This window comes from Micrasema longulum, unplaced genomic scaffold, assembly GCF_059751315.1.
Source record: "Micrasema longulum isolate JH-2025_06_02 unplaced genomic scaffold, ASM5975131v1 h1tg002407l, whole genome shotgun sequence".
NCBI classification, from domain to species: domain Eukaryota; kingdom Metazoa; phylum Arthropoda; class Insecta; order Trichoptera; family Brachycentridae; genus Micrasema; species Micrasema longulum.
In genome coordinates this window covers 155,443-224,181 of record NW_028279555.1, presented here as the reverse complement: position 1 = coordinate 224,181, position 68,739 = coordinate 155,443, and the positions used below count along the sequence as shown (strand labels likewise).

The window sequence follows — 68,739 nt, the reverse complement described above, 5'->3', positions numbered from 1 at the left end:
TCTAGTGGTGCATAGGGCATTGCGATGGTAAACCGATCGCAGCGTATCTTGGTCATTTTTGTTACATGAAATATTCTAGTAAAAACAACATTTTTTAATTAATATTCCATGTCGGAAATCGAACCTGAGACCTCTTGCACGGTGGGTAAATGCGCTGAGCACTATACCACGAGGCCGACAAAGCAATATCTCAAATGTGTAACAAAAAAATGAACTTAACCTTTTCCTTACTGTCCTAAAAACATCCGCGTGTTACGGTGCTGTGTAGTCATTACACGTACAAAAAATGAGAGATTTTAAATGGTAAAAGTGTAATATTCATCGGCAATTGCTTCAATTATTTATAGTTAAAGTCAAAAGTGATAGCCAAATAAGCATTAATTATTTAATAAAAAAAACATTTTTACCGATACGTAAATGTATTACGAAGGAATAGGGAAAATCTTAACACATAATGTATTCTATTTATGGAGATATTAAAGTTCTTAGATGCAATGTGTACTGGCTACACATCTCTGGGAGGGGAGAGTTAAAAAAGCTACCAGCGAAATTTGTTATTTTTATGGTTGATAAACCGGTATGCCCATCTCTAATTAATATATGTTTAGTATACATTTTTGTACCATTAAGTTTAATATCGATGTATGAATATATTTGTTATTAATTATTAAGATTGTAAAATATGAAACATGGTTTACAAATTAGAAAGTTTAGAGTTTTTATAAAACTACTATTCCGCAAAAGGCCAGTTGCACCAAAATAGTTCAGTTGACAAAAGTTAAACATATTTAACACATTACAATATAGATTGTGAACATATTCGAGAAATAAATATAGGCAGGCTACGTTTACAAACACTGTAACATTTTTCTTTTTCAGCCTCCTCCATTTTCTTATTTAAAAAAAAATACATTTTTTTTTTTTGCATTTTACATTAGGTACATAAATTAGTAGTAAATAGAGGAATTTGTGTATTTGGGAAGTATGTTATATAACTAGGGATGGAATGACTAAGAAAGATATTGAAAGGAGGGTGAGTGCCAGGAACAGAGTGAACGGTGCACTTTAATCGACCTTGGCAAATAAATGTTTGTCACAAGAGGCAAAATTAGCAGTTCATGACGGAGTCCTGGTCCCGATCCTAATGTATGGAAGCGAAGTATGGACTTTGAAAAACCGGGATGAAAGTAGGCTGAACGCTGTCAAAATGCGATCTCTCGGGCGAATGTGTGGTAAAACTATGTACGATAGATGCGCAAATGTTGGGATCCGACATTATGTAAGGCTGAGACAAGCATTATCGACATAATCGGGAAAGGATCTCTGCGCTGGTTTGGACATGTAGAACGAATGGACAGCGAATATTGTAATAACGGCTAAGAATATTTACAATGCGAAGACCGAGAGAGACATGAAACATCAAATACTTGAAGATGGACATGTCAAGAGTCGGAATAATCGGCGCGCGTGCACGAGAAGATGTATGAATGCAGAGGAAGCGAGATCTGTATGCAAATATAGAGGGTTGTGGTGTTCTATCCTCTCTGCCTACCCTTACGGAGATACGGCGTGACGGTTTGTTTGTTTGTTTGTTTTTCGTACATAAGTTACAAGTACAAAAAATCTATTACGTTAACACAAAAAAATCCCACAAAGGCATGGCCTGTTTGTGGCTATACATTTTATTTTAAATTTAAATAAAGGCTAATGGAAGAAAATACAATAGGTATCAAAAAAATATAAAATAAGTGCTAATATTTAAACGCAATTTTTTGTCAATAAAAATAAGAAAATTAATATTAAAAATACAGTAACACCCTCTTTTTACGTTTTTCAAGGGAGCAAGAAAAAAAGTGTAAAACTGAGGAAAACGCTCAAGTGAAGTAATGAAAAATGTATGAAAAAATAGGAATTACATAAAAAATTATCATTTGCTACACTATAGTGTACATATACTTCCCGAAAAGTTGTAAAAACTGTGATAATTGGGGGTTGTTCATATTTATTTACTATTTTCAACAATTTCACTAAAAATATTTGTATATTTTGTATTTTCTCAAACAATATTATGTAAACATATTACAACAGAGATGAAGAACATTTTACAGAAGGTAATATAGAAGTCTAGGCATCTACAGGATTTATGACCTGTCATTGGCTGGTTTAAGTGGCCACTTCACATAATGTATAAAATTCACCATTCTGCCCATATCAACATCTATATTCCTTCAATTCTTTCATATGTTGATGTTTGTGAAGTTAAAGAGCTGAAAACTTTTATTTATGCGGGTGAGATTCATCTTATTGAATTATTTCACCTACACACCAGGCAACGCCTGAAAATCTTACTTTTTCAGGCGCAAAGAAAATGTTGTTCACCTCTGATGTAATATGTTAATATAAACAGCTCTCCAAGGAGTTGAATCCAGTCCTTGTCTACAAAAATTTGGACAAACTCAAAATATTGTCAATATTATGTAATCTGTTTTTTTTATTTGATTTAAAAACAGCATGTTAAAATTATTGTATGTGTAAATAAAAAATTACGAAAATATAATTTTTAATTCGCATAAAATTACGTAAAATATTTTTTCCCCTAAATGTTGGGAAATTTATTTATACGGTATCACTTTTTTTTCTATGGTATCACTAAAAACAACTGTCATATAAATCGCTGCAAAATTGTTTCACACTTTTATGATAACTTTTTAAACCATCTTTTTTATAACTTCAAATATATCTATTGTTGTGTTTTAAACATCGATATTTATTAATATTTAAAACTTTATTGTTCCTAAACGTTTGTCAACTGCGTATCATGATTTGTACAAGTCAACATGACTTTTTTGTTCTAATGAAAAATTAAACTAACCCTAAAGGAAGACACTTAAACAAAAAGGTCAATTACACTGCACCTGCTTTGAATTTAGGTTAAGACAATAATTTATCCTTTATTAGTTGTTTATCTGTTTTTATTATTCATCATTTTTTTTACATGAAAGTAAGGTGATCAGTCTTACGCTTCAGGTACCAGTCCAGGGACTATGAAGTATTCTAGTGTGAAAACACCCTTTTTAATAAATATTTCAGATCAACTATGTCGGGAATCGAACCCGAGACCTCTTGAATGGTAAGCAAACGCGCTGACTATTACACCACGAGGTCGACGAATTTATCTATCTATCTATTGGTTCCACTCATACTAAAAAGCAATGTTTTTTTTTGTCAATAAACGATAAAGATTTTTATTGAATTTAACCCTATTTTCACTTCCCCTTTCAGTGTGAGTTTGTCAAATTATATCCAGGGCTTATGTCGAATATTGTTATTGTTCTTCATGACCATATTGCAAACACGAATGGTAGCAAAAACCGTGTTCACAAAAATCAACGGATGGAAGTATTGAAGGAATATGGATGTTCAAACATAGGCAGAATGGTGAATGTTACACAGTGTGTAAAGTGGCCTCTTGACTTGGTCAATGACAGGTCATAAACCCTGTAAATGCCGAGACTTCCATATTCCCTTCTCTTAAATGTTCTTCATCTCTGTCTTAAGGACTTAAGGACTGTTCAGTACATACCCATTGGCTGTTTGTGTGTTTTGATTTCAAATCTGTGCTTAATTATTTTTACAAATTAAAGCTGACGATTTTATGAATTTCACATATACATTCTAGCATATAAATATATTATGTATAATTGTAGAGGCACACCAGTAGTACATAATTATCTGTTTAAGTTAAATTAATTTGTATTATAAATATTTAAAGCATCAACTTTGTGGTCAAAATTTCACTAAATGTTATAAAATCATATAATTAAGAATAGTCCAGAAGGAGCGTAGAATCTCTATATTTGAATACATCGGACTGTGTCCAAAATACCCCCCACTTTGCCCTCTTTTGCCGCGTGCATGCGCGAGGTCCCCGCGTATTGTTGCCAGAAGATGTATGAATGTAGAGGAAGCGAGGTCTGGATGCCAAGATTGTGTTATTTAAAAAAAAAATAATAATAATAATTTTATTCAGAAAACATAGTCATACAAAATAAGTATTAAAAACAACAATTTTTTAACATAAAAAGACCAATTAAGTTTCATAAATTAATAAAATATAAACATTAAATGTGACAAAAAAATAAAAAATAAATAAGAATTTTTAGTGAGAAAAGAATAATTGTTGACATTTGCGTTTTCCATGGAGTTAATAAATTAATTAAATAAAAATACCGAATGTACACTCCGAGCCGTCCACGCACACACATGAACGCACATATAAAACATACACAAACATATACATTACATGTGGCACATATACATAGCATAAACCACTCAAGATGTACATTCAGCAACTATCCCAAATAATCGACCCCATGAAGAAATTTCTGTACAAATGCAACGTGCAGTTAAAAATGTCTACATCAATACTGAGTCCGTTATAATTTCTACAGGTACGTCTAATGAATGAATTCGAGGTATAAATCGAGGCGTTCTATCCTCTCTAGCTACCCCTACGGAGAAACGGCGTGATGGTTTGTTTTGTTTGTCATTATGATTTCGATAATCATACACTTGACACGGATCTACTAGGACCATGATAAAATTATTCGTTCATATCAAACTAACGATTGTCACCTTGTAAGCTTTGTACTCAATGTGCGAAACATTCAGTAGGTAATTTTTGATTAAACTTGTCATGTCAAAACTGAAAGAATAAAGATCTCAGATATAATATCCCTTCCGCCTTGAAACAACTATTATTAGTAGACAAACAAACGGGACCTGACACTGTTATAAGAGAAATTACAAAATAGATGTGGCGTATAAATTATCATAAAATTTAATTACAACCTTGCAACAGTGTGACAGAACAGTGAAATATTTTTTTGTCGATCGGATCGCATTGTGACGTTGATGTTTTGATTAAATAATGTGGAAAAAATTATGTTTCAGCATTAAGACACTTGTGCAATAATATTTGCACACATGTCCACCTTCATTCCATTATAACACTCACTCACACACCCTCTCACACAAACACACCAGCATGTCAATACATTTACGAGTATTTAATGTATTTCTGTGGATATTTGTCATTGGTTTTATTCTCTGTATATTTTATTTGTTATATTTTTTTTACATGCATTACTGTAGATATCCCCAATTAATAAAGTAAAAAAATAATAATGTCATAAGAATATGATATTACTCAAATGTTTAAATAAAGAATATGATATTGTGGAGTAATTACTACAACTATAGTCCTTAAAATATAGCTTGATTAGAATGATAGCCGTCAAACTAATTTCACTAGTGATGGGAAATTACTGATCACTGATCAAATCGATTTTATCAGTTATTTCATGCAATCATGAAACTCTGTTTCCGAAAATTGATTTAAAAAACGCAAAAGCAAGCCTATTATAGTGTGTTCAACACAATTATTCACCAACGAATGAGACATTTATACTTTTTTCATGAACAACATCAAATGAATTATTTTTTTATCGGATCAATCATTGATCAATTTGTCTTATCTCTAACGTTTTTGTAAAATGATGTAACCTTGTAATAATGTCGTTAATAATTAGGTTTATTTTAGTTTTCTTTTAGTTTTAAAGCTGATTTCATATATTAATGTTGATTTTTGTTTCAAGTATTGATACTAATGATTTTTCGTGTGTCAATATAAATAACTCCGTTACTACAAAGTTATATCGTCACTTTTTCTGACAACTGTCATTCTAATCATGTTACATTTTAAGGACTACAGGTAATTTCAACATCAGGATTTTTGAGGTAATCATTAAAACACATATTTATATCTTTGCGCTTTAAATATTATTTAAATGCATCATGACTCGTCTATTTGTAACATTCACAGAGGTGATACAAAAATGTGTTTTTATTGGCTAACTAAAAAATGCTAAATTTGAAATTACCTAGTTGTAGTAATTACCCCACAATATTACTCAAATGCGTAAATAAATAATGTCATAATTATATGACATTATTAAAAAGTTTAAATAAATAATAATGACATTACTCAAATGTTTAAATAAAAAATGTCATAAGAATATGACATTACTCAAATCTTTAAATAAATGGTGTCATAAGAATATGACATTGATTGACATGAAAGGGAATGATTATTATACATATTAGATTATTTTCATTCTGATGATCAATCTCTAGTAAAAACACTGCAGTGAAAAACGTGACTCCTTCATGTATTTGTGTGATAATTAAGTCATTATGTGAATCGGCTAAATGTTTGTGAAATAATGTGGTATTTAAGATAAATTTTATTTGTACTTATAGAACATTCTAAAATAATTGTATATAAAATATTTTTATTCTGAGAGTATGTCGAGTGTAAAAAAATTGGCTTTTGTGTATGCTTACAAAATTAATAAATCATATTTACTACATAATCAGTTTGTTTTTACTATCAAAAACACATTTCACTTTATGATCCCTCAATACAAAAAATACACTAACCGAATTGAATCTATACAATCAAATTTATGTCGTATTGCAATTTTAGATGGTTGATTAAGAATACAGGTCCAGATGAATCTACAAACTCACCTAAACTCCAAACTCTACAAACTCGAAGGAACATGGCTGACGCCATTTTTATGTATAAAACTTTGAATAACATGACAGATTGCCCTAAGATTCTATCACTTATTAATTTTAGAGTCCCAGCAACGCAGACCAGAAACCAATATCTATTTAAAACTTCTAAATGTTCCAGTAAATCTTTTCAAAATTCATTTGTAAATAGAACCTGCAATATGTGTAATCAGAAATTAAATTGTATTACTATTAATAACATATCTTTAACTTCCTTTAAAAATGAAATTTACAAAATTAATTAAAGTTATGATGTTGCGCCTTGAATCCGCAGCCTATATTATGCAGGTTATGTGCAGTTCTGATGTAGGCGCATTATAAATGTACACTGTATGGTCAACTATAGTTGTATTACATATTATAACTAGCTGACCCGACAGACTTGTCCTGCCCGAATGTTGGCTTGCCTTGGGAAAATGCTTTTTTTTGATAAGTAGGTACCTAGGTACTTACTTGTGATTAAATTCCAAAACTAAAATTAGTTAATATTCAAATATTACATTTAAGTAGGTACTTGTTTATGGTTGAATTCCAAAACATAAAATAAATATTTTTTTAAATATAGCATTCTTTTTGCAAAGTCAAACTCCGGTCGTCTCATCAACAAAGGGGTGTACTTATGTAGGAATACGATTTTTTTAAATGTGTTTAATTTAATATTATTTTAGTGTTTTAAGGAATGAATCTGATTGAGATCCACAAAAAACAAATGCTGTTTGTAAACATTCAAAAACAAACTTTTTTATACACAAAAAAACATCTTTCCATTTTTTTGCAAATGCATTCTCCTCTCTCATTCTACCCTAGTAGATCGTTGAATAAAACATTTATGCTCCTAATTTGTTTTTTATATATTCGATTAAAGATTTTAATATCTACGAACACGCACAGCGCAAAGATCTATATTTCTCTGAAAACCGCACGTAAATCGGTTAAGCTGTTTAGGAGGAGTACGGTGACATCACACATATAGAAGAATTATATATATAAAGATGTGCAACTGTGTGACCAATATTCAAAAGTAGATATATTTTTAATAATATGTATTACATTTACATTTACATTTCTAGTAATATTATAAGTTTTGTATGATCGGTTATTTTATGTTATGTATATTTTTGATGTGACAACATTTACAATAACAATATTATGTGGAAGCCTCTAATTGGACTTTATGATATGTATTTATAATATAATTGCATCTTATAAATGTCTGTTGGCTTTCCAATGAAATAAAAAAATAAATTTTACATTTTACACCTATTTTGTGTCCAGGTGGATGAAGAATATTGTTCTGTGTATAAAATAGAACCAGAAATTTGAATGAGTGTTTTAAACTCTCAGGTGAAAATCCTGTAAATGAAATCCAGCGGAGATAGGCCCACCTCGTTGTGCAGTGGTCAGCGCGTCCGCCTTCCATTCTTGAGGTCCTGGGTTCGATTCCTGAAAGGATGGACGTGAAATGTTCGTTTTCAAGATAGTTCTACACTGCAATATTTCAATTTTCCCGGACCGAAGCGCAAGACTAATCATCTTCCCTATGCATCACTAGGTGTGGATAAGGAAATGGTGATGACATTTACGCATGGAAGCTGGATCAACAAGTGTCTTGCAGCTACAAAGCATATGGACGAATGAAAACCTTACTTAAACCACGTCCGCATGCACGTCCTAGGAGGTGCACACAGTGTCCACGAAATCTCTCCAGGCCTCTCTGTCTGCAATCAGCTCCCGTGTCTCCTCCCGAGTCGGTCCGAGTCCCTCAGTTCAGACAAACCGTCAGCCGTGGACATCCGGGACCGCGAGAGCCTGATGCCGTGTAAAGTGGCAAGCGTGGTTAAGACTTTCAGGAGGCATCTTTTGGAAGGTGAGGGTTTTTCACCGGAGGTTAAAATTATTTCAATGAACATTTTGTCTCCACAATATATACACTGTAATTAGCATACCAATGCAGTGCACTATTTGTTATGAGGAAGGAGAATCCTGATGAAAAATAATACAAATATAGCGTTATCAAAATCTCTTTATTGTAATATTGTTATTTTTAAAGTTTCACAAAATACGATCTACGCTTAGTTACTAACTTATAACATAAGACCATAAATTACTGGTTATAAAATTACAAAGAGAACACAACTGTCTTATTTTTGGTATATTGAAAATAGGGTTTTGTAAATTTCTATGGAATGAGGCATTTAAGTAGGGATCTGGGTCCTGATTACAATGAGAATTTAACAGAGGTAAATTCAATCAATTTATTTAATAAATTATACAACCCTAGCTAACCCCGCCTAAGCAGGCAAAGTGGAAAAAACAACAATAATTAGTTATATATTGTCGCCATTCAAACAAGTCAGGATTGAGTTGAACATGCCATTCGAAGGAAGAACGACAGAAGAAGAGGACTCGATAGAAACTTATAAGATACTCAATAATTACTATGACTACCCCCTGCATGAGATGTAGCAATTAAATCCCGACACCAATTTACTGGGCCAGAACTGGAAGCTCTATCGTCCCCAATTCCACCTCGACCCCAAGATAAACTTCCTTTCCAGCAGGGTAGTTTCAGACTGGAATAAATTACCGAGCCTAGTTGTCCATTCCATTTTGGTTAATCAGTTCAAAAACCGTTTGGACGCTTTTTTGAACGAAGGAGAACTTGGACAAAAAGCAGTACACGAGATATAGGCGCATCAGCAAAGGCTGCCTGCCTATAACCAATAATAAAACATCGTACATTAGGTAACGTAACAAAACTCTGGTATAACGAGTAGGACTGTCAGTAAGCACTGTCAACTGGACGCCGGAGACTTGGTTGACGGTGACTATGACTTTCTATAGCTAACTTAATACCCAATAGTCACAGAATGGTTTTCCTACATTTGGGCTCCTCTATAGCTTGACGCATTATTAATCTGATGAAATATCTCATTTTTGATTTTGAAAATTATATGAAAACATTTATTCCTTTTGAATAAATTAGTTTGATTTTGTAATAACCCGCCTCACTGGAGTGTCGGTAATATAATTTAACTACTTGTTTGTATTAACTTGAGAGATCGTGTCTTTTAAGTATCATTTACACGTGTATTGGAATTGGTAAAGAACGAACTAAATAATAAAAAATAAATATTTCTCATATCATATTATCGTCACTACAGTTTTCGTGGTCAAGTCACGAATTTTCCTGACATTTAAAAAGAGAACCCCGTCAAACACGTTTAACATGGCTATCCAGAAACCTGAGATCTATCACAACACATAATCGATTGGCTATTCTGAACACGCGTTCGGGTCGGCCTCGTGGTGTAACGGTCAGCGCGTTTCTCTACCATGCTGGTGGTCTCGGGTTCGATTCCCGACATGGTTGATATGAAATATTTAGTGTGGCCTCCGTGGCGTAGTGGTCAAGACGCTTGCTTGACTCACGCACGGAAGGTTCCGGGTTCGATTCTCGGTGAGAACACAAAAATTAAAATGTGATTTTTCTCAAGCCTGGGTGTTCTGTGATGTGATTCACCACTGTAATTGGGCCTCCTGGCCTGTTGTGGTGCAAAAATAAAAAATAAAATAAAAGGGTGTTTTTACACTAGAATATTTCATAGTCCCTGGACTGGTACCTGAAGCGTAAGACTGATCATCTTACTTTCGTGTAGCAAAAAAAAGATCATGAAATATTTTATTTCCACATACCGACTTTTATATGTCTATCAGTTTCGTCGGAGCACCAATTAAATGCGAAACCCACTATATACACCTTCACCATGGTGTTGTCTCACGCTTAGATCAGCTAAGTCTATGGCGAGAGGAAAAGTTATTATACCTCTGCGCAAACAGCGCACTAAATTTAGTGAACGCGCATTTGCGGCCGCAGGCCCTATGGCATGGAATGCTCTCCCAGCAGAGGTGCGAGGCTGTGAAAGTGAAATGAAGTTTCGGAAAAAACTTAAAACCCACTTGTTCTCTAAATCATTTGAATAAATCCGTAGCATGTGACAACAAAACAAATTGTTTTAATTAAATTACAAATTTAAAAGCTTCAATTAAATTTATTTATCTATAGAATCACTATGTAAAGCGCCCTTGAGGTATTATATTACGAAAATGGCGCTATATAAGTTATCCATAATAATAATAATAATGCCATGCTTTTATTAGGCAACCCTTACATGCACTGATTAGGTTACGAAAATGTTTGATGTTGTGGGAGAAATAGTTGAAAAAGAGGGAGGGATGAAGGGAGTATAATGAAACATCGTTTAATGGGCTATATTGAAAAGTTTTTTGATTATTTGTATGTAAGGTTTAAACTCCTGTATCTTTAATCAAGGCATGTAAGGGTTACCTACTAAAATAATAGCATGTTGGTTTTATATTTTTGTGTAACGACTATGGTGAATGTGTACAGTGGGTTTTGCATGTTGGTTTAATTGGTGTCCTGACAAAACCGGTAGACAAATAAAAGTCGGTAAGTGGTTATATACAAATATTTAATAACATTTCGTAAAATGTTTGACCAACAAGTTAATGCTTTAAATATTAATAATATATATAGCCATAATCGGCAGAACAACGTAAGCGACAAATAGAGAATTGTGCAGATGGTTTTTTAAAATTTTTGTTCCATATATTTTTTTTAATAATTCGGTAAATGGGATTTATAATGGTTAGCTACTGTCAATATTGAAATGACAACCAAATTGTTAAAATACCTTCCGCTTTGAAGATAGTGGCGGTAACGCTGTTTTGCTTATAAGTGACAGTGGTGCAAGCTGGCGTAACCGCCTACATTGTCGTCGGTTACGTTGTTTTGCTTAGCTTAAAAATAATGTCAACATTTTTTTTTTTAAGATTGGAATGATCTGGAGTAATACATAGAAAACTATAATTGGCCTATAATTTTGGTTTATTTGTAAATATTGTGTTTTTTTTTTTTTTATATAAATAAAAATAAATATCCTTAAATGTGGGAGGTGAATTTTATACAGCTATGATATTGGCAATAAGGAACACTTTTTCTTAAAACAACGCAATTCGCCTTTTGGCTTACAAAAAACACATTTATTGATAAATAATTTACTTATTTATTATTTTTCTGTCTTCAAAAACTAATGAGATGTTTTATGAGTCGATTCAAACTATTTTATCTGGTTTATTTAAGTTAGTAGGAACTGCGATGCAACATTAAACTTTAATTATTTTTTTAAATGGCAATCCCGGCTTCATCCATAAAACGGTTACGTACTTACAAACTATGGAGTAAATTTAAAATTATTTTTCAATTTAAAATTATTGGCAATTATTAGCTAATTTATTTTACATATTGGCATTAAACATATGGAATTAAAATTAATTAAAATATTATTTACTTATAGTCCTTAAAATATAACATGATTAGAATGACAGTTGTCAGAAAAACTGATGACATAACTTTGTAGTAATGTCTAAGGAGTGATTTTTATTGACACACGAAAAATCATTTGTTTGGTATGTTAATTTATTTTTTTAATACAATGCTTGACATGTAAATCAACATAAATATATACAATCAGCTTTAAAACTAAAAAACACAACATAAACCTAATTATTAACGATGTTCTTACAAGGTTACATCATTTTGCAAAAACATTAGAGATGGGACAAATTGATCAATGTAATTTGATGGAACAAAAAAAGAATTCATTTGATAATGTTCACAAAAAAAGTAAAAATATCTTATTTTTTGGTGAATAATTGTATTCAACACACTATAATAGGCTTGTATTTTGCGTTTTTATATCAATTTTCGGAAACAGAGTGTTATGTTTGCATGAAAAAACTGATAAAATCGATTTGATCGGTACATGATCAGTGATCAGTAATTTCCCATCACTATTGACATGACTTTGACAGCTGTCATTTTAATCAAGCTAAATTTTAAGGACTATAGTTATCATTTGTTAGTAATGTGCGTTAAAATACTTAGTAAAAAATAAATGACTTATTAGTTCATAGAATTCCATTGTAATTCCATGGTGAGGTATCCAAAAATAAAATGTAATAATTACTGGATTAAAATTTATGTTTATTTTCTAGATCTCGCTCTAGTATAATTATTGGGAACATACAAACTGATCGCTTTCAGTATATTTGGATTATATATGCAGTAAAATCCCTGTTTTACGTTTTTCAAGGGAGCAACAAAAAAGTGTAAAACTGAGGAAAACTTTAAAGTGAGGAAATGAAAAATGTACGGAAAAAATGAAATTTCATTAAAATATAATTATTGTAAAAGACTTTATTAAATTTACTGTAGAAAAATTGTAAGAACTGTCATTATTGGGGATTATTCATATTTACCAAAGATATAATTAAAAAATATTTTGTATTTTTTCAAACAAAACTGCAATGTGTTATTTTTTATAGAATTTAAAAAAATAAATGCATAAATAATTTTATCTAGGTACTTAACCTTAAAAACACGAAAATAAAAATTTTAATTTGCATATAACAATTTTTTCCCTAAAAATTAGGAAATTTTATTTATATGGTATCACCTTTTTTAGTATGGCAACACAAAATTTCAACTGTCATTTACATCGCGGCAATTTCACACTTTTATGATAACTGTTTAAACTATCTCCTTTTCACATTATGTTTATAGCATCAAATAATATATCTATTGTCAATTTTTTTAACTTTCTGCATCATAATTTATTTATGTAAAGACTTTATTCTTCCTAAACATGCGTCAACTGCATGTCACTATTTAGTAAAATGTCAAAATTAGACACTTAAACAAAATGGTCAATTACATTGCACCTACTTTGAATTTAGTTTGATACAATAATTTACACATTTTTTTATTTACCTCGATTTTATTCTTCATTTACGCGGCGGCGCGCGGCTCGTCTTTTGACAGATCGAATGAGTTATGAAAAAAATTCGACGTAAAACCGGGGATATGAAAAACGTAAAAAACGTTAATTGGGGGGAAAATTGAATGAGAATGTATGGAAAAAAATGGGACCTAAATATTTCGGTGTGAAAAGCGGGAAAACGCAAAAACCAAGAACGTAAAAACGAGGTTTTACTGTACATCCAAAAATCAGCTTATAGAAATGTTTCCCGAGAAAAATTTGACGATAAGATTCGAGGGTGTCGTAATCCAGCGTCCCTGCTGGACATAATGATGGATACAAGAATAGATAATTATTATTGTCTTTAAGATATAAGTATCGCTAAAATCGCTTTTAAACCTTTTCTATTTCGAGGATGTGGTTTGATTCAGAAGGCTCCCAAATGATGGAACGGTATTCTAGTATGCTGTGGACTAGTGTATCGTACAATGTGCGAATTGCAGTAGTATTATTGAAATATCTAGAGTTTCAAAGTACAAATCTAAGCATCTTACTAGATTTATCTAACACTAGTAATATGGGACTTTAATGTGAAATTTGTTTCAAAAATAATATTCAATTATTCAACTGGACAACACCACAACAGACTACTGCGTTCCTTCAGTGCGTCTTGAACGTAGACCCGACTGTAGGTATCGTTTAAAATATGAATTATAACCTAATTATAATAACCGTATTATTTAGCGAGTTTTTCTTTAAGCCATTCTTCGGTCAAGTCTTCGATTTCCCTGACCTCCAGGCCCCGGGTGAGCTCGGCCTCTCGCTGCAGGGCCAGCTTGGTGCCGGCGTACATGATCTGCAGCTCCATCTGGCTGTCGCGAGGAGTGTAGAAGATGAAACACATCGGGAAGGAGACCCGACCATCGGAGTGGGCCATCCTGTAACTAGAAAATGAACAAAATCATTTGGCTATGGAGTCACGTGAATCTACACAGAATCACACCACTTAATATATATATTATTATTATGGATAACTTATATAGCGCCATTTTCCTAATATAATACCTCAAGGGCGCTTTACAAAGTGATTATATAAAGATATAAATTTATTTTTAACTTTTTTAACTTAAGAAAAACAATGTACTTTGTCACCACATGCTAAGGATTTATTCAAATGATTTAGAGAACAAGCGAGTTTTAAGTTTTTTCCGAAACATCACTTCACTCTCACAGTTTCGGACCTCTGCTGGGAGAGCATTCCATGCCATAGGTCCTGCGACCGCCTGCGAATGCGCGTTCGCCGAATTGAGTGCGCTGTTTGTGTAGAGGTATAATAACTTTTCCTTTTGACGTAGATGTAGCTGATCTAAGACGATCGTAAGACGTCTGTCGGCTAGTTCACCTGGAATGCAGAGTTCCCTAAGATATTCTGGAGCAGAGTTCTGCAGTGACTTATACATAAGTCTACAGAGTTTGTATTCCACCCTCTGAGGAAAACAAAGCCAGTGTAATTCCCGAAGTAGTGGAGTGATATGACTGAACTTAAAGATTCCGAAAATAAGTCTCGGCATTTAATACATACTGTAGGTGAGTCATTTTATTCATTAGTTGACCTGCGTAGATACCATTACAATAATCAACTCTAGACACTACAAATGTTATCTTTTGTTTTAACTCTGCCTTCCTGGTGTTAAGTAGCAAGTACACATTGCATCTAATAACTTGAATATTTCTCTAAATATAACAAATTCTGGGTTAAGATTTTCAGTATTCCTGCGGAGAAATATTATAGCGATATTTATTCATTTTTCTTTAAATAAATATTTCAAAATATTTTAAACAAATAAATAAAGAAGATGTTAATATATACATCAAAACTCAGATGGCCTCGTGGTGTAATGGTCAGCACGTTTGCCCACCATGCAAGAGGTTTCGGGTTCGATTCCCGACATGGTTGATATGAAATATTTATTTAAAAGAGTGTTTTCACACTAGAATATTCCATAGTCTCTGGACTGGTACCTGAAGCGTAAAACTGATCATTTTACCTTCATGCAAAAAATTATCAAGATACGCGCGATTGGTGTGCCAATCCAGTGCCCTATGCACCATTAGTGCGGAAAGGGAATTATGATGATGATGACTCAGATGGCAAAAGGTACCACCTGTAATTTTTTCTGTTTTTGAGTTTTTAACAGTTTTATTTTTAACAGTTTACTTTGGGGGTCTTGAAATCGGGTCTTATTTCGGCTTTGCTGAGTCTTTAAAAATTACAGATGGTCCCTTTTACTATCTAACTTCTGACATGTAATATTAACTAACTTAAAGGAATAAATAAAATATTAATTTGCGTAGATAATTCGATTGGTACTCAAGGTTCATAAGCCAGCGCAATTTAAATTATTTTAATCTAATTATGAATACACAGGTGCTCGAAAACCTGTTTTGTCCGAGGTGACAACACATTTGCATTTTGCGATGATAAAACATCAATGAAAAAACACTCGAACGTCGCTCACCTGTACACAACAAAACGGGGCTGATGGCTAGGGAGAATGTCTTGCAACTCCTCCAACTCCACATTGTCCAATTCTTCGTCAACGCAAATTTCCTGCTTCTCCCGGTCAACTTTCAAAATGAGCGCGGAATTCTTATCGTGTTTGCGGAACCTGAACTTCCTCAGGGCTTCCTTCACCTCGTCTTGTATGTCGCACACCTTGACGCTGGCGGAAGACATGTTCGCGGTCTCGAGATTAGTTTTGACTTCTTTATAGCGATAAAATGGTGTTTGGGTCGGGTTTTTCGGAAGTGAATCACTCGCCGGCGCACCTATCAAAATGACACTGACAGACAAACAACGCAACAGCACAGAAACCAGAGATATACTGAAGAGGTGACATGTTCATATAAGAAGCTGTTTATACAAAATGAACATGTCTTCACATTGCCAATATGTCTTTAATGTTTTAGTAAGCATTTAAAAAATATTTAACACCCATAGAATTAAGAACAGTCCAGAAACCGCATACGCGAATCAAACAGAAGGCGAATAAACTACTCATAAATGAGTAGTTTTAGGTTTTGACCCATTAGTTTCTTTGTAGACGTCGCTCAGTACGCAACACCCGACTTAAATTCAACTATGCCGGGTTGTGTCGTTTAAAAGTGTAGAAATACTGCTAGGATCTTAAAGAAACAGGATGGGATCACATTTCCAGTGTAATTAGCAAATGAATGTGTAAGTAGCAAATGCATTACTTAAAATTGAATTATTTTTCCATCCATCAGATTATCAAAGAAAACAAAATGAACATTTTGTTAATGTTGTCAGGGTAGTAGTTTTTTTACCCTACTTTGCTCTAATTAGACTTGTAAGACTTGTCGTTATGTACACCGGAATCTTTTTTATACGGGGGATATGTTTCACACCGTGGTTCGAATACCACTCTACCCCAACTTGATTCCATTTTCTAGTAGTGATTTATTCACAACTCGTTGAAAATGCCCCTCAAAATGAAAAACTTGGGTGAAACAAAAGAACTCAAATATTTCTTTAAAAAATATAAAAGTATTGGTTTCCAGTATAAAAATATTTTTTTAATTTCATTTTTATACCGTGTCATTTCTATTATTTCTCTTAAGCTAGGGTTTCCTAGGACAGCGGTGCCCGTATCTTAACGGCCGTAGTGAACGGTGATGCGGTGGACAGCCGTCGTAGTGGTGACTAGAGAGTGGTTTTATTTTTTAACGGTGTTATCAACACCATTTTTATAGGAAACCACTCTTTAGTCACCGTTACGACGGCTGTCAACCGCATTAATGTTCACTACGGCCGTTAAAATACGGGCACCGCTGTCCTAGGAAACCCGAGCTTTAGGGTTCTACCTGCAATGGATCTGAGAGCTTACATTTCCGCTTTTCTCAGAAGGTTTTTTGTTCTTGTTGTATCTACTCACGTTTCTACATTGTAAGTCATTTTTAGCCCAACGCATGTCTTGTACATGCGGACTGTGCTATATAATATTCACAATAATACCCATTGATGTAACTGATGACCAATATACGCTGCAATTAGTATAGCAATGCAGTGCCTTATGTACCATTTGTTGTGGACAGGGGTATGATGATGATTATGAAATTGACTGGTAGTTATTAGAAATGTTGTCGTTTTTTATCTAAAAAAACATTATTCAAACCGAAATGCGGAAGTTTATATATTGACGTTCTGTTATCGGCTGGTTTAATTTTTCACTTTTCACATAGTGTATTCACCATTTTAACTCTTAAAAGACTGTGCTGAATAATCCCTTTGCAGCCGGTGGTGTAACACAATGTGACCACAAGCATAAGTCGAGATATTTTGAAATGTAAGCTAAAATACCAAATTATTTACAATGGTATGTGTTAAAAATGATCTTTATTCAAAGATGTTACATAAAAAATATAAAATTAAAGCATATTTATGCAAAATAAAGTTAGAAATTGTGTTCATTCCTTTTAAAATCCCGCTAGCAAGCGCTGCCGCCCGCGTCTGGTTGTCGACTGAATTCCGAATTACACTTACGACAGAATTTAGCGGAAATAGATCAACCGGGAGACTAGAAAGTATGCTATGCTAATACAACTCTTATTTGAATGCAAAAAAGAATATCAAATTTTTATTGCAAATAAATACTAGATTTTATTAGAATAAATAAAAACGCTGTTAAAACATATTCTTAGAATAATATTGAAATAAATCCTAAAAAAATAGCAAAAAAAACTTGTAAGAAATAAAATAATAGTACGTAATATGTGATATAATCAAATCATAATTAAACATACACAAAAATGACAACGTGAACACGTTTTTTAAAACTAGTTACGAACAAATTTTTTGAACACTTTAAATGAAATAACTTTGCACACTTCCTTGGGTACACTTCCACTTATTTGTTTGACCAATTAGCGCTTTCATCCCATTATGGACATCTTCAGACTGGCGAATATTATACAATGTAAAGATGATTTATAGAAATCAAAATATTATCTTAAGTGTGGAAATGAGTGGAAGTGTACCAAGTATTTTTGATTAATAACTTATATGTAAATGTATGTAAATATTACATCATTACAATGAAATTCCATCAAGAATTGTCAAAAAATAATTTAAATCAGATAAATTGTGAATAAATTGTAGAAACATTTCGGGAACACGGTGTGTTAAATACAGCGTCAGCTTAGTATACTACAAAAAACTTCACGCGACTGATGTGTTCTCTGTCCCACAAGTGGTATAATTCTGTATCGTGCTCTTTCGGTATTGTTTTCTCGGTCATTCAAGCTCCGCCCCTAACGAATAGTGTCCTTGTCCGTCTTCTGATATGCTATATTCTCGTGCTCTTTCTTATAAAATTTAATAAACCACTTATAATACTGGCATCTCTTTCGTTTGTTTTAATTTATTTTACAAAATGAAGAAATTGTTTTTTATAGAAAAAGCCCGTGCATTTTTTATAAAAATGTTTCCTTATTTTGGTGTAAAAAAGTCCATATAAGGATTACAAAAAATATGAGTTGGTTATTTAAAAAAATAAGAGAGTTATTAAATGTTTTTTACCCGAGGTAGACATCCGTTACCGCATAGCCACACATGAGTTAATAACATTTGAACATCAACACTTCTTATTTTTCTAAGTATTCCAGCTTTTTTGTTTGGTTTTAGATTTCTCCGCTCGGCGTATGATCGGCTTGAACTTTCGAACGCATTTCATAAATATAACTCATAATTTGTCTATGGTACGTGTTGTGCGTCTGTCAAATAAATATTTTGGGTGATTTTGTAATAATATTTTGATTATTATTCCAATTGCGAATTGATTTTTGTGCTATGTATTAACTTCACATCGCAACCCTTTTCAGTTTTTTACAGTTTTGTGCGCGGCAAGCAAGTAAATCCTTCGATCGTTACTTAGTCGCGGGACGACGCCGATTGAATATTTATTATTCTCAAAACAGTATTCAAAATCACCAATTATTTATAAATATAAATGCTATTATGAGCAGCAAAACGTCAGGAGTAGAATGTACTAATGGCTCGAACCCCGCCATTGATTTGCGGAAGAAAAAGAAAAAGAATAAACTCGAGAGCATAGCTTTCGAAGTGCCACCTCTTTTTGAGGTTGTTTACACCACCGTAAGTGTTAGAATTTGCATTTTTATTCCATTTAAATTATACTCGTTATGACGAAGGAGAAACGACTTCTCACACGGCAAGAATATCGGCTAGCCTCCTCCCGAGCCGAGGGTAAACATCTTTTCCATCTTAAACCGAATGCATAGAATTAAGAATAGTCCAGAAACCGCATACGCACATCAAACATAAGGCGACTAAACTACTCATGAATGAGTAGTTTAGACCCATTAGTTTCTTTGTAGACGTCGCTCAGTACGTAACTCCTGATTTGAATTCAACTATGCCGTGTTGTGTCGTTTTAAAGTGTAGAAATACTGCTAGGATCTTAAAGAAACAGGATGGTATCACATTTCGTGTGTAATTAGCAAATGAATGTTTAAGTAGCAAATGCATTACTTAAAAATGGAATTATTTTTCCATATGTCAGATTGTCGAAGAAACAAAATGGAAATTTCGTTAGTGTTGCCAGGGTAGTAAATTTTTTTACCCTACGTTGCTCGTCTAATGCGAGAACTAATGAAAATTAGACCTCGGATTAAACAACTCTGTGGTGGACATTTGAACGACATTATCGTTAAAACATCAAATATTATTTAACATGATATAAAAATGTCCGTTTTATGTAAAATAAAATTTGTTTATATTTTAAGTTCAAAGTTCATTAATTCAATTACCCTTATTAAATGACCCTTTACTTATCTACGCTGTTGTGTCGATCAATGTTTCCGCTTGCACAGTAACATTTTAGAGAAATTAGATTGCTTTTTTTTTTACCTTACGTTATGATTATTTTTTTTTTATAGAGGTATAATGACCCTTTCTCTCGACGTAGATGTAGCTGATCTAAGCGTAAGACGTCTATTTATTTAAATCTTAAAGTAGGGCACACATATCATACATATTGTTATGTGTGTTCTAATAATAACATTGCAAATATATTTAATTTATAAATTTAAAATAATGGTCATATGTCTTGACCATTATTTTAAATTTTGATATGTTTTTTTCTTCATAACTATTTTTTTCCATTTCGTAATACTTTTTAATTGCTTTAAATAAAATTGAATTTTGTGACTTTGCCTTTTTCCTAAATGGAAGTCTAATTTTGTTCTTTTCTCTAGTATTGTGATCGTGTTCATGCTGGTTCCGATCAATTTTTTTCCAAAATTCTGTTTTTTTATTAGAGTTTATAATTTTATGAACAAATATCATTGTATTGTAAAATATTTTTTGTTTATATTTTAATAATTTCATTTCATTTACCATCGACTTTACCCTCGTATATCTGTTTTTTTCAAAATGATTCTAAAGGCTTTATTTTGTAATACAGTTAGTTTATCTATGTTTTCTTTGTTTGATAAAAATAAAATGCTACTACAGTAGTTAACGTGTGGTTCAATAATTGCTTTGTAAATAGTTTTGCAGGAGTCCTTATCAATAAATCTTCTGAACCTTCCCAAAATTGATATTTTTTTTGCAATCTTATTTATTACCATCTTAGCGTTTTGGTGAAATGTAAGTTTTGAATCCAACATTACACCTAAATCAGCTTGTTCATCTGGAATGCAGAGTTCCTTTAGATATTCTGGAGCAGAGTTGTGCAGTGACTTATACATAAGCCGACAGATTTTGTATTCCACCCTCTGTGGAAAACGTAGCTAGTGTAATTCCCGAAGTAGTGGAGTGATATGAATATCTAAGGAAACTCTGCATTCCAGATGAACTGGCTGACCGACGTCTTACGCTTAGATCAGCTACATCTACGTCGAAAAGAAAAGTGATTATATCTCTACGCTAAAGTCGGCGAACGCATATTTGCGGTCACAGGCCTTTTTTGCATCGATGGCGAAATGCTACGTACTAATTTAATTAATTTTTTGTTTAAGGACGCAGATCTGGATTCAGAGGTAAAAATCAAAACGAATCTAATCAAAAATACTTTTACTCTTCCGAAATCAACCGACCTTACGTACACTCCTATCTCTAAAGCGCGCAGAGCGTTGCAAAACGAAACCACGGAGCAGCGGCAGAAGAGGCTCAAGGCCATGAGCGACTACCAGAAGGCGCGGATTAGAAACGAGTCCATAGAGGAGCGACAGCGGAGGCTGAAGATTCTGAGCGACAATCAGAGGAGGAGGTTCCTCAACGAAACGCCGGACCAGCGCGAGCTGAGATTGCTGAAGGCAAAGTTTTACGCGAAACAGAGGGCGGCCAGGAAAAAAAACATAGAAGACGATGAAATGACGGCCATAAAACAGAAAATATTACTGAAAAAGGCAGAAATAAACGGACAGGAGATTTAGCTTATTTTTTAAAAACTTTTATTTTATTTAGTTGTAAGCAACGTTCCCCCTTTAAAGTTAAGGGTATCTTTCTGAAAATCATTTGTCAGCGTTTGACTAATAAAAATCGACTATCAATCACATATTAACCCTTTTTTGTTGCAACAATCATTTTTGAAAAGGGAATATGGAAGTCTAAGCATTCACAGGGCTAATGACCTGTCATTGGCGGGTTTGAGTGGTCACTTATAATAATAATTATATTTGTCTGATTTAGATAGCACCATTTTTGTGAAAAATCAACTCAAGGGCGCTTTACAATTGTATACTTAAACTTACATTCTAACTAAGCTAAAGTGACATATTATATTTTCTGATTTAAAATTGAGGGTACAATAAGATTTTAGTTGGGATCAGAACTGGCTGGGACCGTCGATGATTTGTAGTTTGAAGGCAATCGGTTCCAGGCAGAGGGGCCGGCTACGGCGAAAGCACGATCTCCGAACCTAGTGTTTGAGAAGTGCCGGATTTCGACAAGTTTTCCTCTGTCTGAATCAAATGCTGACCTCAGGGTAAATTTTCTTTGACATGTATTTTCCCTAATACAAAGGTCCGATAGGTATCTTTGAGCCATTTCATGAAGGGATTCGAATACTGTCCAGCGAAGCTTGTATTCTATTGTCTCTGGGCTTTTTAACCAGTGCAAATATCGAAGATGTTGTGAGATGTGAGAATATTTGTTTACTCCCGTAATAAGCCTCACTGCTGCATTGAAAACAGATTGAAGTTTATCTGTTTGGTATTATGGGAGATTTCCATTCACCATTCTGCCCACATCCGCATTTCCTCAACTCTTCCATCAGTTGGCTTTTGTGAAGTAAAAGAGCTGAAACCTTGGATCATGTGGGTGAGATTCATCCGGCTGAATCAATCCATCTACTAGACAACGCAATTTTTATACTTCATTACAATTTTTTTGAGTATGTCTAAATGTTTGTATACAGGCCACTTTACACGCTGTGTAACATTCACAATTCTGCCCGTTTTTAATTATCCACATTTCCCTAACTCTTCCATCTGTTGACTTTTGTGAAGTAAACGAGCTGAAACCTTCATTATGTGGGTGAGATTCATCCGGCTAAACCATTTCACCCACTAACTAGGCAACGCTTGATTTTTTTTTCTTCAATTTTTACACTTCTCATACCAGTCAGTCAATCGACAATGTTTTGAGTATGTCCAAATGTCTGTAGACATGCTGGATTTCCTCTCTTGGGAGTTATTTAGATTTATATTAACAATGAGATCTTATTGGAAACATGATCTCATTTTTTCTCGCGAACTAAAATACGAGTAAAACAGCGTGCAGTTAAAACTGCTTTCATATATTTGTCATTCTTTACTACAGTATCAAAATTCACAATAAATTTTGATTAAAACAAACGAATGACAATAGACTACCATGCTAAGCCAATTTTTTCCAATATTTTTTTTGTATTCTTGTACTGTGATTTGTCACATACATATTTTTTATGAGACTTGATCTACAAAGATGTCGAAACGAAGTGGTATTATGGATAATTATGTCAAGCTTCTTAATTTGGAAAAAAATATACATTTGTTTCTTTTTTCTTGTATAGGCTCAAAAAATGAAAACAGTTCCTCCGCAGTTCTAATTCTGGTCGTAATTTCGAAGCCAGGAAATATAGTTTCTTCTGACCCCTCTACGTCCCTCGATCTTCCACTTCGTGACAAGCTGAAGTATGGCATATTTCTTCTTCCAAGTCGGTCCCTCAACTCTCAGGATCGTGATCACCATGAACACTTCTGATTAGTCTGTTCCACTCCAGTCTGTCCTCGGCCCGACGAACTGACTCATCAAATTTTAGCCCCGTAGCCACCTTTATTTGGTCAGTCCATCTATATGGGATTCTACGTGTTGGTACAAATAAATAAATAAAAAACTACAACTTACCTGTAAATAAAATCACCGTTCGCCACTGATACAAATATGTACAAATCACTAGTACATACACATATTTTTTTCTACAAAACACAGTTGTCCCTGAAGACGGCTCCTACAATGGCAGCCGAAACGAATCCAACGTACACTGGTATCACCCAAAAAAGATACGCACAGTCGAACTCGGTTAAAATGATCACGAAAATAGTGAGATCTCGGATGTAACGAGGAAACATTATATTGATGACATACCCAACAAAAATCTTCAATCGTTAAAAACATCATTCTCAAAATAAGAATCTAAGTAATAAAATCTGAACGGTCGGCTAACGTAAAGGATAAATACCGCCGGGCGTTGGGATCGGATTATGTTTATGATAGCCATGTAAGTGTCTAAGTACCTAATTGGATTTTTCTCTGACAATATTAAAAAATGAACACGCATGGTTTTTAAAAAATCCAAGCTTTGTGAACTTAATAAGTGCCGGTTCGGCACAGTCTTACAATTTACAGCTGCTTTTGTAGTTTATGAATGACATGCTTGTTTCGGGGGTTTTTGCGGGGTTTTTATTCCAATACACAATAAACATTACAAGTGGGTGATATCAAATGAGTTCTAGACCAGATCAGTTAAAACCTAACCCCTGTAATAAATTTCTGTATGAATTATATGGACACATATTCCAGTGTATTTACCTTCAAAATTAACAGTTTAACTATCAGTAATATTGTTTCTGTTAGAATGATGCTAAGTTATGTTTCTAGTTTCTGGCCCTTAAAACATATATTAGTTTATGTTTCAGAAATACAAACTATTCTTTTACCAAGCCTTCTAATATTTTATCCATACAAATATATAATTCCTCTGTACGTGTGATGTCACTGAACTCCTAAAACTTAAGAAGAACTCCTAGGCTTAACCGATTTACGCGCGGTTTTCAGAGAAATATATATCTTTGCGCTGTGCGTGTTCGTAGATATTGAAATCTTCAATCTAATTTATAAAAAAGAAGTAAAGAGCATAAATGTTTTATTCATCGATCCACCAGGTTGCATTCGAGGAGAACGCATTTACAAAAAAATGGAAAGATGTTGTTTTTTTGTATATAAAAAAGTTTGTTTTTAAATGTTTACAAACAGCATTTGTTTTTGTGGATCTCTATCAGATTCTTTCCTTAAATTCCTTATAATTTCTACCCATTTATTTCTGTTTACTGGATTTTTGGTAGTACTAAAATAATATTAAATTCAATACATTTTTGAAAATCGTATTCCTACATAAGTACACCCCTCTGTTGGTGAAAAGACCGGAGTTTGACGTTTGCAAAAAGAATGCCATATTTGAAAAAATATTTATTTTATGTTTTGGAATTCAACCATAAACAAGTACCTAGGTACCTAATTAAAATCAATATTAGAATATTAACAGTTTTTATTTTTGGAATTTAATCATAAACAAGTACCTAGGTACCTACTTATCAATGAAAAGTCTTTTTCCAAGATAATAGCAGGCAAGCCAACGTTCGGACAGGATAACGTCTGTCGGGTCTGCTAGTTTTTTATAAAACAGGGGTTTATAAAACTTTCTTATTTTCTTTCAAAGATCTTATAGTTTTTAAGAATATTGTTAACATGCAATGGTTATATCCATAATTTTGAATAGTGTAAAATGAATTGATAAATAAAATACAGTATAGTCTCTATAATCCGAACAATCAAATGCTGAGCCTACTCGGTTTAACAAATTTTTAGATTACTGGAATCTTCAAAAAATAAAATGAACTTTTTGCATATTTTTTATCAATAAGATTTTTTATTTAACGGTGATGTACACATATTATAAGGCATAGTAGATTTATTATATCTGGAATTTTTCGTCTACTCTACAGGGCACATCTATGTATTATATGTCAATCTATGTTGAACAACAATGTCTGAGTATGTCCAAATGCTCGCAGACTGGCTGGATTTCCTCCCTAGGGAGTTATTCATATTAAAATTTATTTCACCAGAGAGGGAAACATTGTTGAGAGGGGAATATGGAAGTTTAGGCATTTACAGGGCTTATTACCCATCATTGTAGACAGGCCACTTTAAACACTGTTAAACATTCAACATTCTGCCCATGTTTCTTCTTCTTCACGTGTCATGTCGGGTCCCCCCGACGTTGATGATCACTCGGGAGAAAGCTTCCCTATCCTGGGCAGTGCGAAACAGCTCCTCTACAGTTCTAATCCTGGTCCATGCTCGGATGTTTCGAAGCCAGGAAAGCTGTTTTCTTCCGACCCCTCTACGTCCCTCGATCTTCCCCTTCGTGACGAGCTGAAGTATGGCATATTTATCACCAAAATATGAAATCTTACGGAGCTTAACAGTGGTGGATAGTTCTCTATTAGTATTGGCTCTACGTAATACTTCATTGTTGGTTATCATATCGGTCCAAGATATTCTTAACATTCTACGGTGGATCCACATTTCAAATGCTTCAAGGCGGTTTATAATATTAACTTTTAGAGTCCACGCCTCTACACTGTATAGTAAGACAGACCATATATAACATTTGACCATTCGTTGTCTCAGTTAAGGTTTATATTATCGTCACAAAGAAGATTTTTCATTTGGTTAAATCCTGTTCGGGCTGCTTCATTTCTGCATTTTATCTCAGTGTCGGGGTCTAGATTTTCTGTGATGATACTGCCTAAGTACCTCAACTGTTTCACTCTCTCAATATTGATACCTTTGAGTTGGAGATTTACATTTGGATGACTCTCTCGGCTAAAAACCATAAGTTTTGTTTTGTTTCCATTAATATTTGCACTCTTGTACAAGCATTACTACTACCCATTCTAGATTACGCTGATGTTTCCATGACTGATTTAAGCTGCGAGCAACTCGATAAACTTGAACGACTTCAGAATACATGCATAAGGTACATTTTTGGTCTTAGGAAATATGACCACATTTCTGATTATCGTAGGCAACTGAAATGGCTCAAAATTAGACAGCGGAGAGACTATCACTCCCTCTCACTTCTGTTCAATGTACTTCATAGTCCTAACGTTTCTATATACCTGTGTGAAAAATTTCAACGCTTATCAGTTCATGGTTTACCTCTTCGTTCTCATTCTCAAGGCACTCTCTTAATACCCATACACAATTCCTCTTTCTTCTCTAACTCATATAGTGTCCATGCGGCTCGACTGTGGAATCATCTCCCATCCACCATCAAAGATGTTACTACATTATCTCTGTTTAAATCACGTCTGAAGAAACATCTCCTTTCTCTTCCTTAATCTCTCCTCCTTTCCTTTTTCCTCTTTCCTCTTTCCTCTTTTTTCCTTTTTCCCATTGAGTAATAGTTTCGATTTAAGGTAATTTATAAACTAATACGTTTATTTCTATTTTTATATATATTTAAATTTTTAATCTTTTTTTTCTATTGAATATGTACTGTAACTTGAATTATAAAAATTAAACTTTTATTTTATTGGTTGGTTGGAAGAAATTGCCATTTGGCAATAAGCCCGCCAATGTACAAATAATCATTATGTACAAAAAGTTAAATAAATAAATAAATAAATATTTAAACCAAAACGTTCACCGACGGAGTCAATCTTATCAAGCAGTTCTTGAAGGTCTTGTGTATTGTCTGCAATTAGAACGGTGTCATCTGCATATCTAATATTATTGATAGCTACACCGTTTACTTTCGCACCGAGATTTGTACCAATCAGAGCTTCAGAGCCCATGTTTAAACATCCACATTTCCTTAACTCTTCCGTCTGTTGACTTTTGCGAAGTAAAGGAGTTGAAACCTTTATCACGCGGGTGAGATTCATCCGGCTGAACCAAATCAACTACTAGGCAACGCCTGAAAACAATTTTCCAATTTTTATACTTCTTCTTTTACCAGGTAGTTAATTTAACAATGTTTGAGTATGTCCAAATGCAAGGGAAAACATTGTTGAGAAGGGAATATGGAAGCAACGACGCAACAATGTTTTCCCTCTCTGTTGAAATCAATTTAAATATGTTGAACAATATTACTTTTGATATTGACATTTTTCACGTCTCTGAGGGAGTTTTTCGTTACAAGATTCTCTTACTTTTTTACATATTATTCTCAAGACATTATGTTTACCTACGTACTATTTTTATATAAACCTAATTTTACTGACTTCATTTTTATTCTATATGTATGAATTAAGATCTCTATTTTGTAATGTACATACATATGAATAAATCAAATTGAAATTATAAATCAATATTTAGAGTGATGCTTAGATGTCCCCCCCCTTTCCCATCTGAGACATTGTTCCAATTCATGAAGGTACTGGACATTAGACAATTTTTTTTTAAAGAGTCATTGACACGCCTGAACTACTGAGCTCAATATAATTAAATATCCCAACTAGAAACCTCAGACAAAACTTACTCTTTCACACCGATAACCATAGAACTAACTATGGTTTTCTTTCTCCTATGCCCAGAATTCTTAGGTCTGCCAAAAAACATACCAGTCTTGATTTCTTTGATAACAGCTTGCCCACCACATACCGCACACCGCATCTGAGGACATAAGTCTCCTTGGCGGTGCCCACATACACGGAAAATTTGCTCGTTGTCAAACGAGAAAAGCTGCCCGAAGGAGCTCTCTGAAATCTGGTAGCCTTAGCATCTGTGTGCTGAAAGAAAGTAATCCAGAAGTACAAATTATGTACTTCATTGGATTGAGAAGAGAGGGAAGTGAGTTCTTCACTGACTGGGATTAAATTGATTGGACATGATCAATTCGCCGAAATGATTACTAAACTTTTTAAAAGCCTTGAAATTCTTTTTAAAAGCAACTTTCTGTATATCTTTTCTTTGATAACAAGTCGTCTTCTTTCAAACGATCACTGAATCAAATTAAATTATAAACACCTCTCTCCCGCTTCCACTCCCACAAAGTCTACTATATACCATTGAGTCTTTCTACTTTTTTTATAATCATTTTCTATGTATAAATATGTCCTTAAAAATTCCCACTGGGCGTATATATAAATAAATGAATAAATAACGAGTAATGCTTATAATGAGCAAATTTAGTCAGTCCCGTCTTCCTCGTATTACCAAGTTTGACTGTATATTTGTTTGAATAAATCATTAAAATAAATATCTAGAGCATTATTGGGTAACAATGTGGCTTTTGGAGGCAACTCTATAGCTACCATTTAAGAACTATTTCTTTGACTCTCATCCTTTACCAAATGCTATGGTTCGGATTACTGGAGGTTCGTTTTATAGTGAGTTCAGATTACAGAGACTACTGTATACATTGTTAACACAAAATTGTTCAATCTATAATTTTGAATAGTATATATTTTCTATCTTTTTTTAGTGTATTTGAGTTGATCAATAAAATATAAACACTTCACAAATAAATAAATATACAAATATTCAAATCATCATGTGTTTTTTTCCTTCCTATTATGCTTTTTAATGTGACTTATGAAAGTGTATGTAACGAATATTTATTTCGACGGCTTACGTATAAAATAATATTGAAAAACAATTATAATGAAACAAAACACCTGTACACAGTATAGAAAATATAGATACATGAAATTCAATCAGCAGAAAATAAGGGAATAATAAAGAAAAATTAAATAAGAAATTATAACAAAGGTATGCGCAGAAAATTAACAATAAATAAAGAGTTTAAATATAAAAAGTATTGAAGTAACAGAGGCGATGTATCATAGCATAAACAGTAAAGTATATTAATATGCTAATTAAAAATACTTAACTTCAATATCAATACATAGATGGTGCTCCAACACGCTAGTGAATGCTTTCTCATTTAATAAGATATATACAAGAATCAAAATGGTACCAGTGTCGATATTTGCTAATAAGCGGAATGGGGAATGTTGTAAAAAACGTAAAGTGGCCACTCAACCCAGCCAATGACAGGTCATAAGCCCTGTAAACGCTCGAATATCGATAATCCCGAATTTGAAAAAAATTCTACCTCATCTCTGTAGGAATATTGATAAAAAAATATAGTAAAGCATGTGTTCACGCCAGCTGGTGCAGGGTTCTCGCTTCGACAGACAACATTTAAAAGGGCATAAAATATTAATTCACGATATACGACACTTTTGAAATAAATGAACATGTTGCAAAGCCGAACAATAACATCTGAAATTGCTAGTCGGTATACAAAATTAACCAATAAAGCGTTCTTAGTAAAGTATTATTTTAACCCGCCAAATCTTCGGAACGAAGTTAATAATTTAAATGCGTTCTGTAAAGAATTATTTAATAAACGAAATATTGCTCATTTTAGTTTTGGCTCCAACAGCATGTATAACACTTAGTACATTTTTATAATTTAGAAAAGAAGTGATTAAAAAGTAATGATTTAAATTTATTTCAACAGAGAGGGAAAGAGTTTTCGTGAAGAAATTCGGAAGTCTAGGCATTTACAGGGCTTATGACCTGTCATTGGCTGGTTTAAGTGGCCACTTTACACACTGTGTAACATTAACCATTCTGCCCATGTTTGAACATCCACATTTCCTCAACTCTTCCATCTGTTGACTTTTGTGAAGTGAAAGAGCTGAAACCTTTATCACGTGGGTGAGATTCATCCGGCTGAACCAAATCACCTACTAGGCAACGCCTGGAAACAATTTTCCAATTTTTATACTTCTTCTTTTACCAGGTAGTAATTCAACAATGTTTGATTATGTCCAAATGCTTGCAGACTGGCTGGATTTCCTCCCTAGGGACACAGTGTGTAAAGTGGCCACTTAAACCAGCCAATGACAGGTCATAAGCCCTGTAAATGCCTAGACTTCCAAATTTCTTCACGAAAACTCTTTTCCTCTCTGTTGAAATAAATTTAAATATGAACAACTCCCTAGGGAGGAAATCCAGCCAGTCTGCAAGCATTTGGACATAATCAAACATTGTTGAAAAAGTGATGATTTTAATTGGTATAAAGATAAATGAAATAAATCAAATTTTCCATGTTTGTTTGCTAACATGTGGAGCCGTGGAATAGGTGAGTATTTGGCATAGTTTGAACTATGCAAATCAACAGCAAAAGAAGTATTTTGTCTCGTCCCACGCTGTCTCATATAAAATTCACACAGTTTAAAAGTTCGGGACTATCAAGAACATTATTTAATAACTTGAAAAGCAGCGCTAAATCTGAAATTTTCCTTCTATCACTAATACATATTAATTTCAACTGCTTCATTAAACATTTATAGTAAAACTCTAGTATAGTTAGAGGTTGAATTTTATTGACATAAAAACATTTTTTTAAAAGAAAGTATACTTGTATATTTATTGTGTATGAAGTTACTTGATAGCATTCCATATTAAAATTTGGTAATGTATCCAAAATAAAATATTTTTTTGGATTTAATTCAACTTTTATTTTTTTTAAATTTATGTGACGCGTTTTCTTGTTGCGTTGTCTTGTTAGGACATTTTCAAACTAACTTAAATATTTACAAAGTTTCCTAATGTTTGACGGCCTCGTGGTGTAATGGTTTGCCTACCGTGCAAGAGGTTTCGAGTTCGATTCCCGACATGGTTGACATGAAATATTTATTTTAAAAAAGGGGTTTTTACACTAGAATATTTCATAGCCCCTGACTGGTACCTGAAGCGTATGACTGATCATCTTACCTTCATGGAACAAAAATGAACAAGATATGCTGCGATTGGTGTACTCGTGCAGTGCCCTATGCACGATTAGGTGCGGAAAGGTAATGATGATGAATATATATTAATTGTGTATGCAATTAATTGGTAGAATTCCACAATGTTTGAGCATGTCCAAATGCTTGCAGACTGGCTGGATTTCCTCCCTAGGGAGATATTTAAATTTATTGCAACAGAGAGGAAAAACATTATTGAGAGGAAATATGGAAGTCTAGGCATTTACAGGGCTTATGACCTGTCATTGGCTGGTTTAGGTGGCCACTTTCAAACATTGTTTAATTAACTACCTGGTTAAATAAGAAGTATTAAAATTGGAAAATTGTTTTCAGGCGTTGCCCAGTAGGTGATTTGGTTCAGCCGGATGAATGATAAAGGTTTCAGCTCCTTTACTTCACAACAGTCAACAGATGGAAGAGTTGAGTTGAGTTTAAACATGGACTTCTGTCCAATTCTGGTGAATGTTACACAGTGTGTAAAGTGGCCGCTTAAACCAGCCAACGACAGGTCATAAGCCCTGTAAATGCCTTGACATCCATATTCCCTTCTCAATAATGTTTTCCCTCTCTGTTGCAATACACTTAAATAGGTAGAATTCCATATTAAAATTTGCTAAGGTATCCAAAATAAAATACTTTTATTGGATTTAATTATACTTTTAGTTTTTTAAATATTTATTTATTTACTAACGGACTTCGTCCAATTAGCAGTTTGCCTGTATAAAGGCGTTGTTCTTTTGTCCCTTAATAAGCATTTGTCTCCATAAGGGCGTAGTTCATATTTTCCCTAGTAAGCAGTTTGCCTGCATAAAAGTGCAGTTCATGTACTGGTAAACGTCGTTTAGCGCCGGTTCGATTTACGCCGATTTACAATTACGCCGGTTGGTGCCGGCGTTCAGACACACTTTTACACGTTATTTTATTCTATTACCGTGTACGCGAGTAACTTATTGCGTGTGAAATTGTTTCCGAGTTAGTTTTCGTTTTGTTCTTAAGAAAAATAAAAAGGTATGATTCTATTTTTATTTTATTATTAAAACGAAGTTTACCCATATAACTTTCATTTTATTTATTTATTTTAAAGAAACAAACAGTCGACAATGATATGATAACATAAAAAAATACAGTTTAAAGATAGACCAGCAAAGTTTCTAAATAAAAATCATACATATTATTAAATTGTGTTACAACAAAAGGATGGGTTTATGTGTATTTGTATGAGAGTAAGTGTAGATGTGTGTTTACGTGTATTAGTGTAGGAGTAAGTGTTCAGGTGTGTGTAAGTGTGAGCATCATTAAATAGTAAGTGGGATCGTATCGCAGACAGAAATAATAAGTCTTAATTTATTTTAAAATAAATTAAGGGGAATGTAAAATATATCGGCGGCCTCCGTGGTGTAGTGGTCAAGACGCTTGACTCACGCACGGAAGGTTCCGGGTTCGATTTCCGGTGAGAACACAAAAATTAAAATGTGATTTTTCTCAAGCCTGGGTGTTCTGTGATGTAATTGGGCCTCCTGGCCTGTTGTGGTGCAAAAAAATAAAAAATAAATATCAATAGATGAAAAAAAACATTATAGTTAGAGCAAGAACGATAGGGGAAAGAGTGTTGCGTATAGTTAGTGCTACAGACTGGCAGATGGAATAAGTACTTATTTCTTGTCACGCGAGAGGGGACATAAAGATTAATTTTGGAGAGTAGGTTAAAAGAGTCTACTTTATTATTTAATAATTTATGTAAATAGCATAATTCAGATGCATTGCGTCTATTTTCAAGGGTAAAAAATCCATTTTGTTTGGCAGATTGGCTGTAAGTACAAAACGTTTTATTGTTTTTGTAATATAGGTATTTTAAAAAAAATTGTTGAACATTTTCAATCCTTTCTATGTTTGTTATGTATTGTGGGCTATTGTTATGTATTTTTCTTCTATTACCGTATTTTGCGGACGATAAGACGCATCGGACCATAAGACGCACCCCAACTTTTGGTAATAAAGAAGCGGAGTAAAAAGTGCGTCTTACGGTCTGAAAAATACGGTAAACATAGAATTTTTCCATTTTGATTAGTACACATTTCACGTAATAAGCAGTTTGCCTTCACAAGGCGTAGTTCATTTTTCCTTGATAAGCAATGAAGAACTTCAGCCCTACGGGAAATTGGATACATTTTTTTTTCTTACGTAGGGTAAAAATTAGAGCATTAAATTGTACCGCAAAGTTTCTTGAAAATGTACAGAAAAAATAATAAAAAATATTTTGATAAAAACGCACTACTTTAAATGACGTCACTGGTTCATGTTAATCGACCTATGATCCGAGAGCTATGGAAGATTTCCGGTCTGCTTGTCGCTTCTGGACCAATGGGAAGAACTGAATGAGAATAAGCGGAAATGAACCTCTGACGTTACACGCGGAGTTATTTCAGAAATACAAAACTTTGAAAAATCGTAGCGCCGATAATACGATATATAAAAATTAAAAAAAAATTTTTTTTACTTAGTTTAACAGTCTATTAACAAATAAAAAAAAATAAAAAAACCACTGCACTTCCTCATTTGCCTGCATGAAGGTATAGTTCACATTTCCTCTAATAAATAGTTTGCCTTATTTTTTTATTTTTTTTTTATTTATTTATTATTTACATACAATATTACATTTTAGTTATTTTAAAACATAAAAAAAATAATTTTTTTTACTGGATTCACCAAGCCAATGAATATGGCTTGTCGGTAAAGATCCTTTACAATATAGGGTAGGGTGACCATTACAATGAAATATCGAATAATGGACTATATTGGAAGTTACTTGATTATTAATTAATGGGACATTATTTTTCAAAGCCTTCTTTATGTAAAAAATCTCCATATTATTTACTTTCAGTCCTTTATTATTTATGTGTTGTTGTCCTGACGAAGAGACGGGTTACGTCTCCAAACCGGTAGACAGATAAGTCGGTGAGTGGTTTTATACAAATTTTATTAACATAATACTTTGTTTTATTTTTACAAATATAAACATATAAAAATAAAATGATGTGTTCAGTAGACTCAAATCAGTGTTTGATTTCTGATATTATAAGTTTAGTCTGATTTTCCCTAAAAAGAGGTTCGCATGCATATTAGGTATAGCGAACAAACACAATTCAAATAACTATCTTACGCCACTTGTCGACAGTCGAATCAAGGACCACAGGACGACAGAACAGACACAATATCAAGAAATCGCAATTAAAAATATTGATATAATTTATTTAATATTGCTCTCACAGCTTTTTTTAATTAATTATTTTTGCAGATATGCCAATCGGATCAAAAGAATTTATTGGATGGATTGAGAATATTTTAATTACTTTTCGATTGGATTTAAGTCTGATTTTCCCTAAAAAGAGGTTCGCATGCATATTAGGTATAGCGAACAAACACAATTCAAATAACTATCTTACGCCACTTTGTCGACAGTCGAATCAAGGACCACAGGACGACAGAACAGACACAATATCAAGGAATCGCAATTAAAAATATTGATTTAATTAATTTAATATTGCTCCCACAGCTTTTTTTAATTAATTATTTTTGCAAATATGCCAATCGGGTCATAAGAATTTATTGGATGGATTGAGAATATTTTAATTACTTTTCGATTGGATTTAAGTGCGTGGGCGCTCTCACAAGGAATTCTCACAGTTCGTTCTGTAATAAATAAAGAATTTGAGGGCGTAGAATGAAATGAAACTAATTCCAAAATGATCCATTATTCACAAAAAAACTATTGTTCACCTCAAAGAATTAAGAATAGTCCAGAAACCGCATACGAGCATCACACAGAAGGCGACTAAATTACTCAACAATATTTTGAGTTTGTCCAAATTCTTGTAGACAAGAACTGGATTCAACTCCCTGGGGAGATGTTTTATTTTTATTTTTTTTTATTTTTCCATACTGTTACATATTATGCATGTATTAAATTACATATTTTATACATTATATTTATTAAACATTAGAAGAGAAAAAGAGAAAAAATACATATTCTAAAAATATACATAGCCTAAAATTTGGAAAAAATGCCCACAAAGACTTAAACGTCTGAGCGTGGGCCATTCCCTTTTTATTGTTTTTGGTGAATTTTTTGGTATACAAACACAAATATGACAATGCCATTAAAAATCATACAGAAATAACAGGAAAATGACATAAACAATGTAATTAAGACATCAAAGTTTAGAATATGCTGTTGTACGACTCTTTCACAATAGGTGTATGTCTGTATTTTCCATGCTGATCCAAGTCCTCAAAGCCGCTTTAAACTTTAGAAGGGATTCTATATTTTGTATTTCCTTGGGTAGGAGATTAAAAGATCTTGGACCAACATGGATGAAGATGAATATTAACATATTACAACAGAGATGAAGAACATTTAAGATAAGATAATATAGAAGTCTAGGGGGCTTATGACCTGTCAATGGCTGGTTTAAGTGGCCACTTTACACACTGTGTAACATTCACCAAAGGTTTCAGCTCTTTAACCTCACAAACATCAACAGATGAAAGAATTGAAGGAATATAGATGTTCAAATATAGGCAGAATGGTGAATGTTACACAGTGTGTAAAGTGGCCACTTAAACCAGCCATTGACAGGTCATAAGCCCTGTAGATGCCTGGACTTCTATATTACCTTCTCTTAAATGTTCTTCATCTCTGTTGTAATATGTTAATATAAACAGCTCCCCAGGGAGTTGAATCCAGTTCTTGTCTACAAAAATTTGGACAAACTCAAAATATTGTTGATGGATTACCTGGTCCATGAAGAAGTATAGAAATGGAAAAAATAATATTTTCAGGCGTTGTCTAGTATGTAGGTGAAATAATTCAATTGGATGAATCTCACCCGCATAAATAAAGGTTTCAGCTCTTTAACTTCACAAAGATCAACAGATGAAAGAATTGAAGGAATATAGATGTTCACATATAGGCAGAATGGTGAATGTTACACAGTGTGTGAAGTGGACACTTAAACCAGCCATTGACAGGTCATAAGCCCTGTAGATGTCTAGACTTCTATATTACCTTCTCTTAAATGTTCATCATCTCTGTTGTAATATGTTAAGACTAAATTACTCATAAATGAGTAATTTTACGTTTTGACCCATTAGTTTCTTTGTAGACGTCGCTCAGTACGCAACTCCTGATTTGAATTAAACTATGCCGTGTTGTGTCCTTTTAAAGTGTAAAAATACTGCTAGGATCTTAAAGAAACAGGATGGGACCACATTTCAAATATGTAATGAACAAATGAATGTGTAAGTAGCAAATACATTACTTAAAAATTGAATTATTTTTCCATCAGTCAGATTGTCGAAAAAATCAAAATGGACATTTTGTTAGTGTTGCCAGGGTAGTAAGTTCACCGCGTAATATTGCACGATGGGAAAAAACAAAACCATAACACAAATATAAGGTGAAAAAAAAAAGCAATCTGTTAATTTCTCTAAAATTTTTTTGTGTAGGCGGAAATACACAACAGAGTAGATAAGGGTCATTTAAAAAGAGTTATTGAATTAATGAACGTTGAACTTAAATTTTATTTTACATAAAACGGATATTTTTATATCATGTTTAATAATATTTAATGCTTTAAAGATAATGTCGGTCAAATTTCTAAAACAGAGTTGTTTAATCTGAGGTAAAATTTTCATTAGTTCTCTCATTAGATGAGCAAAGTAGGGTAAAAAAATTTACTACCCTGGCATCACTAACGAAATGTCCATTTTGATTCTTTGACAATCTGACAGAAGGAAAAAAAATAAATCTTTAAAGTACTTTTTTTTTGCTATTTACACATTCATTTGCTAATTACACATGAATTGTTATCCCATCCTGTTTCTTTAAGATCCAAGCAATATTTCTACACTTTAAAGGACACAACACGGCATAGTTGAATTCAAATCAGGAGTTGCGTACTGAGCGACGTCTACAAAGAAACTCATGGGTCATAACGTAAAACTACTAATGTATGAGTAGTTTAGTCGCCTCCTGTTTGATGCTCGTATGCGGTTTCTGGACTATTCTTAATTCTATGATTGTTTATCAAATAAATATGTCATCCTCTTATTAGATCAATTTGAATTATTATCATAATTTTTAAGTGTCGTATTTTTGCGAAAAGTGGAGATTGCTATCTTCGATTCTGGGAGCATCAAGTGCGAAGTATTTTATGGACATTCCGAAGATTCTAGAACGAATGCCAATACCCTAATATCGTGTACTAGGGGAGGGCGCCCTTAGCAATTCCCATACACTTTTACCATATAGCATTCATACACCCAAGATCTAATATATATTATATTTCTATTGGGGTTAGAAGAGATTATCAATAATGTTTGGCTGATTTCTATAACCCAATTTTTGTGAAAAATCACTTCAGGGCGCTTTACAATGAGAAAGTCCAGTAGTCATATTTTTAGTGTTTGAAGCAGTAACTTTGTACAACAAAAACAAACAAACAATCACGCCGTTTCCCCGTAAGGGTAGGCAGAGAGGATAGAACGCCACAACACTCTATCTTTGCATACAGATCTCGCTTCCTCTTCATTCATACATCTTCTCATGCACGCACGCCGATTATTCCTACTTTTGACATGTCCATCTTCAAGCATTTGATGGACTTGATCGTGCCATGTCTTTCTCGGTCTTCCTCGTTTTCTGCATCCATCAACATTTGCACCGTAGATCCTTTTAGCCGTTTTTTCGCTGTCCATTCGCTCTACATGTCCAAACCAACGCAGCACCCCTTTCTTGATTCTGTCAATAATGCATGTCTCAGCCTTACACACTTCACGGATCTCGACATTTGTGCACCTATCATACATCGTTTTACCACACATTCGTCTGAGGGATCGCATTTCGACCGCATTCAACCTACTTTCATCATCATTTTTCCAATTCCATACTTCGCTCCCATACATTAGAGTTGGAACCAGAACTTCGTTGTGAACTGCTAGTTTAGCCTCCTGCGATAAACATTTGTTTGCCAAAGTAGATTTTAGTGCACCGTTCACCCTGTTCCCGGCACTCACTCTCCTTTCAATACCTTTCTCAGCCTTTCCGTCCCTAGTAAACCTACTTCCCAGGTACTCAAATTCTTCTACCTGATTCAGAATATCTCCGTTCACGCTGATCTCACATTTAGTTATATTTTCATCTCTTTCAAAAACCATCACTTTCGATTTATCAACATTCACAAGCAAATCGTAATAAAACAGCATATTAAACATGTTAAATAAAATCCTTAAAACTTCTTGGATTTATTAATAGAAGCACAACTGACTTCAAAAATATCAATACCCTTAAAGCTCTCTTCTGTTCCCTAGTTCGCCCGCACCTAGAGTATTCCTCTGTTATCTGGTCTCCATATTATGATGTTCACATCAAGAATATTGAATCAGTTCAACATCGATTTTTGTGAAAGATAGGCTGGAGGTTGGGCTTATCCAGAGACCAATATACGTATAATGAGTTAGAATCTAGCTTAAATATATCTTCTCTTCAAGACCGTCGAAATAAATCCGACCTTCTAGTCCTATTTAAAATTTTCAACTCACTCTTTGATACGCCTGAACTACTGAGCTCGATAAAATTCAATATCCCAACTAGAAACCTCAGACAAAACTTACTCTTTCATACCGATAACCATAGAACTAACTATGGTTTCCATTCCCGTATGCCCAGAATTCTCAGGTCTGCCAACAAATATACCAGTCTTGATTTCTTTGATAACAAGTTGTCTTCTTTCAAACGATCACTGAATCAAATTCAATTATAAACACCTCTCTCCCGCTTCCACTCCCACCGAGTCTACTATATACCATTGAGTCTTTCTACTTTTTTTACAGTAATTTTCTATGCCTAAATATGTCCTTAAAAATGCCCATTATATATAAATAAATAAATGAAATACTGTCGAGAAAAAAATGTCTTCTTTAGTAGTTTATATACTTTAGTTTACGATCTATTGCATTGGCCACGCCCTTAACACGTCACGATTCGTGTAATTTTAAATTCTGTTTGCGACCGTTTAAATTTAAATAGAACATTGTCACGAATCGTGACGTCGCGTTTTTGTAGGGACGTGTTTTTTCATTATTTTATTTTTTACAAATGTATTCGCGATCTTTTTTGTTGTAATAAAATATTGGTTATAAAAACTAGCTTTTTCAAATCACCTAAATTCATTCTAGATTTTTTTTCACCCATACGCTGCATTGAAATATATTTGGTGGGCGGTAGGAAAATTTTAAGCATGAAAAAAAGCAAAAATGGGCGGTGGGCATAAAAAGGTGGACGACTTCTGCTGCACAGTGTGCATTATCGCACGTGGGCATTTAACACGTGTGTTATTTATTCAATGTTTTATTTTATGTACATAATCAGAGAAAAATACTCCATTGTTACATTAACTAGATAAATAAAAAATGTATTTTATGACCATGGTAATAAATTCACGATTGATTATTCACACCGAACGTATAGATTATTAGTCAAACAAGTCCATTAAACGAAAGTTAACCCTACAATGCGCAATATTTTTGATTCTAATAAAAAAAAATTATCTCCTCCTTTCCTGTTTTCTCTTTTCTCTTTTTTCCCATTGATTTAAGATAATTTTTCATAAATACATTTATTAATATTTTTATATACGTATTTTCAGCTTTTTTTCTATTTAATGTGTTTTGTAACTAAACTTAAAAAAAAAAAACTTTTATTTTATTGGTTGGTTGGAAGAAATTGCCATATGGAAATAAGCCCGTCAATGTACAATTAATATAATATAATAATAAAATATGTGTACCTTGACATACGCTTCACCTTGTTACATATCGATGTTCCTACCCAGAATTTGAAGTTCGGGGTTGGTAGTGTATCTTCGTAATCGCTCGAGAGTATTTATCTTTAACTATACCGTCGCGTCATGGTGAAGGTACCTATGACGTCATTAGATTCCCACTATAATCGAGGCCCTGGGCCGCGAAGATAAAGACGTCATACCTTCACCTTGACGGTATAGTTGAAGATAAATTCCCTCTAGCGATTACAAATAAATACTACAGACCCCCACCTTTAAGTTTTGGGTGGGTACATCGATATGAAACAAGGGGAAGCGTACGTCACGGTACAAATATCTACGCTCTAAAATGACATCGCTTCAATATGACGTCATAGTTGAAGATAAAAGTCTCCGACCGACTATATAGGTACACTACAGTTTTTTTCTAATTTGAAAAACCTATTATACGAAAAAATTAATAAATTTTGAAGTCGAATTAAATTTCGACATAACTGTCAGTTTGGAAAACAAACGGCTAGATACAAAAAATAATGTCGATTGATTGTACCATATTAACATATAAGAGTATCTAGGCGTTAGAAAATTGCCACTCAAAAAAATAAATTAGGTATTTATATTTTTTCCACATGTCCACACTTCAAAGCGATTATAAACTCCAATAAATCCCAATTCAAGCAAAAAATGTTTGCTTGAACCTGAATTTTGCACGACCTTTGGAAATCACCTAGACGGTACGCTTAACGAATGTTTGTATGTATCTACCGATCGACTACAAAGCCGGCTCCTATAACGTCTCGATACATACACTCGGAAAGATAGTAAAACAGATGGAAAAAATATAATAACTATTTTTTTTTGAGTGGTACTTTCTAATGCCTAGATACTCTTATTTGTTAATAGGACAGAATCTAGCCGCATTATTTACACATCTAGGCGTTCGTTTTGTTATAGTGTCAGTTATGTAGGAATTTAATTCTACTTCAAAACTTACTTATTTCTCTCTTATATTTATATTAGGCTTTTAAGAAAAAAGTGCCAACTTTAAAACGATTAATTTTTTTAATAAATCATAATTAAAGTAAAAATCGCTCGGTGAAACACAATTTTTGACACATTTAATGCGTAGATAAACGTATCGAGGGGTTCTAGACCCGTCGGTATAAACCGATGTGCTTACATCAAAACTTGACGGTGGAGGTATCGGTAGTGTACCTTTGTAGCCGGTCGGGAGACTTTTATCTTCAACTATGACGTCATACTGAAGCTATGTCATTTTAGAGCGTAGATATTTGTACCGTGACGTGAGTTTCATATCGATGTACCTACTCAAAACTTGAAGGTGGGGGGTCGGTAGTATATCTTTATAATCGCTAGAGGGAATTTATCTTCAACTATGCCGTCAAGGTGAAGGTATGACGTCTATCTTCCCATCATAATCGAGGCCCAGGAGCTCATATTATAGAAAGGGTAGCGTTTGCGCATCAATCGCTCACACATGCTTTTTCTAGACAAAATAAAGACGTAAATAAATTAGTGTAATGATAAATAATAATGTTGTAATATGTTAATATAAACAGCTCCCCAGGGAGTTGAATCCAGTCCTTGTCTACAAAAATTTGGACAAACTCAAAATATTGTTGATAAATTACCTGGTCCATGAAGAAGTATAGAAATTGAAAAAATAACATTTTCAGGCGTTGCCTAGTATGTAGGTGAAATAATTCAATTAGATGAATCTCACCCGCATAAATAAAGGTTTCAGCTCTTTAACTTCACAAACATCAACAGATGAAAGAATTGAAGGAATATAGATGTTCGAATATAGGCAGAATGGTGAATGTTACACAGTGTGTAAAGTGGCCACTTAAACCAGCCATTGACAGGTCATAAGCCCTGTAGATGCCTAGACTTATATATTACCTTTTCTTAAATGTTCTTTATCTTTGTTGTAATATGTTAATAAATAATACCGTTTAAACACATGTAATATGTATCATTAATAATGATTCCGATCTTCCCTATCATTTTGTAGGGTGACTACACGTTGAATGTAGAAAATGTAAATGATATTTTTTTAAACATATTACAACAGAGATGAAGAACATTTTAGAGAAGGTAATATAGAAGTCTAGGCATCTACAGGGCTTATGACCTGTTATTGGCTGGTTTAAGTGGTCACTTTACACACTGTGTAACATGCACTATGCTGCCCATATTTTAACATCTTTATTCCTTCAATCCTTTCATCTGTTGATATTTGTAAAATTTAAGAGCTGAAACCTTTATTTATGCGGGTGATATTAATCTAATTGAATTATTTCACCTACATACTAGGCAACGCCTGAATATTTTTATTTTATTTGATTGATATTTTTTTTCTAAATGACTTTTTGACGACTTTTCCATGTCTACCGGTTTTGAGACGTACCCGTCTCTTCGTCAGGAGACTAATTAAACCAACATGCAAAACCCACTGTACATCATCATCTTCATCACCATCATTCCCTTTCCGCACTTATGGTGCATAAGGCGCTGAATTGGTACACCAATCGCAGCATATCTCGGTCAATTTCGTTACATGAAAGTAAGGTGATCAGTCTTACGCTATAGGTACCAGTCCGGGGACTATGAAATATTTTAGTGTGAAAACACCCTTTTAAATAAATATTTCATATCAACCCTGTTGGTAATCGAACCCGAGACCTGCAGTTTGCCTACCATGCGAGAGCATGGTAGGATAACGCGCTGACCATTACACCTTACAATATTTATTTATTTTTTAAACACTTAAACACATAAAATATATATATACAAATATATAAAAGGGCGGGCATATTGCCTTTAGGCAATTTCTTCCTACCTACCCAAACCGTTCAGTTTAAGAAAATTACAAGTACATGGACATATTTTAAGGAATTATACTAAATCTTAAAATTTTATTTAAAATTAAAAATAATAATTAATTAAAAAAATATATTTGCACTATATTTTGAAGAGAGGAAAGGAGATGGGAAGGATATAAGAAAGAGAAAGGAACGATTAAAAAACCAAGATGGTGACATTTTATTCTTGATTTAAATATAAATAGAGATGGCGCAGGCATCTCTAACATTGGTGGGTAGATTGTTCCACAATCAAAAAAGTGAAAGAGGAGGCAAGAAAATTAGAGCGGTGAAAGGGTATTAAAAGAGTTCTCTCATTACTAGAACGAAGAGATAGTCCATGTTGTGGTAGAGGTTGGAAAAGCTCTCTTAGATAATAAAATTCATAGTAAGAAACATAGTAAAAGGCATAGCATAACATAGATTTATAAACTCACGAAATAATTAGTAAAAATAAAATACACGATAAGAAACACAGTAAAAGGCATAGCATAACACAGATTTATGAAACCACGAAATAATGAATAATTAGTAAAAATAAAATACATGGTAAGAAACATAGTAAAAGGTAAAGTATAACACACATTTATAAACCCACGAAATAATGAATAATTAGTAAAAATAAAATACATGGTAAGAAACATAGTAAAAGGTAAAGTATAACACACATTTATAAACCCACGAAATAATGAATAATTAGTAAAAATAAAATACATGGTAAGAAACATACTAAAAGGTAAAGTAAAACACACATTTATAAACCCACGAAATAATGAATAATTAGTAAAAATAAAATACATGGTAAGAAACATAGTAAAATGTAAAGTATAACACACATTTATAAACCCACGAAATAATGAATAATTAGTAAAAATAAAATACATGGTAAGAAACATAGTAAAAGGTAAAGTATAACACACATTTATAAACCCACGAAATAATGAATAATTAGTAAAAATAAAATTCATAGTAAGAAACATAGTAAAAGGCATAGCATAACATAGATTTATAAACTAACGAAATAATTAGTAAAAATAAAATACAATGGTAAGAAACATAGTAAAATACATGGTAAGAAACATAGTAAAAGGTAAAGTATAACACACATTTATAAACCCACGAAATAATGAATAATTAGTAAAAATAAAATACATGGTAAGAAACATAGTAAAATGTAAAGTATAACACACATTTATAAACCCACGAAATAATGAATAATTAGTAAAAATAAAATACATGGTAAGAAACATAGTAAAAGGTAAAGTATAACACACATTTATAAACCCACGAAATAATGAATAATTAGTAAAAATAAAATTCATAGTAAGAAACATAGTAAAAGGCATAGCATAACATAGATTTATAAACTAACGAAATAATTAGTAAAAATAAAATACAATGGTAAGAAACATAGTAAAATACATGGTAAGAAACATAGTAAAAGGTAAAGTATAACACACATTTATAAACCCACGAAATAATGAATAATTAGTAAAAATAAAATACATGGTAAGAAACATAGTGAAAGGTAAAGTATAACACACATTTATAAACCCACGAAATAATGAATAATTAGTAAAAATAAAATACATGGTAAGAAACATAGTGAAAGGTAAAGTATAACACACATTTATAAACCCACGAAATAATGAATAATTAGTAAAAATAAAATACATGGTAAGAAACATAGTAAAAGGTAAAATATAACACACATTTATAAACCCACGAAATAATGAATAATTAGTAAAAATAAAATACATGGTAAGAAACATAGTGAAAGGTAAAGTATAACACACATTTATAAACCCACGAAATGATGAATAATTAGTAAAAATAAAATACATGGTAAGAAACATAGTGAAAAGTAAAGTATAACACACATTTATAAACCCACGAAATAATGAATAATTAGTAAAAATAAAATACATGGTAAGAAACATAGTAAAAGGTAAAGTATGACACACATTTATAAACCCACGAAATAATGAATAATTAGTAAAAATAAAATACATGGTAAGAAACAAAGTGAAAGGTAAAGTATAACACACATTTATAAACCCACGAAATAATGAATAATTAGTAAAAATAAAATACATGGTAAGAAACATAGTAAAAGGTAAATTATAACACACATTTATAAACCCACGAAATAATGAATAATTAGTAAAAATAAAATACATGGTAAGAAACATAGTAAAAAACATAGTAAAACGCACATTTTAAAACCCACAAAACAATTCATTAAAATATAATTGGCGGCCTTCGTGGTGTAATGGTCAAGACGCTTGACTCACACACGGAAGGTTCCGGGTTCGATTCCCGGTGAGAACACAAAAAAAACAAATGTGATTTTTCTCAAGCCTGGGTGTTCTGTGAATCGGGCCTTTATGGAAACTTTAATTGGGCCTCCTGGCCTGTTGTTGTGCAAAAAATAAAATAAAATTAATACATGGTAAGAAACATAGTAAAAGGCATAGTAAAACACACATTTAAAAACCCACGAAATAAGCAGTAAAAATAAAATACATGGTAAAAAAACATTGAAAAGACATAGAAAAATACATTTTTGTGTAGCAATAAACATATTTTTTAAAGAACATTGTAAAATACGTAGTAAAAAAATATAGCAAATACTATAGTAAAAAATGTAATAAAAAATGCATATATAAAGTTAAAAAACAGATTAAAAAGTAATGTCGATCTTCAAAAATTCAATCAATAAAATACTATACTATTTATATATATTTGTACTAATGACTTTTTACCCCTTGTTTTTCAGAAATCATAATTGACAAAAATCACACTCACGAAGGATGGGACACTAAAAATATAATAAAATACTTAAACTCATTAAAATAGCATTATATGCATGTTAGGTTTCATAATTCGAATGAGTAAACACTTTGATAATCCAAAGGCCCTAATTTCATTATATTATACATTTGTCAGAAGCCATTTGGATACGCTTCTCAGATATGGAATCCCCAGTATGCATAAGTATATATGTATAAGTACAAAAGAAAATATTCAAAACAAATTTATAAAGTACCTTAAATACAAAACCGGTATTTTTTACGTATCTACTCTCACTGCCTCCACCTTCCATGGGATCATTTCTCTACAATACCTCAGATTGTGTGCGGACCAACTACTGCTTTACAAAATTATGACAGGAATGGTTGACTGTACAGAGCTGCTTGGTTTAATAACAATACACGTGCCAGCCAGGATTTGTAGACGGTACCACCTGTTTCATGTACCAATAAGTAAAACATCGTATATTAAAAATGCTTTTCTTCGTAGGACTTTTTCAATGTATAATACAAAATTTAAAAAATATAGATTATACAAACATCACTCTGTCAGATTTAAAATTTACACTAAAAATGTATTATGTAACTTAGTAGACATTATAATAATAAATATGTACATCTCCCCTCCCCTCCTTATCCTCTCTTCAAGCATTCTTGTCCTTATCCCGCCCAATTTACAGTAACTTAATGTTCTTAAAATAAATATTAAAAAAATCTTTGATTATTGAGTACATGAAAATAACATTTTTTATATGTATAAATTGTATGTATTTATTTGATATGTAATATATTTTCTTTACTAACTTTGTATACTATGTGGAAATCTGTTATTAGTTCTGAGTTTATACACTATATCTGTTTGTTTATTAAAAATATGTATGTAGAACTGTTGATTTCCCAAATAAAAATAAAATAATATCAACTCATTAGTTAACCCAAAAAAATATTGATAATGATCCTTACGATAAAAATAACTTTATTTAATTTACTTTCATATAACTTTGAATTATCTATCCTTACCTCTGTTTTGTATAAATACATTGTACTCCTTAATAAAGATACCAGTCTCGAAGATGTCGCGAAAGCGATGAAACCGGTCACTGGATATTCCAAATTTGTGGATTAAAGTATCACTCGTGTTTTATTTATATAATAAATTACAATGAACTTCCATCCAGAATTTTCACTTACGAACTTAAATGTTTTAATAAAATACTATGTATATTATATGTTTTATTGATATTTAAAAATGTTTTAAAATACCAGATTTTCTTGCCTGGTGGTCTCCCTGTGGCGAAAATGAGAGAAGTGTGTAATTTTCCATTTATATGGAGCCCCGACTCCTCAGTTCTCAAATCTTCCTTAGTCTTCGCTATTCATCTCTCCGATAAGGACGAATCCGTGATCAAACTCTTCCTTCATTACTTCCGAATATGAGGTGTGTACACTAATATTATTATTCGTGATAATTTGCGATTTGTTTTGAAGATGTCAAAATTTGTAGACAGGGTGGATAATGAGGAATTCCACTGTTTTCTATTTTTTTTTTCTATTAGCGTACTATTTAAATAAGCGTTTGTGCGTTATTTACAAAGATATGATTTTTTAATGTTACATTTATCAAATACCGCGCCAAATGACTGTAATCAGTGTGTCACTTTTCAGTAGTGACGTCATGAAACTGTTGGCGTTCTTACTTTCACTGACCTGACAAGAATCTATGGAATATTGCTTTGATTACTTCATTTAGTTGATCGTTATTTGCTCATTTCTATGATATGGTTGTTTTTACGAATGTTTCGATTTAGAAAAACCTAGAAAGTTGACATAATCTCTGGTTGAAATGTCAAATTATACAAATTATACTCTTTTTTTCTATGGTCAAAACGTTGCAAGGGCTTTAAAGCGGAAACCGGAAATACTACACGTAGATGTAAGGAGTGACGTCATTATTTACGATTTTAAAATGAACACTATTTTTAACATTTTTCATTTATTTTTGCGTGCGTTTTTGAGATATTTCATCCTACTCCAAATTTTTTAAATATTTACGTGTACACGAACACATTTTTAAAATTTGATTCCGGGTTGGGCTGGAATTCCTCATTCCGAGGGTTAATTCCATGGTCACTCACTTTACATTTCACATTCAATAATTTAGACTTTTCAATGTGTTAATTTGTTGCAACAGAGAGGGAATATGGAAGTCTAGGCATTTACAGGGCTTTACCTAAATTTAAAAAAAAAATATTTATGACGATGAAAATACAAGGTTTTTAAACTGTACATATTTCATTGTATTACATATTTTATTTGTACGAAATATTCCCAATCAGCAAAATTGCTGGTATGAGGGGATATTATGTATAATAACACAATAGTTTATATAAAAAATTGATAAAATAACATCACATATCACTCGTCACACGGACTTTAAGAATTGTTTTATTTAGGTGTTTTTTAAGTACGTACATGTTTTGTATATTTTTTAGATCATTAGAAAGTAAATTGTAAAAGTTCGCAAGTTAAATTATTTGATGCTCTTGTATTTATTTTATGTATGTTGTAGTTAAAATTAAATTTAATATTTGTCTTTATTTTATTCTTTTTCGTCTTAAATAGCTTTTGACCTGTCATTGCCTGGTTTAAGTGGTTACTTTACACACTGTGTAACATTCACCATTCTGCCAATGCTTGAACATCTATATTTCTTCGGCTCTTAAATCTGTTTACTTTTATCAGGTAAAGGAGCTGAAACCTGCAGTCTGAAGTCTGCGAGCATTTGGACGTACTCAAACATTGTCAGACCTCCATTTCTCCACATTCATACATCTTCTCATGCACGCAGGCCCATTATTCCGTCTCTTGACATGTCCATCTTCAAGTATTTGGTCGTGCCATGACTTTCTCGATCTTCTTCGTTTTCTGCATCCGTCAACACTCGTATCGTAGACCCTTTTAGCCGTTTTTTCGCTTCCATTCGCTCTACATGTCCAAACCGACGACGAACCCTTTCTTGATTCTGTCGATAAAGCATGTCTCAGCCTTACATAGTTCACGGATCACGACATTTGTGCACCTATCATGCATAGTTTTACCACACGTTCACCTGAGATATCGCATTTCGACAGCATTCAACCTACTTTCATCATTATTTTTCCAATTCTATACTTCGCTCCCAGACATCAGAGTCGGGACCAGGACTCCAACTGCTAGTTTTGCCTCCTGCGACAAACATTTGTTCCCCAAGGTAGATTTCAGTGCACCCTGTTCCCGGCACTCACCCTTCTTTCCATCCCTAGTTAACATACTTCCCAGATACACACATTCTTCTACCTGATTCAGAATATCTCCGTTCACACTGATCTCACATTTAGTTATATTTTCATCCCTTTCAAGAACCATCACTTTGGATTTATCAACATTCATAAGCAAATCGCTTTTCTTGCATACATCGTAGACTTTTGTTACCAAGAATTTCAAGTCTTTTTTGCTGCAACTAAAATTTTGTTCTAAAAACATGTAAGAAAAAAAATATGACTAAAACATTAAGGGATTCTAGTCTATTCCAATTACAATAAACAAATTTCGCTCTCTATAAAGAAAAATAATAAAATTTAAAAAAAGTAAAGGTTTCTCACGTTACATTATTTAGCAAGTAATATTTTTTAACAAAAGGCTCATGGGTGCTCCTGGATAATAACATAATTAACTTTATAGTCAACATTTCCAAATATTTACAAACGGGCTGGATTGCCTCCCTAGGGAGTTATTTCAATCATTATTTTTTGCAACAGAGAAGGAAAACATTTTTGAGAAGAAAATATTGAAGTCAAGGCATTCACAGGGCTTATGAACTGTCATTGGCTGGTTTAAGTGGCCATTTTACCGACTGTGTAACATTCATTATTTTGCCTGTGTTTAAACTTCCACATTACCTCAACTCTTCCATCTGTTGAATTTTGTTCACTTTTGTTTGTCAGTAAAAGAGCTAAAATCTTTATCATGTGGGTGAGATTCATCCGGCTGAACCAATTCATTTACTAGGCAACGCCTTAAAACAATTTTCCAATTTTCCATTTTTTTTATTTCTTCTTTTACCAGTTAGTTGATTCAGCAACGCTTTGAGTATGTCCAAATACTTGCAGACGAGCTGGATTTCCTTCCTTCTCAAAAATGTTTTCCGTCTCTGTTGCAACATAGTCATACTTATGTGCAGTGGTCAGTTTTCCGGAGCAGGATACTTCTTCTATTTCGACAAGAGTATCTTTATGTATTTTTTGTCTTTTTATAATATGTACGTATTCAATTTTAATTTGTTATGTACGTATTATTTAAAATAAATGAATTGAATTGAATTGAACCTGTGGTTGATGGGTCATTTATTGCTATGGTTCTAGCGACGCGTGGGTTCGCCCTTCAAACGTGCCTATCCCGACAATTTGGAGGCGGTTCAAGGGGAAACGTTCCCTGGGAGATGGACGTCTTCCTTCGTTCACCATCCAAGATCTTCCCGATGACATGTTCGAGGATGCAGTCGACTTCATGTGCAAGTATTTTGTACCCGATGAGCCGCTCTGCAAAGCCGTCAGTAAGTGATAAATAACTGGCGTAGTTTTTGGACCATAAGACGCACTTTTTTACTCTGAAAATTCAACCAAAAATTGGGGTGCGTCTTATGATACGATGCGTCTTATCGTCCGCAAAATACGGAACCTTTGATAAAATGGTGTGTTTTTTGAACGCAGATTTAGTAGTCTTTGTACTTTTTCTTTTTAAATTATGTATGTTATTTAAAGTTGAAAAAAATTACACGTTTTTATATATTTTTCAAATATTTTACTAAATGTTATTAAATATTTGTATATAACCACCCTTTCAATGTCAAAAGTGATGGTATTTGAAAAAGGAAGTGAGGTTACTGACTGCATAATAAATGTTAACAACAAATGTCTTGAACAAGTAGAAACATTTGTGTATCTGGGAATATGTTTTCAAGAGATGGAAGAGTGGAAAAAGATGTTGAAAGGAGAGAGTTAGGTAGCAAAATGAACGGCGCACTAAGCACAGTAATTGCTAATAAAAATATGTCAATCGAAGCTAAACTGGCAGTGCACATCGGAGTTTTAGTTCCAACACTTATGTATGGAAGTGAAACATGGAACAGGCAGAGGAAGGATGAAAGCAGAGTGAACGCGGTTGAAATGCGATCTCTTGACAAATGGGTGAAAAATCAATGTATGACAGGGTTACGAATGATGAACAGGCGAGAGTGTAAATCTGAGTCAAGTTTAACTGATAAGATTAAAAAAGGTTTCTGAGATGGTTTAGTCATGTAGAACGAATGGACGAAGGTGTGGGGTAATAAGCATTTACCATTTTCCTAATACATATTTTTTTAATTTTAAAAACACCTGTACATCAGTAGGTGATAAGCCCCTCAAATGCCTAGGCATCAAATGCAAGTCAAGACTTATTTATTTCGTTCTCTAAAATGTTCTTCATCTCTGTTGTAATATATTGAGAATTTGTTACTTTTATGTTTTAATTTTCTTTAGAAATGCAAGACGATGCTGACACAATGGTTTCGATTAGAAAGATGTGGTCTGACGCCCTCAACCAGAGGTTGTCTCTGGTCTGTCTTCTGGACGATAAAGACGACAAAGCGGCGAAACCGGTCATCGTTGGCGTCAACGTTCTCATTCGTGGCTCCAAGGATCAGAAGGAACCAGAAGTGAGTAAAACAATCGATTTGTTTCACAATATACTAACACACATATTCAAACAGAGATTGAGAAGATTTCAGACAAGGAAATATGAAAATCTAGGCATTTACAGGACTTATGACCTGTCATTGGATGGTTTGAGAAGCCACTTTACAATATTCACCTTTCTACCCACATTTGAACATCCGTATTTAATCAATTCTTCCACCTGATGTTTTTTTACTTATTCACTTCCCTCTTTTCTCAATCCAATAAAGTGCATATTATGTTCAGGATAACATTCTTTCAACACAAAGATGCTATCGCTACCAGATTACAGAGAGCTGATTCAGGCAGCTTATCTCGTTCGGCAACGAGCAACTTTTCCGTGTATGTGGGCACCGCCAAGGAGACTTATGTCCCCAGGTGCGGTATGTGGTGAACACGCTGATGATTTTTACTGTATGTTCATTAAAAGATAAGCCACGTTACTCACATTGATTTGATTTATTAGTTCCATACGCAGCATAATATTGATAAAATGAAATTTATTAGTTAAGTATACCTTAATAAAGAAGCTTGTATAGCTTTAAAACTGGTCGGAAGAAAAAAATATAAATAAGTGGTTAAAAACAAAGTTGTTTCTATTTATTTTGTTTTGTAGGATTAGGTTTTTGAGGGTTGGAGCTCCTACCCCAGTTAGAGATTAATTGAGAAGACACGAGGTTGCTGCGTATTTATTTCATGGCGAATAAGATACAGAACTTGGTTGTGGAGCGCGAGCGTAGCGGCGATGATGGGTTGAAGAGACTGCACTTGTACTACATGTCGTAGAGCTGGAATGTTGGACTGAATGAACTGAACTTGTTAAGCTGACTGGGCGTTGACTGCGCCTTGTGATCTCTTTACAGGCCACGTTCCTTTGTCTTCACATCTCAATGAAAAGGACGATGTTAATGTACCGCAGGACGATGATCTCGTGTTTCGCAGAATGCAATGAATTAAATTGAACTCAATAGAAAATGCTGACTTGCTTCTTGGAGTCATGACTCTTTATTTCAGGTGAAATTATTTAGCACGTGTGGGAGTATCATCGATCATGGACCATGAATTTCATAATCATATTATTTTAAAGCTAAAGAATTGTACTTTAATGTGGTTTGTGCTAGGTTTTGGTCGTGTTCTACAAGCATGTGTGAACTACCTCGTATTTTATAAAAAAATATGTTTTCTTTCCGGCATATTGGTAACATTTTTTCCTTCTAGACGAAGCCTGGAAGTCTCTTCGAGAAGGTGATGCAATCAGTCCACTATATCTCCAACGAAGTGGACATCTTTTCTCTGTATGGAGTCCAGGAGTACCTGGGGGCCATAGGGCTCTCTGTAGCCAAAGACTACCGTGGACAAAACATTGGGGCTGAGATTTTAAAAGCCAGGTCAGTATTCTTATCCTTAGTCTGTTCTGTTCTATACAAGCTCTTGACGTCACTGCGACCTGTGAAGATCTATTGTGCGGGTCCCCGTTAATAGTTCTCGCCCCCCAAACCCGGGAGCCTTATGCTGGAAAGATGTGTCATTTTGTCACCCACTCGACAATAGTCGATTGGGCATTTCCATTGCTTTTTCATAATGCTATTCTTGAAAACCCTTCGACAATTTAATTACAAAGACGAATGAGAAAGTGGAAAAAATAAAAATTCGTATTTATCTATGGCCTATGACTCTTCTGCCACACGTAAACCTTTTTTGTTTGTTGTCAGACTTCTTCCGTTGAATATTTTGTGTATGGAATATTATGAAAAAAATAAAAGAAAATGTTTTACTGAGACACTGCAACATTGGTAATTATTATTTGCCATAGACATAACACACGTCTACATGTTATCAGAAATATTTCATATTCATTTCATGGATTCTAAAATCATATTGTATATTTTATTTTATTTTACAAATTTATAAGATACAATTATATCATAAATACATATCACAAAGTCTTATTAACAACCTTCAATTGCATATAAAAAAATGCCATATCTTGAGATTTTTTAGGATAAAAAATCCTATTTTATTTGACTACTCAATCCATAACACTGCATTGGATTCAGTTACTGAGATGCGGGATTTGGGTGTGATTTTTGATCAGAAATTGTCTTATAAGTAGTAGATCTTTGAAGATGCTTGGGTTTATTTTGCGCATCACCAAGGACGTTAAAAATATAAACACTTTAAAAATTTTATACACCTCCTTGGTGAGAAGCATCTTGGAGTATAATTCTACAATATGGAGCCCTTATTATGCCTCTCACCAAATTACCATAGAAAGAGTTCAGAATAAGTTTTTGAGATATGTTAATTTTAAATTAGGAATACGTAATGAAATTAGTAACTATGATTATTTATTAAATATATTAAATTTGATTAAATTAAGGGACAGGAGAACTATTAATGATTTATTAGTTCTATTTAAAATCGTTAATTCAGTATTGGACAGCCCTGGAATTTTGGCCCTCATTGGTTTTAAAGTACCAGTTAGAGTAGAGTGACTAGGCTAGTTCAACTTTATCACTGCAACAATCATATCTCAATATATTCGAGCAATTCAGTACTGAATCGTCTACATGCGCTGGGTAATAAACATTCGGATTTAGGTGACATATTTTTATTGAAATTTCCAGCTTATAAACAATTGCTTGTAAAGCATTTTAGTGTGGAATCAATATTTTAATTATGTTCTTTCTAAGTAAGCATTGAAAACGTTGTTACTGTATATACTCCACTGTAAATACTTATGTGTGTATGTAATGTAAAAGGTACTTGTACCGTTAATTCTTGAAAAAAATAAAGTCCAATTAGAGGCTTCCACATAATATTGTTATTGTTAATGTTGTCACATTGTGTATGTATGTGTATATATGTGTATATATGTATGTATGGATATGTATGTGTGCATGTACGGGTATAAATATGTATGGATATGGATGAGGATGATATATAGATATAGACTTACATATAGATATAGATATAGATATAGATATAGATATAGATATAGATAGATATGTTAATAAATAATGTTTTTAATAAAATGCTTTGTGCCCATTAAATATGTAAACACTTATGTTTAAAATTTTGGTACTCCGGTTCTGTAATTATTTATTTTTTATCTTAAAATTGCGTGATCATTCACTTATTTTTTTTTGCTTTTTTTTTACATCTTCTGAATATTTTATTTTTTTTGAAAGCATCAATTACATGTACTTTTTTTTCGCTCCCTATATCTAAGTTAGTAGTAATTATTATTATAAAACCATGTAGGACTATCATATGATTAATTGTAAAGGATCTTTACCGACAAGCCATATTCATTGGCTTGGTGAGTCCTGTAAAAAAAAAAAAAATGTCAAAAATGTCTTAAAATAACTAAAATGTAATATTGTATGTACATAATAAATAAATAAAAAAATAAAAAAAAAAAACATAAAAATTATACTTAACATAAAATAACTAATCATACAAAACGTATAATATTACTAGAAATGTAAATGTAATACATATGAACAGTTGCACATTATAATATTTAATACAAATATAGTTGACCATACATAGTTGTACATTTATAATGTGCCTTCATACAGAACTGCAGATAACCTGTAAAAATATATAATACATAATATCTTAAATACGTGTTTTGACATTGACGCGCGATATAATAATTTTGAAATCATGTTTCTAGTGAAACTTCATTTGATAATGCACTAAAAATAAGTACGGTTATATTTGTCGCACATTTGTCGATACGCCATCATCATTACATTGATCAGTGTTGTAAATTTAAAGTTAAAATACGACAAAAGTACCACTCGTCATTCAAACATAAATGCCGAGCGTTTTACAAGAAATAAGTTTGACAGCTGAAGTAACGATGTCGCATTCGATTGTCAATGTCGAGTGCTTTAGGGCAATCGAGATAAAGTCGATCGTTTTCGATCGACTGCATTCGTATGGGTGGTTCAAGAATACTGTCGCTCGTCGAATTACGGAATTCGCGAACGATTCTAAAGACGAATGAGTCCAGCATACGGCCCCAGTGCTTCAAATATTAAAAATATTACCAAATTACAACAGAGATGGAGAATACCTTAAATAAGGGACCAGTCATTGGCTGGTATAAGTGGCCACTTTACACACTGTGTAACATTCACCATTTTGCCAATGTTTGAACATCCATATTTCTTCTGTCTACGAACATTTGGACAAACGCAAATATTGTAATGAAACCAACTGGTCCAAGAAAAAGTATGAAAATTGAAAAATTGTTTTCAGGCGTTGCCTAGTATGGGAAATAATTCAGTCAGATGAATCTCTTCACAACAATAAAGGTTTCAGCTCTTTAACTTCACTAAAATCAACAAATGGAAGAATTGAAGAAATATGGATGTTCAAACATAGGCAAAATGGTGAATGTTACACAGTGTGTAAAGTGGCCACTTAAACCAGTCAATGACAGGTCATAACCCCTGTAAATGCCTTGACTTCCATATTACCTTATTTAAGGTATTCTCCATCCCTGTTGTAATTTGTTAATCTTAATGACCCCCGAGGGAGTGAAATTCAGCCTTTTGTCTACGAACCGCGGCCATTGCGGCCTCCGTGGTGTAGCGGTCAAGACGCTCGACCCACGCACGGAAGGTTCCGGGTTCGATTCCCGGTGAGAACACAAAAATTAAAATGTGATTTTTCTCAATTCTGGGTGCTCTGTGATGTAATTCACCACTGTAATTAGGCCTCCTGGCCTGTTGTGGTGCAAAAAAAAAAGAAATTACAACATTTGGACAAACTCAAATATTGTATTAAAATATGTTTTTCGTATTATTTAATTTTAACCTTTTATTTATTTATTTATTTATTTATTTATATACGGCATTTCTGCCATTTACATATATGTGGTATAAAGAGTGCTTAGAAATAAAAATATTAAAAATTAAAAAAATCGAGTATGAAATATTAATATACTCGTACTATACACATTATTAATTACTTGAAATACATACATATTTTAAAGAAATTACACAATAACAAAATACATTAATCAATCAAATTACAACTATTCCAACCCAATCTTCTGAAGATGATTTGCTCTTTTTGATAAAATATGTTGGTCACTTTATTTTTTAAGTTAGGCAGAGATGAACTAAATATATCAAAATGTGATGCATTTTCATTCCCGGTATTCTGTAATCTAACAATAGGTGAGTTATATTGAGCTACCGTTCGACAATTTTGACAATAAAATATTGTAGATGTTCTGCTTAATCTAGGTGGTACATAGAATGAAATCAATTTCAGTAGATCAGGGGTATCAAACATTGGTTTTATTATTTTATATAAAGTCATAAGATCGGTCGATGTTCTTCGTTCTTGCAATTTAGTTAATTTAAGAGAGTCTAAAATTTTGTTATAATTTAATTAATTAGTAGAAAAACCCATCTTAAAATTAATATATCTAAGAAATTTATTCTGAATTCTCTCAATAGAATCTGAGAAAGTGATTTGATAAGGTGACCATATTGGAGAATTATAATCTATTATTATTTGTATGTAAGATTTTAACTCCTCTGTGTTTATTCAAGTCACGATTAAAATTAATAAGTTGATTTGCGGATTTGGATAAATTTTATTGTGAAGACACCTAATGTGTTCTTTGAAGAAATTTTGATATTCGTGTTAGGTTTACATAAATGTGGTTTTTTATTTCATTTTCAGGGTTCCTCTGTGCAAGGCCATGGGCTTCAAGCTGACGGCTACGGTCTTCACTGCTACCGCTTCACAGGTCTTGGCTTCCAAATGCGACTTTGAGGAGATTGGAGAAGTGACGTACATGAAGCTGGCTTCCATGTACAACTTCCCCATGGAAGGCATTAAAACAACCACAATGAAATACATGGCGCTTCCCATAAGTTGAATTGAAAGCTAACGAATCTATTTTCCGTGGAAAAAATAAGAAAACAGCCATTAAATTTATTCCATGTTATTAATATTTTAAGCATTAACTTTGCGATCAAATATTTTATTAACAATAGTTTTGAGTTTGTCCAAATTTTTGTAGACAAGGACTGGATTCAACTCCCTGGGGAGCTGTTTATATTAACATATTAAATTTTTTTTTTTTTTTTTGCACCACAACAGGCCAGGGGGGGGGCAATTACAGTGGTAAATTACATCACAGAGCACCCAGGCTTGAGGAAAATCACATTTTAATTTTTGTGTTTTCACCGGGAATCGAGAACCCGGACCCTTCCGCGCGTGAGTCAAGCGTCTTGACCACTACACCACGGAGGCCGCACCACAACAGGCCAGGAGGCCTAATTACAGTGGTAAATTACATCACAGAGCACCCAGGCTTGAGAAAAATCACATTTTAAATTTTTGTGTTCTCACCGGGAATCGAACCCGGAACCTTCCGTGCGTGAGTCAAGCGTCTTGACCACTACACCACGGAGGCCGCACCACAACAGGCCAGGAGGCCTAATTACAGTGGTAAATTACATCACAGAGCACCCAGGCTTGAGGAAAATCACATTTTAATTTTTGTGTTTTCACCGGGAATCGAACCCGGACCCTTCCGCGCGTGAGTCAAGCGTCTTGACCACTACACCACGGAGGCCGCACCACAACAGGCCAGGAGGCCTAATTACAGTGGTAAATTACATCACAGAGCACCCAGGCTTGAGAAAAATCACATTTTAAATTTTTGTGTTCTCACCGGGAATCGAACCCGGAACCTCCCGTGCGTGAGTTAAGCGTCTTGACCACTACACCACGGAGGCCGCACCACAACAGGCCAGGAGGCCTAATTACAGTGGTAAATTACATCACAGAGCACCCAGGCTTGAGGAAAATCACATTTTAATTTTTGTGTTTTCACCGGGAATCGAACCCGGACCCTTCCTCGCGTGAGTCAAGCGTCTTGACCACTACACCACGGAGGCCGCACCACAACAGGCCAGGAGGCCTAATTACAGTGGTAAATTACATCACAGAGCACCCAGACTTGAGAAAAATCACATTTTAATTTTTGTGTTCTCACCGGGAATCGAACCCGGACCCTTCCGTGCGTGAGTCAAGCGTCTTGACCACTACACCACGGAGGCCGCCAACAACAATAGAGATAAAGAACATTTAAGAGAGGTAGTCTAGGCATCTACAGGGCTTATGACCTGTCAGTGGCTGGTTTAAGTGTCCACTTTACACACTGAGTAACATTCACCATTCTGCCCATATTTGAACATCTTTATTCCTTCAATTCTCAAACCCTCAATTCAATTCCTTCAAAACTCAAAATATTGTTGATAAATCCACCTGGTCCATGAAAAAGTATAGAAATTTAAAAAAAAAGATTTTAAGGCGTAGCCTAGTATGTAGGTGAAATAATTCAATTGGACGAATCTCACCCTCATAAATAAACGTTTCTTTTTTTTTCTGGACAGTATTTCATAGACCTTTATTATTTAAAAATGTTTTTAAAAACTGAGATATTTCCCTATTAAATGCTCAAATTTTTACCGAGTGTAAGAAGACATTTTTATGTCCAATTTCCCATAACACTGAACTTCCGTATTGTGCATTTTATTTTATTAAGGTTTATATTGAAATATATCATCATTGGAAATGAAGAACTAGAATCCCAATCGTCCATGCGCTCTGTAGCTGCAAGACGTGCTGGGATATTTATTTTCTGTACAGCGCCCTTGAGGTGATATACACAAAAATGGCGCCATAACGTTATCCAACCATTAAAAAAATATTTATTATAATTAATTAATCATTTTTATTTTTCACTCTGACAAATGTACAAATACTTCATAGAATGAAGAATAGTCCAGAAGGAGCGTAGAATCATATTTAAATACATCGGACTGTGTCCAATAATTCCCCCACTCAGACACACTTTCGCCGCGCGCATACTTGAAGTCACCCTGTAATATTTCCAGATCGCGAAGAATATAACCATAACACAAATGTAAGGTAAAAAAACAATTTGTTAATTTTTATAAAATTGTATTGTGCACTCGGAAACATTGATTGACACAACTGTGTATATAAGTAAAGGGTCATTTAATAAGAGTAATTGAATTAAAGAACGTTGAACTTAAAATATAAAACAGTTTTTTTTTATTAATATTTTTATATCATGTTAAATAATATTTTATATTTTAAAGATAATGTCGGCCGAATGTCCACCACGGTGTTGTTTAATCCGAGGTTCAATTTTCATTATTTCTCTTATTATATGAGCAAAGTGGGGTAAACAATTTTACTACCCTGGCAACACTAACGAAATTTTTATTTTGTTTCTTAGACAATCAGACAGATGTTCAATTTTTACAGAATGCATTTGTGACAAGCACATTCATTTGATAATTGAAACACATTCATTAATGCGGAAACATTGATCGACACAACTGTGTATATAAGTAAAGGGTCATTTAATAAGGGTAATTGAATTAATGAACCTTGAACTTAAAATATAAAACAAATTTTATTTTACATAAAACGGATGTTTTTATATCATGTTAAATAATATTTGATGTTTTAACGATAATGTCGTTCAAATGTCCCCCACTGCGTTGTTTAATCCGAGGTCTAATATTCATTAGTTCAAGCATTAGACGAGCAAAGTATGGTAAAAAAAATTACTACCCTGACAACACTAACGAAATTTCCATTTTGTTTCTTCGACAATCTGACATATGGAAAAATAATTCCATTTTTTTTATTTTTATTAATAAATCTTAAAGTAGGGCACATATATACATATTGTTATGTGTGTTCTAATAATAACATTGCTAATATATTTAATTTATAAATTGTTTATCACATATGTCTTGACCATTATTTTAAATTTTGATATGTTTTTTTCTTCATAAATATTTTTTTCCATTTCTTAATACTTTTTAATTGCTTTAAATAAAATTGAATTTTGTGACTTTGCCTTTTTCCTAAATGGAAGTCTAATTTTGTTCTTTTCTCTAGTATTGTGATCGTGTTCATGCAGGTTCCGATCAATTTTTTTCCAAAATTTTGTTTTTTTATTAGAGTTTATAATTTTATGAACAAATATCATTGTATTGTAAAATATTATTTGTTTATATGTTAATAATTTCATTTCATTTACCATCGACTTTACCCTCGTGTATCTGTTTTTTTTCCAAAGGTAATGCATTTGCTACTTAAACATTCATTTGCTAATTACACATGAAATGTGATTGCGTCCTGTTTCTTTAAGATCCTAGCAGTATTTCTACATTTTAAAAGGACACAACACGGCATGGTTAGATTTGAATCAGGAGTTGCGTACTAAGCGCCGTCTACAAAGAAACTGATGGGTCAAAACGTAAACCTACTCATTTATGAGTAGTTGAGTCGCCTTCTGTTTGATGTGCGTATGCGGTTTCTGGACTATTATTAATTCTATGGTACAAATATATTTATTTGGTATGAGTTTTATGTATTGTTATTTTACTAAAATAAAATTGAAAATATTTATCATGTCAAAAAATATATAAACATATTATATAGTATTTTAATTGTATGGGCTTGTCTAGTCAGTATAGTAAATAAGGAAAAAAAAGCCAAGTTATAGGAAACAAATTAATAAAATGAAAAATTAGTACAAACACGTGTTTTATTAGTTAAGCATTTTTCCTTTTATTATTTAATGCCTTTGTTTTAAAACACATTCCAACAGAGATGAAGAAGATTTTCGAGAAGGGAAATGGAAGCCAAGGCAAGAATCGTGTTGTGGTCCCGTGGCTGGTGTCTTGGACTCACGGATCAAAGGTCCGTGGTTCGAATCCTATTTTACCCAAATAGATTCCCATTTTCTGAGTTATTTAGGTACAACTCATTTAAAATGGCCCTCAAAATTAAATATTTAGGTTAATCATAAAAACGTAAATATTTATTTTTCTTTTAAAAAAAAGGCATTTTTACGAATGCATTTCTAACCTTCCATTGGCTGATTTAAGTGGCCACATTAAACAATATACAACATCGACCATTTTAATTTAGTTATGCAGAAAGCAGCCAGTCATAAAAAAGTGAAACTTAGATAACTTAACAAATTACAATTCTTCCATTTGTTGATTTTAGTAAAGTTAAAGAGCTGAAACCTTCTTTAAGGTATTCTCCATCCCTGTTGTAATTTGTTAATCTTAATGACTCCCGAGGGGGTGAATCGAGTCTTTTGTCTGCAAACATTTTGACAAACTCAAATGTTGTTGATAGATAAATTAGTTTTTTTCATGTTTTGGTATTCGGTATTCAGCCGAATAGTACGTAGTATTCGGCGAAATATTGGATATTTAAAAAGTAGCCGAATAATATGAGGAATTGAGTGTTATTTAAAAGAATGTTAATAGACTATTAAACTAAGCAAATAACTGTTTTTTTTATTTATTTTTATATTTCGTATTATCAGCGCTATGATTTTTTAAAGTTTTGTGTTTCTGAAATAATTATAAGCAAATCGTATTTCCTTAACACCTCTATTATCATTGGTTGGTTCATATAATCCAGTGGCGTCGTTCAAAGTACTGCGTTTTTATTAAAACTTTTTTTATTGTTTTTTTCGTACATTTTAAGAAACTTTGCAGTACCATCTAATTTTTACCGCGCGGAAGTAAACTTTTTTGTATCCAATTTCCTTTGGGGCTGAAGCTTTTATTTTATTTTATTTTTTTATTTTATTTTATTTTATTCAGAAAACATACAGTCATACAAAATAAGTATTAAAAACAACAATTTTTTAACATATAAAGACCAATTAAGTTTTCATAAATTAAAAAATATAAACATTAGATGTGACAAAAAAATAAAAAATAAATAAGAATTTTAAGTGAGAAAATAATAATTGTTGACATTTGCGTTTTCCATGGAGTTAATACATTAATTAAATAAAAATACCGAATGTACACTCCGAGCCATCCACTCACACACATGAACGCACATATAAAACATACACAAACATATACATTACATGCAGCACATAAACATAGCATAAACCACTCAAGATGCACAATCAGCAACTATCCTTTGGGATTATTTGTAATCGACCCCATAAAGAAATTTTCTGTACAAATGCAACGTGCAGTTAAAAATGTCTTGTGCTGCGGATGCCTCCTGAGAGCCTCAACCACGCTCGCCTACTTTACAAAGCATCGGGTTCTCGACGTCCTGGACGTCCACTGCTGACTGTTCGTCGACAGTTCGTGTCAGAACAACGGGACGCAAACCTGACTTGGGAGGATGCACAGGAGCTGGCAGAGATGCTCGGAGGATCTTCGTGGACACTATATGCTCCAACTAGGGAACGGACATGGAATAATAAATGTTAAACTTCTGTTGAAATTAAATAAAAAAACCGAATACCGAATAGTAGCCGAATCTAATCTTCAATAAGAACATGGCTACTGGCTACAACAGTTTAGAGACTAGAAGGAATGTGTATTTTACCATACATTTTTATCGATTGTTGCGCGGTATGGTCGATAATCCTGAAATTATGATGAGTATTGGTTTGTTTGTTCCTGATAATTACCCAAGACAGCGTCAGAATAGATTCTTTCATATTCCGATATGCAGGACCACCCTGCCATCTGCCTGTTGGAAGGGCTACCGCTGTGCTGAACAACATCACTCTGGATGTTGATCTGTTCCATGTATCTAAAGGAGATTTCCGGAGCAGGATTCTCTTACTACAAGAGCCTATTTCCTTAATTCATTTCTTTTTATAATATGTGCGTCTTGAATTTTAGCTTGTAAATGTACATAGAGGTACGTGTCATGTTATTTTAAATAAGTCAATTCAATTGAATCAATATAGACATCTATGTGAATTTATATAAACGAATATTTAAATAAAATTATTTGCAGCCGAGAAGCAAACCTTTGAAATAAGGTCCCACAAACTTGTACATTTTAGAATCGATACACAGATGTCACCCGTATCGATAAAAGTTTCATCTATGAATCCATGTATATTCAAAGAACTTCATAAAAATATACAAATGGAAGAATTGAACGAATACAGATGTTCAAACATAGGCAGAATCGTGAATGAAACACATTTTACTTCAGAGAAATATTCCACCTACTAGGCAACGCCTGAAAACAATTTTCAAATCACAATGGTGATGTTTGAAACATTTTAGTAAAAATATATCAATCTAAGCTAAATTGGCAGTGCACAACGGAGTTTTAGTCCCAACACTTATGTATGGAAGTAAAACATGGAACTAGCAGAGAAAGGATGTAAGCCGAGTGAACGCGGTCAAAATGCGATCTCTTAGACGAATGTGTGGGAACTTAATGTATGACAGGGTTACGAATGATGAAATCAGGCGAGAGTGTAAATCTGAGTCAGGTATAATTAATAAGATTAATTAACAGATGACGAAAGAATGGTGAACAAGTATATATGGCGAAACTGAACGGTGCCGTGAGACGAAGACGACCGAGGAAGACGTGGCATGATCAGATAAACTAAAATCTTAAGTCTGGTCATGTCAAAAGCCGGCAGAACCGAAGGGCATATATGACAAGATGTACTAATGTGGAAGAAGCTAGGAATGTATGCCAGGATAGACCTGTGTGACGGTCCATTCTCTCTGCCCACGCCTACGGGGAAATGGCGTGATGGTAGTAGTAGTAGTAGTAGGTTGGTAAATGCCTAAACTTTAATATTCACTTCTTAAAATGTTTCCCCGTCACAGTTGAGATAAGTATTTATGATCACAAAACATTTATCAAAGCTAGTGCATTATTTGAACGCTTATTATGTCGGAGGGGGGTGCCACAGGGGAGATAATTTGAGCTCCTTTTGATATCAAAGAGGCAGAATGATTCGAAATAATCACAGCAAATTGATTCCGATTATTAAGGATTATGTTAAAGGGGTGGGGGTAGGTAGGCAAAAGGGGAGAAATGGAAAAAGAAAAATACATCAGTGGAGAGAAATAGTCTTAGGAGGGTTGCGCAAATGTTTTAGGAAAGATTAGGACAATATTTTGAGTTTGATCAAATTTTTGTAGACAAGGACTGGATTCAACTCCCTGGGAAGCTGTTTATATTAACACATCTCTGTTCATCATCTTTGTTGTAATATGTTAATATAAACAGCTCCCCGGGGAATTGAATCCAGTCCTTGTCTACAAAAATTTGGACAAACTCAAAATATCGTTGATAAATTCACCTGGTACATTAAGAAGTATAGAAATGTTTAAAAATTACTCGGTGAAACAAAAATTTTGACACTTTTAATACGAAGATAAACGTATTGAGGGGTTCTAGACCCGTCGGTATAAACCGATGCACTTACATCAAAACTTGATGTGGGGGGGATAGGTAGTGTATCTTAGCAGTCATCTTCAACTATGACGTCATACTGAAGCTATGTCATTTCAGTGCGTAGATATGTGTACCGTGACGTACGCTTCCCCTTGTTTCATATCGATGTACCTACCGAAAACTTGAAGGTCGGGTTCGGTAGTTTTTAGAATTTATCTTCAACTATATAGAATTTATCTTCAACTATACTGTCAAGGTGAAGGTATGCCGTCTTTATTTTCCTTTCATAATCAAGGCCCAGCGATCGCAGAAAGCAATTCTTGTCTCGTTTCCGTTTCGTAGCGGCTAGCGGCGTGTTACGATGATTGTGGGCACCCTGTTTCTGGTGTTGCCAGAGGTCTATTTAATGGAAGGGTATGGAAGAGGGAGGGGAGAGATGGAGGCCGAAGAATATGAAAAAGATATGGTTGTTTACTCTGCCCCATGCTTTTATGATAGTCTGATAGTTTTAAATAATTAATCATACGGTTTAATGATTTTACGTGCCCTGTCATAGTTAGGTGATAATGATATTTCAAAATGGGTAAAACAAATTTATTAAAAATCATCATTCATATTAACAATATAACTTTCACGGAACAGTGAATAAATTCGGTTATATTTTAAGTCCAAGCTTTCTCAAATATCTTAGTTAAAAAAAAATAAAAAAAACACAAATTGGAAAATTGTTTTCAGGCGTTGCCTAGTATGTGAAATAATTCAGTCAGATGAATCTTTTCACAACAATAAAGGTTTCAGCTCTTTAACTTCACTAAAATCAACAAGTGGAAGAATTGAAGAAAAATGGATGTTCAAACATATTTATAGGCAAAATGATAAATGTTACACAGTGTGTAAAGTGGCTACCTAAACCACCCAATGACAGGTCATAAGTCATGTAAATGCCTAGACTTCCATATTTCCTTATGCTAGGTATGCTCCATCCCCGTTGTAATTGTAATTTGTTAATAAAAATATTCAACAATATTTTAAATTTTTTGTCAAAATATTTAAATATTTTTTATTATTTTTGTTATTGATGCGGGTGAGATTAGGGCCGAATCATTCACTTTATTTTTGAACATAATGTTAATTGCCAAAAGGCTATTTCTTTCAACCAAATAATAAAATTAAAGTTTTGTTTTTGTAATAATCCAAGTAAAAAAACATATTTAATAAAAAAGCCAAGAATCTTTTATAAAAATGTAAATTAATGTATTTGTGTATAAATTATCTTAAATTAATACTATTATTCAATAGGAAAAACGAAAAAAGAGGAAACAGGAACGGAGGAGAGATTAAGGAAGAGAAAGGAGATGTTTCTTCAGACGTGATTTAAACAGAGATAATGTAATAACATCTTTTATGGGGAATGGGAGATGATTCCACAGTCAAGTCGCACGACAACGGATGTTCGAACATAGGCAGATTGGTGAATAGTACACGGTGTTTTAAGTGGACAGGGCTTATGACCTGTCATTGGCTGGTTTACGTGGCCACTTTACACACTGTGTAACACTCGCAATTCTGCCTTTGTTTAAATACCTACATTTTCCCAATTATTCCGTCTGTTGACTTTTGTGAAGTAAAAGAGCCGAAATTTATCGCGTAGGTAAGATTCATCCAGCTAAACCAACCCACCCACTAGGCAAATCCAGCCTGTGTGCAAACATTTGGAATTAATCAATACGTTGTTTTTTTTATTATTTTTTTTATTTAGTCTTAAAGTAGTACAAACATAATAATAAATGAATGTTCTAAGCGCCCTTGAGGTATTATATTACGAAAATGGCGCTATTTATTTTATTTATTTATTTAGCATTTCACAGTTTTAAAATGTACATAGTTTATTTGTTTCAGGTCCCGACTAGCTAGGAAATTCCTGTGTTTAGGAAGGACCTTAACAATACAATTAACCTATACAAGTTATCCATAATAATAATAATACTTATATAAACTTATATCTAATTATGATTTAAAAATAAACTAATTATTAACATTTTAAAACAATACAAGTATTAACATATTACAACAGAGATGAAGAACATTTTAAAGAAGGTAATAAAGAAGTCTAGGCATCTACAAGGCTAATGACCTGTCATTGGCTGGTTTCTCCACTACTTCGGTTTCTCCACTACTTCGGTTTCTCCACTACTTCGGTTTCTCCACTACTTTGGTTTCTCCACTACTCCACTACTTCGGGAACTACACTGGCTACGTTTTCCACAGAGGGTCGAATACAAACTCTGTTGGCTTATGTATAAGTCACTGCACAACTCTGCTCCGGAATATCTAAGGGAACTATGCATTCCAGATGAACTAGCTGACAGGCGTCTCACGCTTAGATCAGCTACGTCTACGGCGAGAGGAAAAGTTATTATACCTCTACACAAACAGCGCACTAAATTTAGTGAACGCGCATTTGCGGTCGCAGGCCCTATGGCATGGAATGCTCTCCCAGCAGAGGTGCGAGGCTGTGAAAGTGAAGTGATGTTCCGGAAAAAACTTAAAACCCACTTGTTCTCTAAATCATTTGAATAAATCCGTAGCACGTGACAACAAAATTAATTGTTTCAATTAAATTACAAATTTAAAAGCTTCAATTATATTAATTTAACACTAGAATCACCATGTAAAGCGCCCTTGAGGTATTTTATTACGAAAATGGCGCTATATAAGTTATCCATAATAATAATTTAAGTGGCCACTTTACACACTGTGTAACATTCACCATTCTGTCCATATTTAAACATCTGTATTCCTTTAAGTAAGTAAGTATAGAAATTGAATAAAATAAGATCAGGCGATCGAAAATAATCAGGCGTTGCCTAGTATGTAGGTTAAATAATAATATTACACGAATCTCACCCGCATAAATAAAGGTTTCAGCTCTTTAACTTAACAAATATCAACTGATAAAACAATTTATGGTTTTTCTTAATCAAACATCCTTTTTTTTATACCAACTTCATTTCTAAACACTGTTCTATCTTTTGTTGCTTTATATTGTATTTTTTAAAATTAATGTTGTTTAAATACTCATATTTTATATAACTTTCATGTATGTAAAAGACTTATGGGCGTAAAAAATTGATGAAATAAAATAAAATAAATATGGGTAGAATGGTGAATGTTACACAGTGTGTAAAGTAGCCACTTAAACCAGCCAATAATAGGTCATAAGCCCTGTACATGCCTAGGCTTCTACATTACATTCTCTAAAATGTTCTTCATCTCTGTTGTAATATGTTTATTTTAACAGCTCCCCAGGGAGTTGAGTCCAATTCTTGTATACAAAAATTTGGACAAACACTAAATATTGTCTATATAAGTACACTAAAAAAAAACTTCTTCAAAGCCAATTGTTGAATTAACTAACTGGTAAAAGAAGGAGCATAAGAATCGGAAAAGCGTTTCAAGCGCTGTAGGTGAAGTGTATTTTGTTACAAAAAAAATTGTATATTTTTTATAATTTTTTTTTTACACTTTTTGGT

General features: G+C 33.2%; 3 protein-coding genes across 7 annotated transcripts; 2 read left to right on the top strand and 1 right to left on the bottom strand.

The window, feature by feature from the left end:
- The first annotated feature begins 11,866 nt into the window (after positions 1–11,866).
- Positions 11,867–22,081, top strand: LOC148272269 (uncharacterized). Of its 5 annotated transcripts, none has more exons than XM_088240268.1 (4): positions 11,867–12,129; positions 12,718–12,871; positions 14,837–15,068; positions 21,543–22,081. In XM_088240268.1, the coding sequence occupies exon 4, from the start codon at positions 21,702–21,704 to the stop codon at positions 21,957–21,959; it is 258 nt and encodes an 85-aa protein (XP_088096394.1). In that variant the 5' UTR covers positions 11,867–12,129; positions 12,718–12,871; positions 14,837–15,068; positions 21,543–21,701; the 3' UTR covers positions 21,960–22,081. The 5 variants fall into 5 exon arrangements, with proteins under 5 accessions (XP_088096394.1, XP_088096393.1, XP_088096396.1 ...); XM_088240270.1 differs by having other exon boundaries at positions 11,897–12,129; positions 12,718–12,854; XM_088240267.1 differs by having other exon boundaries at positions 11,873–12,871.
- GMF (Glia maturation factor) lies at positions 12,902–16,344 on the bottom strand. The gene is made up of 2 exons (XM_088240271.1): positions 16,001–16,344; positions 12,902–14,425 (listed from the first exon to the last, which is right to left on the bottom strand). The coding sequence occupies exons 1-2, from the start codon at positions 16,216–16,218 to the stop codon at positions 14,218–14,220; spliced, it is 426 nt and encodes a 141-aa protein (XP_088096397.1). The 5' UTR covers positions 16,219–16,344; the 3' UTR covers positions 12,902–14,217.
- Positions 22,082–47,539: 25,458 nt separating the features above from the next.
- LOC148272268 (uncharacterized) lies at positions 47,540–58,368 on the top strand. Its single transcript, XM_088240272.1, has 5 exons — positions 47,540–47,595; positions 50,558–50,748; positions 51,716–51,891; positions 53,129–53,298; positions 57,623–58,368. Exons 1-5 carry the CDS (start codon positions 47,591–47,593, stop codon positions 57,819–57,821), a joined length of 741 nt encoding a protein of 246 aa, XP_088096398.1. The 5' UTR covers positions 47,540–47,590; the 3' UTR covers positions 57,822–58,368.
- The last annotated feature ends 10,371 nt before the right edge of the window (positions 58,369–68,739 follow it).

What these genes read in the sequence shown, in the direction of transcription:
- LOC148272268 (XM_088240272.1), top strand. An exon ending in GCCGCTCTGCAAAGCCGTCA is followed by an intron (nt 50,749 to 51,715) that starts GTAAGTGATAAA and finishes AATTTTCTTTAG; the next exon opens with AAATGCAAGACGATGCTGAC. An exon ending in AGGATCAGAAGGAACCAGAA is followed by an intron (nt 51,892 to 53,128) that starts GTGAGTAAAACA and finishes TTTTCCTTCTAG; the next exon opens with ACGAAGCCTGGAAGTCTCTT.
- GMF (XM_088240271.1), bottom strand. Translation starts at nt 16,218, where the DNA reads ATGTCTTCCGCCAGCGTCAAGGTGTGCGACATACAAGACGAGGTGAAG. An exon ending in CCCCGTTTTGTTGTGTACAG is followed by an intron (nt 14,426 to 16,000) that starts GTGAGCGACGTT and finishes TTCATTTTCTAG; the next exon opens with TTACAGGATGGCCCACTCCG.
- LOC148272269 (XM_088240265.1), top strand. Translation starts at nt 19,519, where the DNA reads ATGAGCAGCAAAACGTCAGGAGTAGAATGTACTAATGGCTCGAACCCC. An exon ending in TTGAGGTTGTTTACACCACC is followed by an intron (nt 19,657 to 21,542) that starts GTAAGTGTTAGA and finishes TTTTTGTTTAAG; the next exon opens with GACGCAGATCTGGATTCAGA.